General features: G+C 47.0%; 1 pseudogene across 1 annotated transcript; it reads left to right on the forward strand.

Annotated features, from left to right (window-relative positions):
- Nucleotides 1-15,507: 15,507 nt before the first annotated feature.
- LOC144770063 (monocarboxylate transporter 7-like) lies at nt 15,508-55,134 on the forward strand (annotated as a pseudogene). The gene is made up of 6 exons (XR_013598784.1): nt 15,508-15,782; nt 20,678-20,919; nt 25,086-25,229; nt 29,171-29,299; nt 51,529-52,358; nt 53,733-55,134. The product of XR_013598784.1 is annotated as a monocarboxylate transporter 7-like (transcript).
- The last annotated feature ends 16,955 nt before the right edge of the window (nt 55,135-72,089 follow it).

Here is a 72,089-nt window from a genome sequence, read left to right on the forward strand (position 1 = left end):
CGTACAGATGTTTTAAGGATGACCAGGAGGTTTATCTGAATGGGGAGGAGTGTACTGAGACGCCAGATCATTCTTTAATGTGTCGACACATACAGTTACACGGTTCATGCAACAAGGACAGGCCGAATATGGCTTGCGTTTTACAAGGCACGCCTGTTCCTGCTATCATCCCCACTTTTAAATTATTAGAGAATGGAAGTTATTTAATGCTCAATAATGAAGACTGTTGTGGGTTAATTAAAGGTATCCCTTTCATAGTTACAGTAAGTGAGCGGGTTATTTGCTGCAGAAATGTGCTTTACCCTCCCACACATGAACATAGAGATTCTTCCATCTGGCCAAGAATACCAACCTTGGGAGCAGAATTCAGCGGCATGGCAAGAATAAGAGCTCTTTTGTCCCAGAAAGAGGTGGCCTTGAGCTCGGCCCGTGAAACTTTCGTGCTTCACGTTGCTAACACACGTACAGAAGTTCAGGCTCTATTGAATACTGATTTGCCTTTGCATTTCGGAGCAATGGTTCGTACTATCTTTAACGCATCCTCCACAAAGGGCCTATCACATTTTTTTAAAGTTGTTAGCAGTGGTCTCGTGACTTCCTTTGAGAAAATTTTTGGAGTCATCCCTGCTTTCTTCCATTCAATCTTTTCATCCTTGTTTGGAGGGTTCCCGTTTTTACTTGCAGTAGCGGCTGGCGCTCTGGTGGTTTTCTGTCTTTTTAAATATGGATGCCCATCCTGTGCAAGACCACGCGCAACTGCTGCTGACGCGGTTCCGCAATCGCATGCTTGAATATTATGGCACACTGCCGTTGGCGACTTTGAGCACGGCATTTGGATTATCTTTTCGATTCTCCTATTTCACCTGTGTCCAGCCTGTTTTTCACTGCCTGACCTGTGATTTCCAGTGGGCCATTGATTTGTGTCTCTGCGGACCGGTTTCTCCTGACGTCGATTTTAATCAACTGATGAGTCCTATCATTGCTCACGAGTTGGTTTGTTCTGACGAGAGGATTATGGCCTTAGCAGTGGCGCATGGACTAATTGGTCCCTGGGATGTGTTGTCGGCAGCACGGAATTTCTTGGAACTGAGTTTTCTTGAAAACCCACCGAGCTGTCCTCTGATGGTTATAGAGGATCCGGTGCTGGAAGAACACGTATGTTCCTTTCATCTTTTAAATTGGATGGCTGAACTGTTTTCGGATGAGGACAGTGACTTCCTGTTGGAGGCAGTTGCTACTTACTTTTCATATACAGTTTTGTCATAGACACTGCTTCATATTGACTTGCTGATTTATAGCATGTCGTTGATTTATTTGTCATGAATTTTTAATTTTGTCTTGCCTATTGGCTTGAGCCACATTATATTTTTGGGCTATTTTTTAGCATTACCTTTTTATTCTTTAATTTCAATTCGTGCTCGTTTACTGTTGAGTTCTGCTCTCATGAGATGGCACTTCTGTTATCATATTTTGTCCGTTCTCGGATCATGGGGGGGTGTCATATAGCTCCTGTATATCCTTATATCGTGTTAAGTTAGCATAGGTACATTTGAGGTTTAAACGCCATTTTTCTTTCTTGCAACTTCTGCACACGACACTTAATTGTTGACTTAGCTTTCAACCTAGTAGTTTGCCGTGGTGTATGTGAGAATAATATGTTATTGCTCTGATATCAGCTTTGCTTAATAAACTATGTCTGCACGAAGAGTGCTGAAGTTTCAGGAACAACACGATATGGAATTGTTATGAGGTCTGATCTCCACGCCTTCATAGTCATAACATAAGTGCAGCCTTTGCCAACTCTGGCTTCAGGCGGGATTGATATTGCTTTGCACGAAACACATATAACACACTGGATGCGGTGCACATGCAGAGAGAGCTGGTGTATGCTGATGTGATTCCTTCATGCTAGGACACTAAGGTATGGGCCCGCCCTAATTCAACCCAAAGAGACCTTCTTAGCTAATAATATAATATATGTGTTAGGGAGGGTGAGATATAAGTGTTGTTAACTCTTATTCATTACAGCATGTTAACATGCTGTCACCATTCGCTTTTTATGTCTTAGTAACTATGCTGATAATTTTGCTACTGATAATAAGTATACTTGTATTATCTAAGATACTGCGCCTGAGAAGACGGCATTAGTAAATAAACATTTCAAATGCACATGTGTCTTCTTTACTCCATGTTCTGGTTTGTAATGATAATATAACGAAAGAGTGTTCATGAGTTCCACGTACCCTGAGGTACTATAAGTTCATGTTCTGGTTTGTCTAAACATTGGGAGTTTGATACGTCCAATGAGACACTGTAGCTAGCTCGGTAAGGGGTGAGGTGGTTGCTAAGGTGAGTTTTGGGACACCCTAATTCGCCGAGGTTCCACTCCTCTGTGCACAGTTGTGTGTGAGAACAGAAACCCTGCGACACCGCCCCCTTGGAGAAAGTCTCCGAATTCGACTACCTAGGGCTTCGCATAACTGACAATATGAACTGGTCCGCCCACATTGATAAGATGGTACTTAACCATAAAAAGGTAGGAGGTGCTCTGCTTAGGGAATTTCGAGCATCACCGAGACAAGCGGTGAGTCCTGCAATTGAGATCTACAAGACAAGAGGCGTAACATCAGCATTGTATGGGGCAGAGTTGTGGGGTCATTGCAACGTGGACTCTCTCACTAAGGCTGAGAAACTTTTGAAGGATCTCCTAGCCCTCCCTTCAAGTACCCCGACAGTCCCGGTGCTCCTGGACGTTGGCTGCAAGAGTATTAAAGACCAGGCTCGCCTCCGACCACTGCTTCTTTGGTCCCGCATTTGGAGGGTCCCGGAGCTAAAGTCCTATGCCGACGGCCTGGCAGAGATAATGAACATGGGAGGCTGGGCCAAGATCAAGTGGCTGAGGGACACTAAAAGTCTTTTGGGTGAGTTGGGTTTGGGGGACTGTTGGATTTCAAAATCTGCTCCACCAAAGGCTGACCTCAAAAAGTTATATTGGGATTGGGTCTCTGGTAAACTTATCAGGAACCAACACCATTGCAATCTGACTGCATCATTTTTGGAATTAAAGGATGTGGCTGTTTTTGAACCCTTTCTGGACTTAATCTCCTTGCCAGCTGATAGGTCCCTGTACTTTAAACTCAGGGTAGGCACCCTTCCGATTGGGGCCTTTGTATCAAAATGGAATGGTGCACATCGAACGTCTTTCTGTGCTTTTTGTCCATCTAGGCCAGAAACTGTAGCACATATAATTTTTTGAGTGCCCAGACTATATTAAACCTAGGAGACATTGGCTCAAACCTCTTTTTAAACGCCTGGGAACACGTAGGCATTTGGTCGCACTACGTATTCTAATGACTGATTCCGCCCCTTTAATAGTTTGTGGTGTTTCTAAGTTTTTAAAACATTCATGGTTGATTCGTTGCAAGAGACTCTCAGTTTCTATTTAATCCATTTTTAGCTAATTTATCTTGGGTTATTCCCACTTTTATCTGTTTTAGCATTTAAATGTTTGACGTACATTGCACTTTAAAAAAAAATATGTTTCATGTGTATATATGCTTTCAAGATATCTTGCTTATCGAATAAAAGCTTTCAACCAACCAAAAGAGCCTAAATCTGATCAAGAGAAATCACTGGCTGGAGCTATGCACCATAATCAGATAGGGCTCTGTAAACAACGCAGATTTCAGAAGAGCGTAGGAATGTACCGTAGATTTCAATAGCTGCTCTGCCTCCCTTCTGTTACTTTTATAGGCCAGAGAGGCAGACTTAGTCACTTCAGATCTGATCTAGTTACACTTGCTGGATTGTTAAATAAATTAGGGTGCCCAAAAGCAGAAAACATTGCTGTATCATATCTGAACCATTCAATCTGAGTTACCCGATCCAACTTTAAACAGTACCTTACAATATCTTTTTTTAACGGAAGGGCCACCGGCTGCCCACACAGAGAACCACCTAAGCAAGGGGCGGAAGGCAAGAAAGTCTGAAATATAGCCCAATCCCAATTCTTCAGGAACTAGAAATCTTGCAGTCCTCAGAGGAAGAGCGGGAAGGAGCCTAAAGAAAAAAAATGTCACTGTTTGAAAAGTACGCATGTCTGCGTAGAGGCTTGGTATATCTTAAGCACAGTTGCAAGTGGTGTGGAGCCCAGCTTGGATGCAATGTCTGGAACTGCAGCAGTGACTTTAAGCAATGAAAACTTTTTACTAGATAAGGTAGTAGATCAGGATCCTGACTGATCAAACTGTACCCCCAAATAAGGGAATGAAGATACCTTTGTGCATTCCATAACAGTCAACAAAATGTTGCTGGCAGTATTTATCTAAGGGCCCACTATCATGATATAGCATTTACTTGAATTTATACAGGGATCCAAAGAAGTCATAAATTCTTCAAAAGAAAGTAATAAAAGTTTTAACCTAAGAGATGTACTGGCTAACAAGACCGCACCATCGACATATGACAGTACTCCAATCGGCCTAGTGCCTACTAGTAGCATTTCATTTACAGGCCCTGGGTACATGTAGTACTATATAATAGGGACCTATAAGTAAATTAAATATACCAATCACGTGCATACCAATTCTACCATGCTAAAAAAGGAGTGCACAAGCATTTTACCACTAGCTAGCAGAAGTAAAAAACACATAGACATATGGCCAACAAAAACAGGTTCAGCTAAATAAGGAAAAAAATCTGGGGTGAACATGCAAGAAGGGCAATGTTAAAGATGCTGGAAATATCGGTCGGACAATAATATTATTTCAATCACGTTTTCCTTTATTCATCTTGTTTAATCACATATTTTAGCCTTAGTCCCTTGAATTTGTCTCTGTTCTTCTCAGGTTTATGAAGGCCAGGGCCGTCAGGCAGTCAAATGCCCGTCAAACAGAAGAGAATGCCACAGGTAAGTGGTTTGCTTTTTACTTGTTTTTATTTCTTTTGTAGGAAGGTGGATACCTGACTAGGGTTACCCCAGATTTTTTTGCCTTGTGTTTAGCTGGTTTTCAACTTAGTTGGCCTGGGATCCTGCTAATCAGGGCCCCATGCTATCTGCTCTCTATATAAAATGGACTCCATATACCTTAGGTACATACCTAATTGGATATTGGGTCACTCTTACGAGTCCCTGTACAGTGTACCATAGGTACCCAGGGCATAGTTGCACCCAAGGCCTACCAGGGGCTGCAGCATATATTTTGCCACCCCTGGCTGGCCATCCAAACTGACACAACTGGCTGAACACTCAGCTGGGGCAAGGTTGTGTAATCACCCCTTGCTTAGGTGTAGTAGCCCTATACCTACCATTATATATAGACACATATGCATCTATAAGTCACTCCTATGGCAGACCTTAACAATCCTGAGGGCAGAGTGCTTGGTTTTATGTGAGATGGTGCTCCAGCATGAGCTGAGCCTGTCTGCAGCTTTCGGAACCATGTCCTTATAGCTGTTCTATGATATAGCCATACCATATACTCTTAAGTGCATTATAATCCTCGCGGTTATTGCTAACTTTGGTTTGGCTTTATCAAAACATGTTGTGTAAGATGTCATACGCTTTGGAATACTACCCCCTCGCCAGTTCTGGCGACAGGGTAGCATGCCACCCTTCTAGAGGGAGAAGACATGTTGTTCCTACTAATCCCGGTTAAAGTTAACGAGAGCCTCAGCATCACAAAATGGCTGCTGCTGCCACAGACACAAGTCTGACCTCCTGCTGCTGGGAGTCCTTCCAGCGAGGGAGGCTTGGACAATAGGTTTCCTGTCTTGGGAGGTGCTAGCACCACCCCAGACAGGCTATAGTGTATTGGGGCAGGGAGGGCTGAATGAAATGAGACACTGCCTGGGGCACACAAGGAGTCCCATGCATAGTCCAGTTCAAACCGGTGCTGGGGCACTCCAACCCCAGCTCTGGCGCGAAACTGGACAAAGGGAAAGGGGTGTAACCACCCCCTTCCTGGGTCCCACCCATAGGAGGGACCTAGCAAGTAATCCAGCCCCTAAATTTGGCATATAGGTAGGAGCTGAGTCCCAAGACTTTAGATTAATCCTGACTGAAACTTGAAACGAAACTCTGGACCTTCGGCGTTCTACTTGAAGATAGAAGACTGAAGAATCTCCCTTGTGGTCAAGGAGTGACCACCCTGTGCAAGCAGGCACCATCAAACGATCAACGGTTTGCTTTGTCGACGCTCCTGCCAGAGCCCGAGCACAGAGCCTGACAAGACCCGGACTTCCTGACTTCCAACAGCCCGATCCACAGTCACAGCAGAGCTGAGACCCGTGGAGGCGACGAGAGACGTGGGATCGGCCATCTTGGAAAGCCAGCGAATTGCTTTCCGTGCAACTTCTGAGGCACCCTCGAAGTTGTGCATTGGGGATTGAGAAGCCCCAGCCCCGAGCACCAACTGCACTGAAGATCAGCATTCCACACTCCACGAGTTCTGCGTGGGGCCCGTCTGCATTTTCCTGCTCGACGCGTCTGTCCGGTCGCTTGTCCGTTGGCTAGTGGCCTCTGTGACGACGAACCCTTTGATTTGCATCGCTGGTCTGGTTGCTCCAGACTGGGCCCTGATACCCTGAAAAGGAGAAGCCCATCAGACCTTGCTGGTCTGATTAAGAAGCCATCTTCGATTCCTGCATGGGTTGCCTTTGCCAAGGCTTGTTGACTCCAATCCGGAAGCCGACATCGCCGACAGCGAGAGCCTTCGCGGGACAGTCCGTATCCAGCTCCTGGTTGTCGTCGACAGCTCCTGGTCCACGTGGCTGCAGAGACAAGCTTCACGACATCGCCTGGTTCCTTCCTGGTTCCTTTCTGGTCACTGGCTAGTGACCCAGACTCTGTCCCCTCTGCTTTTGGATACTCTTCATCCTCGATCCACCCGGACACTTCTCTCCTGGTCGCCTGCAGCATCTTTCTCCAAGGCTCCATAGGAATCAGCGACGAAACCCGACACACTGACACCTATGCACCAGCTTCCTGTGGATGAGGTAAAGCGAGTATTTCGGTACTCCTGTGGGTATTGACAATCCTAGTGTCCTAGTTTCAAGTAGCTTTTCCTTAGTCCATCCGGAAGTGTCCTAAAAGAACTAGTTTCCAATTCTTTTGTTCCCATTCTAACTCTATGGTAACTTGCGTGCGTGTAAAGACACTGCACGTGCATCCCGTGGGCCTCCTACTTCCTATACTTTGGTAGTACAGTGTAGCCCCAGTGACTCCCTAGGTCTATCCTTTGTTCGTGACGTGGTTCTTATACCACTATTTTAAGTATATGGTTCGAAGTGGCCCTAGGGCATTACTGTATTTTGTGCAACTTATTGTATTATAATTAAATATCTTGTTATGTGCTTGTGGCTCTGACCTCATAAAGAGATCAGAGGATTGTGTTAGAAATAAATACATATATATATTTCGATATACAACCTGTGTGTTGTCCTTTCACTTGGTATTAAAGGGATTGCATATGGTAAAACAGCTGGCTTCACATGCCCTCTTGAGTTTAGCCTAAGACTGCTTTGTCCATGCTACCACTAGGATAGCTGGTCTATAAGGTTGACTTTACAACCATCACCATAAGGGTTGTTTGGACTGGTGCAAGGAGCTCACTAGAATAGTGAACATCGAATACCAGGCCTTTACTATCTCTTCTATCCTCCCTTCTGTATTTTAGTGGTTAGACAGTTTTAATTCAAGTCTCTGCTTTGCACTATCCTTTAATTCTGGTTCACTCCCTACTCTCGGTACTTTATTATCTCTTTCAACAGCAAGCGATCACGTACCCGGAATGTAGCGGGTGGCTCGCTGTGACGCTAGCCTCTCGGGGCAAGGATAATACGCATGGAGAGAAGCTCATCCGGGTGCTATAATCAATAAGTGCAGTGTAGGGCAGAAATTAATGGGAAGGAATTGTAATGGCTCTTGTTTCCTTGTAGGTTTTGTGCCAGGTCCGACAAGAGAGGAGATGAACGTATGGATAGTGGGAGATTCCTTTGTCAAGTGGGCTAAGAAACAAGCTAGAGGAAAAAAGTATGAACTACAGTTTGGCTTTGAAGGGTGGGGTATAAGGGTGACAGAATTAAAAGGGTGGCATGCAATGGAGAGAATTGTGGCAGCTGTTAAACAGGATGTAGTTTGAAGCGGTTCAATTTTTCAGGGGTGACTAAGTCCATTTGTTACAAATATGGCTGGAGTTGTACTTGTCACTGTGCCATGCATTGGCTAGGGTGCTGGGTATTCATTTATGGTCAAGATATTAGCTGGAGTGAAGACTGGGGTTATCTGGCACAGCTAAGGTTGGGACCACGGGGGTCAAATTAGAGGTAATGTGTTGAGACAATTAGGGGTGGGTAGGCCAAATCAGTAGCGGATTATTGATATATAGCAAGGTTAGTAGTTCTGAGGTGATTTGACTAGAGTATTTGCTGTTTGTGATGTACAGCTGCCTCAATAAAGCAGCCTTTTTCACACTAAAAGTTGTCTGTTATGTGCCCTCTCACCCAATAGGGACTTGTAGGGCATCCAAACAGGGGAAGGTGTGCCCCTGGGCATTTTGGGCTATGGTACGGACCAGAGGACTGCAGCTAGTTTTGGGCTATATTGGTAGGCAGGAATGGGGAATGGGGAAGGATTGAGTTAAAGTGGATTGGGCTACCAGCCACCGTTTTGTGGTAAGGTGACACAATGGCTGGTACCTCAACATAGGTCAAATTTTGGCCCACCCACCCAAACCTTTATTTGGCATGGGTGGAAGGGTTTTATGTGAGAGGTGAAAAGTATTTGGATCAGGTGCACACAAAGGGTGTCTGTTGTACATGATTTGTTGTGGAGGAGCACGTTGGGGGGAGATGTTTCCTTGGTTTGAATCAGTTTTATTGCTGTCGGAGTGGGTGAGGCAATTTAAAGAGTAAGTTAGGTCTAAGTTTACACTTGCAGAAGGCAGGGTGTTAAAGGTTCAAGTTTTAAGAAGTAAAGTTTGGAAGGTAGAATAGAGTGACAGGAAGTCGAGTTGGGGGTTCTGTGAGGTGGGGCGGTTAGGGATGTAGGCTAATCAGTAGGTTATGGATGCATAGTGAGGATGGTAGACTTGAAAGGCATTTTGCCTACAATAATTGTTTGTGATGTGCACCGTCAATAAGGCAGCCTTTTTCAAACTACAAGTGATCTGTGCTGTGCCCTCTCGTCCATGGCGGCACATCTAGCTCCTTAGGTGGCTAGGGCAGGTTTAAATAACATCCCTATCTATAAGCGCTACTTACGAGCGTCATTCATCACTGACTAAAGCTAATTCTATGTCAGGACAGGAGGCTCCGATTATGCTTTTCTCATTTCTTTATAATGAAATGCTCAGCAGCCAATATGATAAAAAAAAACTACATTTCCCATGAACACTAGGGAATAACCATAGAGTATACAGTATAAAAGGTCACAACTCTAGTCCTTCTTCCTCTTTCTTTGCTGCTCCGCAGCCAGTTAGGTGCCTTTATCAGTATTTGCATGTCTTTTACTGTTTAATCGCTATTGTATTGTGTAATTTTCGCTTACTTTAAGCTTTCGCTTTGGCGTTTGCAGCGCGCTGTGTTTGCGCTTTGTTGGAGCGCTCCGGCTCCGGTTCCGTTGCCGTTTCTTTCCCGTTCCGCCCGTTCTTACGGCGTGTTCTTTGTGGGAGCGTGTGTTCACCTCCCTGAGCCTAGGAGCCTGTGTGCTGCCTTGTTGCTGGTTGTGGAGCGGGAGAAGGGGTTGCCGGCTCGTGCGGGGAGCGCGCGAGCTCTCGAGCCGTGTCTTCACGGGCGGCAGTGTCGCGCATGCGCATTGCCATATTTCCGGTTTGTGACATTCCTCACAGCGCCGGTTGAGAGAAAGGTCGTTTTTTCAACGCCCACGCCCACAGCCTGTGAAGTTTAACCCCGTATGACGCCGGGATTCAGTGAGAGCTTCGGTAGTTACTTTGTGGCATAGGCTTTGCCTAGAGTGTGCTTTTGAGCTTGGCAGGCTTATCTCCCTCCACTTTCTACTTTGTTTGGAGTCAGGTTTGTGCCTGCTCTGTTAGCCTGCTGTGGGGTTCGCGCACTCCCCCTGCATTGTGTCTTTGGCACTCCATATTTCTCCAAGTCATCTTGTGGGCTCTTATTTACTACACTTGTGTATCATGGAAGACTATTATGGGGATGACGATGACTATTATTATGGGGATGAGAATGATGGTTCTTTGGAACATGATTTGGTGGAGGAATTGGACAAAGGTGTCCAGCAATCTGTCAATAAGGCGCTCGTACGTGCCATTAATCCTCTCAAACATCATTTGACCAAATATGGGCAACAACAAGGTTGGTTGCCGATGACTAAAAAGTCCTCCAAGTCTCCTGTCAACCCCCACAGTTTGGATTTCCAGAAATTGGCAAAAAAAATTGGCGGCTGAGGCTTCCAAGTCTTCTGCGCCTCAAGATACCGACGAATCTGATCAGGTTCGTACTTCAGCTTCTTCTGATCATGATTCTCCTCCGCCCAAGAAGCGTGTCTGTAAGGAACATTTTGTTGACGCTCCTGAGCATCCCCCGGTGTTGAACTTTGAGCCTGCAGATATCCTCCACCCTAACTCTTCCTCTTGGTTGCCTTCACCTGCAGTTGCAGCTTATGTTCAGGCTCACATTCGTCAGCCTTTTGATGCCACTGTTCGAGCCAGACTCCGCTCCGAATGTCCGAGGCCTGATCTCGCAGATCATTTGGCGGATACGCCGGAGGTCGATCCCATGAAGGTCATCTATTTAAAAAAGTACGCTAAGGACCCTAAAAAGGGCCTTGACAGGTCTTAGCGGTCTTGCCAAGACAAATTGCTTGATTTGCTTGGTACACTGACCAACATTCTGGATCTTGGGTTCCAAGCGAAGGAGGCCTCGGCTCTTGTGGACCCTGATGAATTAAACGAATGGGCACAGAGGGCTGTCTGTCAATTGGGTAACGCCAATTGTGCTGTATCTTCAGAGCGACGCCGGTCTATTCTTTTGAAATTAGACCCTAAGCTAGCGGAACTATGGACCTCTGAGTCGGTCCGGAGGCGCAAGGTCTTTTGTTTGGGCAGCCTTTCTTGAAGGAGCTCACCAAATTTGTTTCCACCTTCAGTGGCATCGATAAAGCGCAGGCTTCTTTGCGCCGGGCTATGCGTCCGGTTTTTGCCAAGGCCGGACGACATCGTGGACGCTCGTTCGGCCGAGGGTCGCATCAACAGTCCCACCGAGGTAACAACTCTCAACGTGGAGGACGCCAAGACTCAGGATATTCCACCAGAGAGAACTTTTATCCCTCCCGCAAAGGGAGAGGAAACTATGGAAAGGGCCGATCCGGAGGACAACAAGTCCATTACCAGGACTCCAACTCTGCAGGTGAGCCTGATTCGTGCTTGCGATGTGATTTTGGGGGGCAGGGTACAGTTTTTTCTCAAAAACTGGCGCATGATCTCCAGCGATGCATGGGTGCTAGAAACCGTTCAAGGGTTCAAGATAGAGTTCTACCAACCCCTACAACAGGCCTGTGCTCCCCCTCCTTTAAGTTTTTCCCTTCAAGATCAAGCTTGTCTCTCCAAAGAAATAGACGTCCTTCTCGACAAAGGGGCGATTCTTCCCACTGTCCGTCATCCGACGGGGTTTGTCAGCTCAGTCTTTCTGGTCTAGAAGAAAGGGGGCGGAGCTCGCCTGGTTCTCAACCTGAAAGACTTCAACGGAGGGGTCGTGTACCGGCACTTCAAGATGGAGGGAATCCATCTCTTGCGGGATCTCCTTCGCGAAGGGGATTGTATGGTCCGTCTGGATCTCAAAGACGCATATCTGTCGATTCCAATCTTCAAGCCCCATCGTCGGTTCCTCCAGTTTCACTGGAAGGGTGTTTGGTACGAGTATCAGGTTCTCCCGTTCGGCCTTTCGTCAGCACCATGGTCCTTCACGAAGCTTATGAGGCCGGTTGTGGAACATCTCCGAGCTCAGGGTGTCCATCTGATTATTTACTTGGACGATATTCTCCTTATGGCGGATTGCCCACTCAGGCTCTTGACTCATCTGGAGTGGTCCATCGATCTTTTGCAGTCTCTCGGTTTTCTGATCAACATTCAGAAATCGGTTTTGACACCGTCGCAATCCATAGATTTTCTGGGTTTCAAGATAGATTCGGTTGCCTGTCAGCTTCTCTTGCCTGGTCAGAAAATGTGTTACATCAAGAGGGAGTTGACGTCTGTTATTTCCAGACAGACTGTGTCATTGAGATCGTTGGCACGTGTAGTAGGTCTGTTAGCGTCTTCCATTCAGGTGATCTTTCCGGGTCCTCTGCATTACAGGGCAATGCAGCGTCTGAAAATCCAGCATCTCCGGAAAGGCCTCAGGTACTCGGATCAGATTACTCTGTCGGAAGAAGTGAGGTGGGAGATGCAATGGTGGCTAGACCACATGGAGGCCTGGAATGGTCGAGCTCTCTTCGGTGCGTCGCCGGAACTAGTGATAGAATCCGATGCCAGTCGCTGGGGTTGGGGAGCCCGATGCGGTCCTGACTCGACGGGGGGTCGTTGGTCTCCTCAGGAGTTATCTCTCCACATAAACTGTCTGGAACTCCTAGCGAGTTCTTTTGCGATCAAGTGCTTTACACCCCATCGGTCCAACTGCTGCATTCTTCTCCGAATGTACAACGTGTCCGCAGTCCGCTATGTCAACAAGCTGGGCGGGACGAAGGTCCAAGGTGCTTGCGGAAATAGCCAAGGACTTTTGGCATTTTTGCCAGCAGCAGAAGATCACTGTTATTGCGGAGTATCTCCCGGGTCGCCACAATCAAATTGCGGATTGGCACTCGAGACATCTTCGGGACTTCAGCGACTGGAGGCTTCACCCTCGCGTGTTCCGCTCCCTTCTTCGGCATTTGGGCCAGTGTCACATAGACCTGTTTGCTTCTCGCCTCAACACGCAGCTTCCGCTATTTTACAATTGGAGACCGGATCCATTGGCTCTTGCCACGGATGCCTTTCTTCAGGCTTGGCCATCGACTCTGTGCTATGCGTTTCCCCCATTCATGATAATCCCCAGGGTTCTGGCTTACGCCAAGCGGTATCGAGCGGATCTGATTCTGATTACTCCGCTCTGGAGGGCTCAAGCATGGTTCCCGGTTCTCCTGGAAATGTGTTGCGAGGCTCCTCTCCTTCTACCCCAGAAGTGGAATCTTTTGCTGGATCCTCTCGAAGATCCGCATCCCCTGATTCTATCCGGATCTCTCCAGTTGCTGGCATGGCGGATCTCGGGGACCGCTGGACGATCCCAGGCATTTCTAGCGACGCTTCCAAATTCATTAGTGAGGCCTGGTCTCCCAATACTCACAAACGATACAAGGGTGCTTGGAAGCGTTGGTGTGATTGGTGTGTTCAACGGGAAGTTGATCCCGTTTCGGCAGATGTCTCCTTGATCATTAACTTTCTGGCGTCCCTAGCCTCTTCAGGTTTGGCTTATAGGACAGTCAACAATTTTCGTTCCGCTATTTCGGCTGGACATATCCAGATTGATGGCAAGCCTTCTGGTGAACACCCTGTCATTTCCAAATTACTTAAGGGTATTCGTCTCTCGAAACCGCCCAATCCTAAGTATGTCTCTTTATGGGATGTTTCCATCATTTTGCGGTTCTTGGAGGCTTGGCCTTCTAATCCGTAGTTGTCCCGCAAGCAGTTATCTGCGAAATTGACCATGTTGTTGTGTCTTGTCTCTTGCAAACGCGTGTCGGATGTCCGCGCGTTGGATCTTGCAGGTCGCTGTTTTACTCCAGACGGCGTTACTTTTCGTCTTTCCAGACGTACTAAATCTAATACTGCGGTGATTACGTATCCCTCTTTTCCCACTCATCCCAACCTTTGCGTTGTGCAGTGTCTCAAGGATTACGAAGTAAGTACTGCTTCTTTACGTTCAGATATGCAGGGTCAGTTGTTAATTGCTTTACAGAAACCATTTTGCCCTGTTACCCCAGCTACGTTAGCACGCTGGGTACGATGGCTCATGTCTGAAGCTGGCATTGATGTGTCTGTGTTTGGTGCACATTCTGCACGTGGGGCGATAGCTTCTAAAGCTTTCTCCTTGGGTGTCACTCTTTTTGACATTATGAAGGCCGCAGATTGGTCCTCTGATTCAGTTTCCAAAACGTTTTATTATAAACCAATTGATCATATTTCTTCTGTGGTGGTGGACCAGCTTTGAACAAGCATAATCGGAGCCTCCTGTCCTGACATAGAATTCAAAATTTGCAAACATACGTGACAAGAATTTTCAATTCTATTAAGGACAAGGAGGCGAGGATTATCCCACCCATTGTTTTTGATTTGCATTGTTATTTGCTGTAATCTGTATTGATGATGTTGCAAAACTCTCTCATCCCTTGTTCCCCCCCCCGCAGTTTGCATTCTTACTCTTGCACTATTTGGGTATTACGGCTATATGTCTCTTTTCAGGTTCTGACTCGAAGTAGAGTTTGCCGGTGCCGTCCGTCTACGTGTTCTTCTACTACCTGCGTTCAGTTCCTTTGGATATCTACGGCGTGCTTTGCCCTGTTCCTTGTGGTCTACGTTGGATTACCTTTTGGACTTCAACTGTTTCCTCAACAAAGAAAGAAGAAGAAGGACTAGAGTTGTGACCTTTTATACTGTATACTATATGGTTATTCCCTAGTGTTCATGGGAAGTGTAGTTTTTTGTTATCATATTGGCTGCTGAGCATTTCATTATAAAGAAATGAGAAAAGCATAATCCTCGCCTCCTTGTCCTTAATAGAATTGAAAATTCTTGTCACGTATGTTTGCAAATTTTGAAATCCTACCTATATGAGCTGTTGTCTCTGAACTCATGGCTCACACTCAGATCACAGTACCGTGCAACGTATTGCCTGCGTGTGCGGCAAGTATAAACACATACTGCAAATTTTGAAATCCTATCTATATGAGCTGTTGTCTCTGAACTCATGGCTCACACTCAGATCACAGTACCGTGCAACGTATTGCCTGCGTGTGCGGCAAGTATAAACACATACGACCGTATGGTGCCGCCAGGAATGCGCCATATTAACAGCATAGCTTTAAATGAGCCGCACCCCTTGAGATCTGAAGGGTACGTCACACGGTGCTCCCTGTTATATGGGGAGTAATCATCAGACACACACAGGTACGACTGTTCATCGTCCTGGCCAAACCAGGACCTTTTTATTGGTGAACACAAACCCCACCCCCAATAAAGCAATTTACCATAACACTATATAAACATCAGCTGTAGCAGCGCAATCCCAGCGATGCGCACAACTTTTCTTTGGAGGCAATGTTGGCATTGAATCGTTTCTATACACATCACAGCAGCATGCTGTATCCTCACAGCAGCATGCTGTATCCTGTGGCTGGGAGTCAAGCAACACGCGAGCGTGCATCCGCACCGAGAGCAGCGCTCGCATCTTTCCGTCGATGGGGCGATGGTGCAGCCTGCTGCGCGCTCCCGCGCTGCTCGGGCACGCTCCCGCAGACCGGCTGAAGCCGGTATATATACCAAGTACCCAGCGAGGGCTGGCAGTGCAGAAGGGACCGGGGGAGGGAGAGCAGTAGCAGGCAGTGATCAGCCGTGTGTCTGGGGGCGGCGGGGGGCGAACCCGGGCACACGGGGTCCTGTCTGAAGCTCGCCTCCTCCGGGAGCAAAGGGTTAAAGAGGTCAGGGGGCTACAGGGCGCGGAAAGGTCAAGTTCAAGGGGGCTTAGATCTAACCTGCATCCGCCAACGCAGGACACTGCTGGTGAGTACTGCTTTGTTTTACTGCATACACGTAATTAACAGCCGCTATAAAAGATACGTTTAAGCAATAGTTGTTAGCAACTTATAGAACTATTAAAATATACACCGGTGCCGGCCCATTTGAAGCACAGCGCACGTGTTCGTACTTGTTAGAGGAGATAATATATTCATAATAGGATTTTTACAGATCGTTTACAAGTACTTAGAATTATAGTACATATACGGAACATTTGTATTTAGCTGCACGTTCACAGAATGTAAAAATGTTATGTAGATTCCAAGTGAACTTTAGTTTTTACGTGTTTTGGAGATTACGCTGTGTACTTGTTTTAAAAGCACGCTGGGTAGCCGGTGTTGTAGCAACGCCAGTGATGCTCTCACTCAGGTGCAGTTTCCAGTTACACGGCGGACCAGCAGCAACTCGGAGGCTCGCACTGTGCTGCCTTGTGCCGGCGCATACATGCCATCGGCACGTTCTATTGAAGGCTGAAGGAAAACTGCTTTGAAACCTAAACCAGAAATTATGATATTTAACCCGGCGTGTGATAATACCGCATCCTTCAAAAAATTGTCTTTTTTTTCTCGGACTGACGTGGACATCGAAGTGACACCACACATCAATTTTTCTCAGTGGCATACAGCTTGTCCCGTTCTTAACCCGTCAGCCGCACGGTGTTTGCTGCTGCGGGGTCAGGGGAAGGGTAGTTAAACGTGGAAACTACTAAAACTAAAGGGGTCGCTAATGCACCTGTTTACGTTGAGAGATTCTGCTGCTTCCTTCTTCGGCTTAAGATGCAAGGGGTACCCAAGGGACAAGCCAGGAGCTGCAAGTCAAGGGTAACATTTGGCCCCAGGCTATGATTAATCGACCCTGTGTTGTGAACATTCCTTTAAGGATCTCATTCTCGCACTGGGTTTAGGGAAGCGAGTTAAGGTAGCGGCGTGAGTGCCTCTGTGTTTAGGGCACACGTCAACAACCTACTCAGCCTTCTCCCAGGCAATGACTGACTCTCAGCTGCCGTCCTCACAGAGAAACTTCAATCCGAACTCTCCCTCGTGCGCTTTATTTATGTATTCCAAATATGGCGCTATTTCCGGCTAGTGGCGTCACAGCGCTGCACAGTCCAAGAGGTGCACAGCCACAGAGCCTGCTCCTCGGAAGGCGCGTACTGCGAACAGAACCCACCTCTGTACAGACCTGCCACGGCGAACGTCCCGTACCCTTAAGCTACGGTTACAGCTTTACAGGCGATGATACAGGCACGCACGAGTTTTCATTCCAAGAAATTATTAAAATGTCGCTATATGGTTATTTTTCACACTTTTTTCTAAAATAAAGTTTGTATAGCGCGAACATGACCCTAGAGGGTATCACAGCGCTTTACATTATAAGTAAGTAGGACATAGTTGTAACAAATAGACACTCGTTACATCTATAAATAGTGCTACCAACTAAAGATGACAGGGCGCTGCGCTGTCCCTTTTTTAAAGGAGACTTTTGTATTTCTCTGCGTCATGCTTAGTACAAAGGGTGAATGAGCCAAGCGCGCTGTTGCCAAGCGCGCTGTTGCCAAGTGCGCAGCAGGTTCTTCTCTAGACCCTTCTCTCTTGAGTTTCCTCCTGCTGGAAGACGCGCAGCCGCCACCATTTCCGCTTTATACTGGAAAAGGGCACGCGCTTGTTACTCGCCGGTTGTATAACGCAGAAGCCCTGAGATTGGCTGTGAAGCGCCTGCGCGTTCAACAGAGCTCGATGAATAGTGCGCGCAGTGCAAACAAACCTCGTGTTTTACACATGGCTCTGGTGGAGCGCTGCGCAACAGCAGCAGATAGCTTCCATCCGGTAATGTGCCACATCACAGCGGAGAAGAAGTGCAAGACTGAGCTCAAGCTTAGATGTATTAGGAGTCCGTCTTAACATAACATACTCCATGCACTGGACAGAACTCGGCAGCCACACCACAGAACATGCAAGCCTTCTGGCGTATACCTTAAGACGCGGCACAGGTGCACAATACTACACAGAGTACAGATGCACGTCACGATAGTGGACACTCCTCTACAACCAGTGCGGGTGCGTACTGGTGCCAGTACACTATGCAGTCAGTTCAAGTGCTCAATGGTGTACAAGAGAGCAGTCAGTACAAGTGCTCAGCACAACAGGCCACATCAGTATACGAACTTTACAGGTACACTTTGTTGAACAGAAGGCACACTTTGTTGCCTGCTAACCCTAAAACCGCCCCCCACCAACCTGTCTTCTTGAAATCCTGAAGCAACATGCATGATCCAGGCTTAGAGGCAAGCCAGGGTAAGGTGGTCCGTCCTAAACATACAATTCCAGTCCACATTGAGGTAGCTAGTGCTTCAGCCAAGCTTTAGGCATCCCATTTCCGGGGATTCTTCCAGACTCCCGCGCGTCAGGAGAGAATGCAGAAGAAAGTGGTGCGAAGAGGAGTATGATTGTACCTACGACACACTGAAGGTCTCCGACGCTTTCACAGATTTTTGGAAAATATGACCTTGTGAATTAAACGTTACAGACTAATTGTTCTCAAGCTCATTTTTATTAAATTATTTGGTACAGCTAACAAGGACTGACAAAGCAAATATGTTTGGCTTGTTGTGTTGCAGATATGCATTTGTTGTGTGACATGTCTAGATGCAATAACAGAAAACTCACAGAGGAACCCACCTACTGTTTAGGTGGCAGAATGTGTAAAGAACGGGATTTTAGTTTATTGTATTGCAACATTTGTATAGTTCTCACTTCTCTTACGTGGGCATGGATGATGTGCCTACATGAGCTGCATGCTACCTCACATAGGGTGGGTTGAAAGGGTTCTGTTTGTCTTTTGATCCTGTTTGGGAAGTGTTTCCATATAGTATTTGATGACCACTGATTGCATGTTTCAAGCCACTCCCTTAATTGCATAGCCAAGCCTCTTGGAAAAGATTCATAGTTACTATTTGGCCACGCCCCTTTCAAAGACCCTCCCACTTTTTCCAGAGACCCTCCCACATTTTTCATCCCATTTAAAGCATTGCTCCAAGGTAAATTTAGCTATTGGGGACGGAACACATGCCATATTGGACTGTGGATAGTGCAGAGAGGGGAGGCAATCGGTTTAATTTCCAGAAGATCCATCTGGGCTGGTCTTGTATTGCAGAAGCTGCATAACATTCTTTGTAAGTTCGCTTGACCTGGATTCATCTTATGGCCCCCCCTCCTTTTACCACTTGCTCCCGCCAGCCCTCTGCTGCGCACTCTCCTACCTCTCCTGCTTTCTACCTGCTAGCTGGACACCAATAGTCTGCAACCCACAATGTAGTACTCCTGTGCTCAGCCAAATACTATGTCGTTTTGTTAACAACATAGCTACATTTGGTTTGGTGTTTTTTTGTTGTGTTGATGTGATTTCTAATACATGTATGTACTCTTTTCTATAAATCTTTTTTAGAAGGGCAATCATCAAATCTATTACTTATGTTGATATTGGTTCTAATATCTGCTCTAAAAACTTGGATCAGTAAGCATAAGGGAAGAAAACGTTACTGTTTTTGATTAATTGCTCCTTTTACGTGGTTTACAACACTGCTCTGTTTGCTTGTCTGTTTCACGATTGGCACATGGTGGACTAGCTGTTTATATAACTGTTTTTCACCCATTCCACCTTGATCACTAAAAACTCAGGGTAATTGAATAACCGCTCAGATAGTTTCACGATGGTACACAAACTCAACTGGAATACATTTTTGGTGAGTTTTCTAAATGTTATTGTACAATCAATAGGGAGGAGGAAGCATCAGAGGTTCATTCAGCTTCCAAACAATAGTAGTTATCAATCAATAATCATTCACAATCTGCGGTGTATGTGAGCACCGCTTAGTGTGGTTTGGTAGATAGCGTCATCGTTGGATCTGTCACTCCAGTGTCCCATTCTTTGTGACTGTAACCCCCACCAGGAGGGAGACTGTCTGGATATCAACAATGGTAAGTGAGTTAAAATTATCTCCTATCTTGTAGGTAAATCTTTTTTGGCGGAAGAAAAGATAGAGATAAGTAAAAAAACAAGGGTGGTGCTGATCCACCACACCTGGTGATCGGGTCAACATGTTTCGGCCTAGAACAGCCCAAATGAGTGTATTGCTTTCGCCAGGACCAACACTTTTGGGGCGCTAGTCTCTTAGGGCTTGTCTAAAGGAAATAAAGGGAGGGGTTCATTCACCTGTCTTAGTCTATGAGCACACTTAGCTTAATATGGAAATCAGTATGCATCATTTGGTTGGGGAGAGGCACGCAGGAGGCTGTGGTGGACAGTTTAAAGCAATGCTTTACGTATTGTCCTTAAATATCCCCCCATAATCATGAAGCATTAGGAAGGCCTGCTTGGAGTTTAGGCTCAAAAGACCTGAGTCTATCACCGTTTTCCTCCCGCCACACCTCACCCAGACTAATGACTGGATTCCTAACGAGTTGTCTAAATGAACATTTAGATGCATCTATAGTAATTCAAGTTAGAGAGGTCACATTGCATGTCAACCTAAAGTGGTAGAAATTCAGGGACTAACAGGAAAACTAGAAGGTATGCTTTTTGTTTTCTCAGAGGGGTCACACATGGACTGCAAAGTTCCCAGTTTGGCAACATTAATGAGAAACGGGTTCTCATGCACGAAAGCAGCAGAGACCAATGCTGCAGAAAGGCTATGGAATGTTATGTGAGGGAAAATGACCGAGACAGCATTCCAGAAAGTGAGATCTTGGAGCTACATTATGCAGCGCTGAAGCACATTTTTCCAACCTTATTCAGTACTCATTGTATAATAATCAACTAAATCAAAATATATCGCGAAAAGAAAACCCCAAAAGTAGTCTAAGTTTCCCTTTTCTCTACAGGTTCAGGATGACTGCCATGGACACCGCAAGAACCTGCACCAATGTTAAAGTTTACACCAAAGTGCCTGATGGAGGCTGGGGCTGGGTGGTGGCCATTGCCTTCTTCTTTGTGGAAGTATTCACATATGGGGTCATCAAGACGTTTGGAGTCTTCTTCAGTGAACTCATCACTTACTTCGAGGAAAGCAACAGTCGTATATCCTGGATCATCTCAATATGTGTGTTTGTGATGACATTTACCGGTGAGTGGCACTCTTCCCCAGACCTCAAATAAATGTGTAGCGCCTTAAAGCTGGATACTAACATGTGTTGCTGTGAAGCTAAGGCACCCCCTGGTTACTTTAGGGTTCAAGAGGAGGGGAAAGAAACAAGGAAAACTGTAACTGAAAATAACCTCTTGTCAAACCCAATAGATTTACGTCAGGCAATTGCTCTGTTATAATCCATTATGTGTACAGCACAAATACAGTAGGGACATTAGTTATATTTTTAAAATAATTTGAATTTATTTTGTACAAAAATGTTTTCATCTTTTTAGTATAAAATCTTTTTTTGACTTTTTTTTTATACATAAAAAAGAGCAGTTCATTTTTCATTTTTCAATATACAGGATTATTTTCAAGTATCACAATATTTTTCTATAAATGACAAAAGTTAGAGATCCCCACAAACACAAAAGAACATAATAAAATTGTAATCACAGATCATACTCTCATGCACACTACCTTATCAGTCAGACTATTCACACACACTGACTCACACGTAACAATTTTTCAAAGGAAAGAGAAAAAAACAGCAGAAAAGCACATCTGATCTGGACTGAATAACCATATTCATATAAGGGCTATTATTTCATCCTCTTAGTTGTCTGAGACTTTCTTTTAGCTGTTTTTCTTGTGATGTATCTCTCCGAAGTGCAGAAGTGGCCTACGTACGTTTCGGTGACTCGATATTTATATCACCTTCATCAGGGCCGAAGAAAAACTAACAATATCCACAAAGAAAAGTGGGGAGTCTAAATATCTGAAACAACATAGATACAAAATGTTCAGTTTTTACTGTGCTGTACACTGGAATCCACACTAATATATATCATATAGGAATTATTTCTGTGCTTGCTAATTGACAGTTAACAACCCAGGAACTTTCCTACATTAAAAGGACTGAATTCAAGAGAAATGAAGAGGAGGAATAGCCACTGTGAATAGTAATGAAAGTTGGTGAAACTACCTTTCGTAAGTTTCAAGCAAGTGAAAGAAATGAAAAGAATATAAATATGTGTGTAGGATAGTCCAACCTTCACCATAGCGTCAAAAATCTTTATATAGAAATCTACATTGTGGGTACATGGTAGAGAAATCAGGAAGTAAATCTTAATGCGAGATCATGAGATGTCCTGTTACAAACGATGGCAGGGACGTCCTTATAGGTAAATATCTGAAATGGAGCAAAGCTGTCTGTAAAACATGCAACTGTTCTACACAATGTTAAAATGCATGTCATCCTGGCAACCACCCTTACTTACAATAAAGGGCTGAAGGCAGTGTCTATAAGATCTTGTTAGGATAAATCAGGCGTCTAAGTTTCGCATAACTTCTCAGCGAGAAGGAAGAAAATATTGTCATGTGTCCTATGGAGGAATAACAGGCTTGGATCACATATGTTTAACAATACAAGAGATTCTGAGACCAGATAATATAAAGTTATACATTGCTCAGGGCTTACCATCATTATATGTGTTAGGGGCTCGAGTAGGTCACTTTCTCTGTTAGTTTCCTCCAAACGTGTGTCAGCCCGTTTTTCTAGGTCGTAGTTTGCCAATTATCTAGAAAATATAAGGCAGTACACTAACTACTAGTATTGTCCAACATGTACAAGTAGCGAATATCCTTGGCTGCTTCAAGATAGATTGTATATGTATAACTATGTGTCCCATATCGTATATAGGTATCTCTATAGTTTATAGCGTATAGAGGAAAGTCCTCTAGTATACGAACCCTTAAACTGCTCTATGTGCGCCAGTACCTAGATAGGCAAAAGCCCCAGGCAGCACGGTTTGTGGCGATGTAACGTCGGAACGAACCTCCCATATTGGTCGACCCAGCACGACTTTTACGGGCTTACAAAAACTGCGCACTGCTCGCCTGGTCTCTGTGTTATTAGTATTTGCAAATCAGTCTGTGGCAAGGTATCTGACGAGGAGTCTACTTACCCCCCAGACATAGAGGAAGTAACTGGCCAGAATCGAGCACGATGCCTACTGAAGTATTTCTCTAATAAAACTAAAAAAACTAGGAGAACTAGGCTAACTGGGGTCAGAGCACGTCCTGATCTAAATCTTACCGTGTCTCGAAGTAAGGAAATGCCGAAATTCGCAGCTGTCTGTGTCCGAAATATCGCGATAGCCGGAGACACTACCTTGGTCGCTTTTTATGTGGTAAGGTTACGCGGGAGTTCCTAAATGATACATCGCGAGAGTGGAGGTGTATCCGCGAGTATTGCACAGGAAAAAGCGAGCGCCATATTAGAATTGGAATACTGCATATCTAGTAAAGTGCAACTACAGAAGAACTCTTCAAATGCGTATCGCGGAAAAAATGCAGCGGGAGGAGAAATACACAACCTATTAGAATGTGGCCGCCATACTTGCCTGATCACCGTTTTTTTAAAAGAATTTTATACGGCATTCGGATTGGTGGCTCAGTAAGTATGCACTGAAAATATAATATTTTTGCCGTTTAAACAAAACCTGCAGAAGTAGTCCGTCTCAATATCCTGTGTGGAAAGAGCAAAAGGTAATCGTAAAGACACTCCCAGATGTTTGTCTTTATCTATATGAAATGATGGTTTTAGACCATACTGAAGTTATAGAAGAAGGTCTTTAAAGCATGGGATTATTAAACACATGTAAGAGAATGGCTAGTACAGACGTAAGATCTAAGGAATAAGGTGTCCTATACGTACTACTGGGTGATATATTTCAAAATAAGGTCTTTCAAGGTATGAAAGGCTAAGCCGAGACAACCCCACTCCCAGATAAATGTCTTTATAAGATATGAGATGCTGATTATAGACCACAACAGAATTCTAAAATAGGGTCTTGAAAGCATGGAATTATTAAACGATGATATAGCAGTCAGATCTAAGAAGGAGGGATAATATATCCTATATGTGCTCATGGGTGAATTATTTTAACTCGGAGTCTTACTAGGTATATACAGCCACACCCAGATAAAGTTATATTTCTTAATAGGCCAACATGACCTCTCACCCATGGGCTCCAGATGTTATAATATGGTAATTGTCTGACTCTAAGAAGTTAAATGTAAATGTCATAACTGACATCACGACCCATATGATTTCCTCATTGAGACCCTTACGTACAGTATCTAAGGAATAGATCCAATACGTTTCTCTTTGTTTTCTGAGTTTTGTCGGATCTTTGCCTGGTACATCCCTTACACGTTCTAGAATGATCCATCTCATATCTTTTTCTGTATGTTGTAACTCCTGGTAATGGGTTACCATAGGTGCTTGAAGTTTCAAGGTTTTTATGGCTGATTTATGTTCCGAGAATCTGGTTCGAAATTCTCTTGCCGTTTCCCCTATGTAGCCTAGGCCACAAGGGCAGAGTATCAAATAAATGACATTGGAACTTTTACAGTTGGACATGTTTGATTTCTCCTGACTTATCCCCACATACCCATGTCTGTGTCACAATGGCGGATTCACAAGCGTGGCAATTGCCACACTTGTAGTTGCCCCTTGGTGCTGGCAAACCATCTATGGTCGTTTGTCTAAATGGTGCTATGACCTTAGGTCTACTGTGCACCAACTTATCTTGTAAATTGGCATTTCTTCTGAAAGCTACCATGGGTTTCTGTAGGGGGTGTTCTGCTTCATGTGTGCTAAGAATCTTCCAGTTTTTATCCAGAACTTGTAACAGAGCAATTGCCTGACGTAAATCTATTGGGTTTGACAAGAGGTTATTTTCAGTTATTTTCAGTTACTAACATGTGTTGAACATGAAGGGGGTTAAGAGATACTGCAGTTATGATCTTAAACCAAAACCTGCGTGAAAGCAGCAGTTCTTTTGTTTACACTTGACCTTGTAATAGGTGCATCTTTTAGTAAGTGTGCAGCGTGCAGGTCTTTGAATCTCACCCTACATTATACTTGGTAACGTATTTATTAACAGGCCAGGACGTCAAATTATTGCATGCATCAAGTATTCACAAACTGGTGCTTTTACCAGTATGTCATGAATATATTGCATATGTACCAGACAAAAGGGGACTTGGTTGTGAACGCACAAAGTAAAAATGTCCTCCTTTGTTTTCTTTTTACTTGCAAAAACAGAACTGGTTCATTTTCTTGGTAAAACTAACTCTCCTTTATTTTATTCCAGCTCCACTGTCAACCGTATTGAGCAATCGTTTTGGCCACAGACCAGTGGTTATGGCCGGAGGGTTCCTGGTCAGCATCGGAATGGTCACTGCATCTTTTGCACGCAGTGTCGACGAAATGTACTTAACAATTGGTCTAATATCTGGTAAGTTTCTAAGTACGACCAACACAAGCTATCATTGTACTATGGCATGAATCATAGTAAGGCAACACAACTGTCCCAAGCTGGACTGAGGTGAATGATAATTTATTATGGCCTTTCAGGACATTAGGGAAGTTGAACTGTAATGAAGCGGAGGGAATAGTTTTTGAATCATCCTGGAAACATTTAGCAAAAAAGTATAGAAATATAGGTAGATGTAGTGATAGACAAATGTGTTTGAAAGAGCAGATAAATATAATTATAGACTTACAACCTGCTGCCTCGGGCTATCATTATATTTCTCTGCTCTTTTAAACACATTTCTAAAAGGTTTTCAGGATGTTTGTCAGACTATCTGAGTATTCCACTAACTGCAGTTAGAATGTTCTGATCTAGCTTCGAGGAGGAGAAAAGGCCCGTTTTAGACCTGCCATCTTGCGACAGTTTGCACTCTAGTGGTTGGCAGGCCATAGCATTTAATGTGCCTGCCAATGCAGACTCGCAGCGGGGGCGCCAAAGGCAAGCCCGTCCGCAACGGTGCCAGCGGCAGCGATGCTGCCGAACCTTATTCAGGTACTGCATTCTCGACAAAGCATCAAACTATAGCCAGTGATGGTGCCGTTAATGCGAACGAGGCAGCCATCCTGTAGTGCTAGAAAACACCTTAAGCCACTTCCTGCTCAGGTACACTAATTTCACTCTCCTAGGGGACCTTAATCTCCACCTAGAATGCAGAAATTGGACTGGAGTGGACAATCCTTTTGAGATAATAGAATCAATCAGTTGATACTCCGACACACCAAGCGGGTCACACATTGGATGGAGTCTGCTCCAATTTCACCTCGCTAACGGTTGACACCCCCATCCTGCATATATGGTCGACAACAAATTTATCCCCCTTAGCATCGAGATGCCAATTGTGAAATATCCTGCTAAGCAAATTCCCTCCCCTCATCAAAAGCGTAAGTGGGTGCAATTAGTTACCAACTCAGAGCTGCCCACTATTGCTCACGCTTGTGCCCCTGTCTTAACAGGCAAAACTTCAGAAGACTCACAACTCTTCCACAATTGGATGACTTCAATAAGTGATGAGTTAGCCCCACTGGAACAACCTAATAAGAAAGTGAAAGCCAAAACCCACAAAGACCTTTGGTATACTCCTGCCTTAGCTCAACTACATCTATGTAAGCAACTGGAACGTATGTGGAGAAGACCCTATGACCCAGCAGACCAAAAAACATTTTAAATAAGTAGGAGACAATACCACACACACACATTAAATTAGCCAAAAAAGAGTATTACTCTAACAAAATACTCGAGGCTCACCAAGATCAGAAAACCATCTTCTCAATTATAACGTACTTTACTGACCCCAAAACACTGAGTAGAGAAATTCCCCAGACTCAGACGTTATGTGATCAGATCTTGATCTTCTTCGAGTAAAAAATCCAGAACATTTAAAAAGACCACCACAATCCCTACGCAAAACTTGGACTTTGATTTAGAGCCTGACCCCACTAGCATCAGTCCCTCACTCCAGGTTTTTGAAACAGTCTCGCTTGAGCAGACATGTGGAGCAATCGCTGCCTGTAAATCAGGCTCTCCTTTTGATGCTTGCCCTCCCATGATCCTTCACCAAATCATAAATATTGTTAACGCTGTGATTAACCAGATTGTCAATTCCTTGTTAACTACAGGCATGGTCCCAGCTGAATGGAAATTGGCCATAGTGAAACCACTGGGAAAAAACCCCAAAATATAGACTCAGCTAATCTTTTTAATCTCTGTCCAATATCACTGTTACCAATATTGAGTAAAATCACAGGAAGACGAGTTAACAGAGAACTGTCTAACTTCCTTGAAACTGCCAGGATCCTTCACCCGCGGCAATCTGGTTTCCGTCCCAAGCATTCAACAGAATCTGCACTTTTAGAAATATCGGACACACTAAAATCTATGGCTGACAGGCAGGAAGGCAATCTTGATTTTACTCGACCTGTCTGCCGCATTTGATACCATTTCACATGGCATTCTCCTTGCACGGCCAAAGTCTAGTAGCATCTCAAACACTGTATTGCCTGGATTAGATCCTTTCTTACCAATCATAGGCAAGCAGTGACTCTTGGAACGCTCCTCTCTGCCGAACGTCCCATCACATCAGGAGTACCACAGGGCTCATCTCTCAGCCCTCTGTTATTCAATATATACATGGCCCCTCTCATCTCCTTGATATTTTCTTTTGACATTGAAGTAACGTCCTACGCAGACGACACACAATTGATCCTATCCCTAGATAAAGATTCCACCAAGGCAGAGCTTAATTTCAAACTATGCCAAACAGAGGTCCCTCCAGTGGATGAAGCTCAGCCATCTCTGGTGCAATACAGATAAAATCCGAGATCCTCCTGATAGGAAAGGACAATTCCTTCCAGCCAAGTGTGTGGTGGCTGTAAGATGCAACAGCACCCCCAAATACTGTCGAAGTAGCAAAGAACTTGGGAGTGCAATTCAACACCTCACTTTCCTTATGACCACACGCCTTGACAGTGGCAGGGACTTGTTTTAATATAATCAAGACACTAGAAAAATTCTTCACCTTTATTCCTCTCTCTGTAAGGAAGACAGTTGTGGTGGCACTTATACTTTTCACGTCTAGATTACTGCAATAGCCTATTAGCAGGAGCAAATAAACTAACACTAAAGAGACTACAAGTGGTACAACACACGGCAGCTTGCCTAGTTCTAAAATTACCACGTAGGTCCTCCGCAGCTCTTAAAACCCTCCATTGGCTACCACTGCATAAAGAGAATCCTATTCAAGATACTCTTAATCACCTTCAGACCATCCTTAAATTTAGGCCCAACGTACCTCTCAGCTAGATTCACTCCCTACACCACAGCAAGGACTCTCAGATCCTCATCGGCAAACCTCCTCAAACCCCCCTGTTTTAGGTCAAAACCACGGGAGGAAAAACTGTAGCCTCACTAGGAGCCAAAGCTTGGAATCTCATGCCAACACACCTGAGGTTGCTTAAAACAGACAGTTCAGGAGAGCTATGAAGACCTGGATCTTTGAATCTTCAGAAGAACGCCGCCTATCTCTCATATAGGGTCCCCCCTGTCCTCCTTGACTTTCTTCGCCCAGCTCCAGGATGCTCCTTCATGAGTGACAGCCGGCACTTTATAAATGCCTATTCAATTCAATTAATCAGAAAAACTGGAGTAGTGGCGGGACAATATTTGTCTTATTTCCACAGAGTAAACAAATTCGCAGTTATGTTTTCGTCACCATCTCACCAACATTTTTTGTCATTTTATGGAAAATGATTATTTCATAACTTGCATCACTGCCTCTGCTTTCTAAAGACACATCACATTCAGACATCATACATAAAACCAGTAAACACAAGTCCTACAAATTCATGATCTCTATTACACAGAGCTTCCCAACATATTGTTTTTGTCTTCGAACAAGTTTAAGACCAGGAGAGGTATTACAAAACTACTGGTATCTAATCTTCAAAGTAAAGTACTAGAGTTTCATAATTCTGTACGTTGTTTGCAAAGAGGTATGGACGTGAATACAGGACACACTAGTTTATTTTTCACTGGTAGGACTCTTTTTCTAACACAGGTACATACTTTTCTAAAGTGACGATGTTCCGCTATCCGTACCAAGAATGTTCATAAGACCCACCTTGTGAAACCAGCCATTATGGTTTCAGTGGCCACTATAATCTTGCGTCCTAAAAACTGTGTGTAATTTGTAAAACAAAAAAAAGGGGTAAGGAATCTGCACATGGAACCAAGAAGTCCTCTTCAGATACACCTTTGTCACTGTTTCCCCATCTTACACGTCCTTCTTTCTCTCTTTGCTTCCTTTCGCTCTGAAGAGTTTACTGCCATGACAGATTCTCACACCTGTCCTTTCCATCCTTCCACAGGTTTGGGATACTCCCTAAGTTTCATTCCAACAGTCACCATACTGTCACAGTACTTTGACAAAAAACGTTCACTGGTTACTGCAGTTGCCTCCACTGGAGAATGTTGCGCCGTTTTCGCCTTTGCACCAGGTAAGCAGTTCAATATAACTAATCCCAAAACAAATGCGCCCAAATGTGAAATGCTCTTCCCATCGATACACACTGGAACTTTAGGATTACGGAGGAGAGCAGTCATACCAGGTTTAAAACCCCAACAGAATATTGGGCTGATGTCAGCAGCGCAGGGAACAGGACTTACGGTTGTGATGTCGTCACTGAAAACCGGCGGGGTGGGGAGGGGCAGGGTGAGGGGTGGTAAACACCGGAATATGGATGATTGCAGGTAAGTAAACAATTAAATTAATGAAACAAATTTTGTAGCGCGCCCTGCATTGCAAAATGCGATGCAGGGTGCGCTACGAAATTCGTTTTATTAATCAACAGGAATATCAGTCTAGGTTCTGTAGTGTACCCACAGACCCAATTAGCTTCCAAATCCACAGACAGATGTAGATCTTGTGAGGATCTGAAAACTGCCTCAAATTGTGTGCAATTTCAGTTCTCTTGCCATCGGCTCAAGATGTCAAAAAGGTGGGAGCATGAAGTAACAAGATGACACGACGAGGAGGAGCTACGCGTTGAGCATCATGGCCGCCTAGGACCTCAGCTCCGCGTTACCTGCCCTCCGGCTCTATCATCCTGCACACAATCCTGGCATCGGAGCCCACCACCTGACAGAGGAAGTGAGGCGGAGCTCCCGACACCGACTCTGGCCCCGCTATGACATCGGGGGCCAGAGAAACATCTCCCGGTAGTTGCGGCCTAGAGGACGGCCGAGACCGGGGGCTCGAGTTTGCCTGAAAGCCGTAGTTCAGCGAGTCAACAGCGGGGCCGGGAACCGGAAGTCTGCGGCGTGGGGGCTCCGGGTGGAACCGCCCTGGCTGAGAGACCGCGCAAGGGGCCTGGAGAGCGCTGCCACACCTTTAGCCTGGAGGGCATCCTGTTTGAGCCGGGGTGGTGATTGTCCAGCTCCGTGGCTGGGGCGTGCGCCGTTGGCCATCCTTACTGTGATATTGGGACGCGCAGAGGTGCCGAGGAGTCGCCTGGAAGTGCGCCCCCTAGCTGTTTCATAGTTTGGTCGCCGCCACCGTTGGATTGAGACTCCCCGCTGCAGCCGACCTTTGGGAACGGTCTCCCGCTTGTGTTGTGAACCCCCAGGTGGGGTCTAATCGAATCTCCGGCTTGTTGGTCCTGGGTGTACTGCCTGGAGCCCAGACTGTCCGGCCAGTCACGAAGGTGGATTAGCCAGCTGTGATCCTGACTCGCACCCGCGGGTTTGACACTGGGCTCACACGCTGGCGCATCTCCTGGAATGAACAAAAGTTACTTACCTGTAAACAGGTGGTTCTCCAGTATTGGTGTCTTTCATAGATTAACATGCTTGAATAATTCCCCGTCGTCGAAGTCCCACGGTACATAAAAGAGTAGATAGTAGTAATATATATATATATATATATATAAATAGAAAACATACATGTACATATACATATAAATATATAATATATATATACATAGATATAAATACAAAAGTTAAAAGTACCATACAACAATATAGGCCCATAGAAGCCTAAAGGGAGAATTCAGTTTAGTAACATAGCCATGTCATTATAATTGTCCACATCCCAGCCAATCAGGCTGCAGCACCCTCTAGAACCTTCTCCTCAGAAGCTCAAGCCCTCAGATTTTCGTAGCACCAAAGTGACCCAGAGAGCATGAGGAGAAGGGAGCCTCTGAGGGGAGGAAGGGTGGGTGGCATGTAAATCTATGAAAGACACCAATACTGGAGAACCACAGTTTACAGATAAGTAACTTTTGTTCTTCTCCAGTATTAGGGTGTCTTTCATAGATTCACATGCTTGAATAAGAATACGCCAACACATGAGTCATAAAAGGCAAGAAGAGCAAATGCAAGCAAATAAAGGCACAAATGAACATTGCATATATATGAAAGAACCTTTTATGACAGGAGGCGGGAAGCAACAAAGGCTCACCTTCATCTGAAGAGATTTCGTAGCACCGCTTGACCCACAGCAGTGTCTGCAGCGTCAGCTGCCTCCAGACAGTAGTGCCTCGTGAACGTGTGCCTGCTGGACCACATTGCCGCCCTGCAGATTTGATGTAGAGGCACTCCAGCAAAGAGGGCGGTAAAGGATGCAACTGCCCTCGTCGAGTGTGCTCGCACCGGAGCAGAAAGAGGCTTGCCAGCCCGTTGATGGCAGAAGGAGATGGCAGAAGAAATCCAGCGAGTAATGGATTGTTTAGTGACCGGATGTTCCTTGCGCATCCGTCCATAGGCCACAAAAAGCTGGTCTGATTTACGAAAGGCAGCAGTGCGTTGGATGTAGAATTTGAGACCACGCTTCATGTCCGAAGAATGAAGAGAGCACTCAGCGGGAGACTGAGGGTCTGGGAAAAAAGTCTTGAGAATGACAGGTTCATTAAGGTGGAAGGACGAAGGAACCTTAGGAATAAACGTAGGATTCGTACGAAGTGTAACAGCGTCCCTTGAGAATTGAAGAAAAGGAGGCTGAATGGTGAAAGCCTGGATGTCGCTTGCTCGCCTGGAGAATGTAAGTGCGAGGAGGAGGGCAACTTTCCAAGTAAGGAATTTTAATTCTGCGGAATGAATAGGCTCGAAAGGAGGTCGGAGGAGCTGTGATAAGACCAGATTCAAACGCCAAGCAGGTGGTGGACGCCGGATAGGTGGAAACATCCGGAACAGGCCCTAAAAGAACTGACAAATGATCCGAGAGAAGTACAGTGACGTGGAACCGTCGTGGCGAAAGCGGGAAATCGCGGCCAGGAAGACTTTAAGAGTGGAATGCGAAAGTCCCGACTTTGCCAAAAGGAGGAAAAAAGGCAGGATTTGCTCAGGTGTGGCGAGCAGAGGATCGACCTTCTCCTTGTTACACCAGACACAAAACCGTTTCCATTTCAGTTTATAGGTCTTGACTGTGGAAGGTGTAAAGAGGGGTCCCCGCCAGGAGAACGTGTTATGTACAACACACACTAACACTGAATAACACAACCATTAATCAAGGGATATGAATCAAATTAGTGACGAGTATTGTCCTTTATTTTACAATACCAAATTACAATCAATATAGAAAAATTGATCTCTAATCAAAAGCCCCAGTAGGGGGAGGAAGGAAAGGGACGTCCTGATGAAGACCCCGTATAAGGATTTAACGTAGCCTACGGCTAGGGGTCGAAACGTCGACGGCTCTTTTTCTTCAGACCTCCGGCACATGCCCCTGATCATTCGAAACTGTGTATGTGTCCGTTGAATGTCTACAATATAACAGTTCCCCAATGAATGCCCTAAAAATTTAGGCTTTTTATATCAGATTTGTTTTTGACTCTGTATTGCAGACTGTTATAATTCATAATTCTTTATGACTGTGTGTACCTTTTTTTCTGACTTGACACCGCCCTGAGCACATTCTTCCCTCCCTTTCCTTCCTCCCCCTACTGGGGCTTTTGATTAGAGATCAATTTTTCTATATTGATTGTAATTTGGTATTGTAAAATAAAGGACAATACTCGTCACTAATTTGATTCATATCCCTTGATTAATGGTTGTGTTATTCAGTGTTAGTGTGTGTTGTACATAACACGTTCTCCTGGCGGGGACCCCTCTTTACACATACCACATAGCGCCCAGGTCCCCGCGACTGCATGGGTAAAACCCCTCTTTGTGTAACGTTGACTGTGGAAGGAGCGCGTGCATGAGCAAGCACTTCTCTGCACTCAGGAGCAATAGTCAGATGTGCAAATTCATTGTGCTCAGGTTCCAAGCGTAAAGATGGAGAGATGCCGGATCCAGATGGCAAATCTGGCCCTGGCTCATGGTGAGAAGATGAGGCAGGGGACGAAGAAGAATCGGATCGTACTGGGAAAACAGTAGAAGATCCGTGAACCACGGGCGACGCGGCCACTTGGGCGCAATCAAGAGGATGTGACACGGCTGAAGTCTCATCGCGCGCAATCAGAGGGATCGGCGGAAAAGTGTAAACAAATTTTTTTCGACCAGTTGATCGAAAACGCATTCCCGCTCGATCCGCTGTGGGGATGCCGACTTGCGAAGCGTAGGCATTTGCAGTTGAGTGGAGTTGCAAACAGATCCAGATCCAGCTCCGGCTGGCCCCACAAGCAAAACACATACTCCAGAGTCGGTTGATGGAGTTCCCACTCATAATTGTCCGTAGTCGATCTGATGAGAGAGTCGGCAAGGGCGTTTGAGGCACCCGGCACGTGAACTGCTGTTAGCTGGACTCTATGATGAATCGCCCATTCACAGATTTGTTGTGCCTGTGTGGATAGCAGAAGAGATCTCGTGCCTCCTTGCTTGTTGAGGTAGTGCATACTGGTGGTGTTATCTGTACGCACCAGCAGCGACTTCCCTTCCACCACCAGCCGGAAAGACTTCAGGGCAAGGAAGATAACCAAGAGTTCCAGGCGATTTATGTGCCACGTGCATTGAACTGGCGTTCATTTGTCCTTGACTGACAACCCTACGAGGTGTGCGCCCCAACCCTCTAAGGAAGCGTCCGTCGTAAGGGTAAGCGTGGGGGCTGCGTCCTGGAACGGCCACCCAGTTGCGATGTTTGGAAGGTGAGCCCACCATTCCAATGCGCCCTGAATGCGGGAGGTCAGGCAGACTTTGTCACTGAACGACCCTGAGACTTGCCGCCATTGTTTGTCCAATTCCTCTTGGAATACTCGCATGTGGAGCCTGCAATTGGGGATCAGCTGTATGCAGAACGATACCATGCCTAGAAAAGATTTTAACATCCGGACAGAAGCGGACCTTCTTGAGCGTAGAAGAGCCACCATCTTGACAATGCGATCTTGTCGTTCCTGCGAAACAAACACCTTCTCCAGACGAGAGTCGATTAATGCCCCCAGAAAGATCCTTTGCTGGGTTGGACAGACAAGTATTTTCTCGTGATTGATGGAAAGACCCAAGGCGTGAAATACGGATAGGCAAGTCTGAGTGTGTTGTCTTGCTGCAACAAAGGTTTGAGCCTTTATCAGGCAGTCGTCTAAATAAGGGTAGAACTGTATGCCCTGTAGGCATAGAAAAGCCGCAACCGGAGGGGAACGAAGGCCGAAAGGCAAAACTTTGAATTGGAAGTGTTTCGATCCCACTGTGAAGCGAAGGTACTTCCTGTGTCTGTGATGGATTGGCACATGGAAGTATGCGTCTTGGAGGTCGATTGTGGAGAGGAACTCTCCGGGATTCAGGAACTGTAAAATTTCCAGTAAGGTCAGCATCCGAAATGTTTGGGACTTGATGAACTTGTTGAGGGCTCGGAGGTCTAACATAGGGCGCCACTCTCCTGATTTTTTCCTGATAAGGAAAAAGCGGGAATAAAAGCCCTTGCCTTGTTGTAATCGAGGAACCACTTCGACAGCCCCTTTCTTTATCATAACTGTGACTTGCGCAAACAGTTCCTTCAAATGTGCTGGGGGAGGTCCAGAGGGTGGGCGGGTTGGAGGAAATTTGAGAGGGTGGCCCTTTAAGATGACATCCAAGACCCAACGATCCAAAGTTATTTTTGACCAATTGTAGAAGTGTTGGGAGATTTGACCTCCAATTTTACGAGCAGGAGAACACTTGACCCGTGGAAAGTCACTGTTTTTTAGAGGTGGCACCTCCTCTCTAGGTGTTTTTCCGTCGATAAGTCCTGGAATCGGATTGCCTATTCTGATTTTGATAGGAGTAGCGCTGCTTGTTTTCACCATAGGAGCGGTACTGTGAGGAGCCATGAAAATTGGAGGAAGTACCTCTGCCACGTGCTCCACGAAAGGGCCGCTTCCGGTACTGGAGAGAACCCAGGTCACGAGCAGTGTCCGTGTCTTTCTTGATGGACTCTAAGGCGTCGTCCACATGCTTGCCGAAGAGGGACTCTCCATCAAAAGGCAAGTCGAGCACTCTTGCCTGTACTTCAGGCCGAAAAGCCGTAGCCTTAATCCAGCCCTGCCTCCGTAAGTCTGCTGCACCTGCGAGCTGCCTGAAACCCGTAGAAGAAATATCAACTGCATAGTCTATAATTTCAGAGGAGATTTTCTCTCCATCTTGCACGATCTTAAGGGCTTCCGCCCTGGAGGAGTCCGAAAGCAGGTCAACCAAAGCCGCGATCTCTGACCACATCTGACGGTCATATCGTCCGAGGATGGCCAAGGAGTTTGTCGCCCTGACCGTCGTGGCACCCATAGTGGTGAGTTTCTTTCTAATGGTATCCAGCCGGCGACCCTCCTGATCCGGTGGCGAAGTTATCGGAGTTGCCGGGTTACGCGACCTCTTTTGGGCGGCTTGTGTAATGACTGAGTCAGCTTTTGGTTGCGACACAAGACATGCCAGGGAATCCACAGGCGCCTTATACTTTTTGTCAAGGCGCGGAAGCACGGCCGGGATGGAGTTAGGCCGTTCCATGAGTATAAGTCCCTCCTGCCATATAAAGTCAATTATTGGGTTAGTATGTACTTGCTTCAGAAGTTGATCCTTGAAGTCATAAAGGAAACAGTCTTGTTGCTTGACCTCCATGGGCAAATGAAAACGCTTCGCAGCTCTCACCATCAAGTTGTGGAAACCCCCAATGTCCACTGGAGGAGAAGACGGGGTCCGGGCCGATAGTTGTCCCAATCTGCAAGGACAGCGTCGTCGTCCTGGTCCGTATCATGGCGGACGTCATCATCATCAGTATCAGGAAAAACTGGTGATCTTGGTTGAGCAACAGGAAGTGGCTCCTGTGTTGGAGGAGGCGGAGCAGGAGAAGTCTGCGCAGAAGGTGGGAAACGACGATTATAATCGTCTAACATGTGCTGTAGGTTTGATATCAAAGACACCGGTATTTGTGCCATAGGAACCTCGTGGTCAGCATCCAGCTGATCATCGTAAATTGGGAAGAGTGAACCCCTGTCATCATTGTCCTCCTCCTCATAGTCCTGATATTTTATATTGAGCTCCGAAGGACTGGCAGCAGGACAAAAGGTGTCATCCACATAAGACCCATCTGAAGATTCCTCCTCTGCAGACGCAAAGAGTTGCGCAGGGGGGCCAGAACCACCTCGAAGAGGACTCAAAAAACGGCGTAGAGGGATCCGCTAATGAAGAACAAGGCGTCGACGAAGAAGCAGGAGCCGTCGACCGAGCCTGGACTTTTCCCGTCGACTGCGCGGCCGTCGTCGACGTGGTCTTCTTCTTCGTTGACGGAGCTGTCGACGAGGAACTCGACGTCGACGAGGCTACCGCCGACGAAGATGGTACCGTCGACGAAGGAGGTTTCGTCGACGAGCGGCGCGACGACGAAGCCGTCGTCGACGAATGCTTCTTTGGCAAGTTCGTCGACGAGACGGATTTCTTCGTCGTCAACGAGATCTTCACAATGGAGGTTATGGGCCTAACCTCTTGGCTCGTCGTCAACGATGCGGACGTAGTCGTCGTCTTCGTCAACATAGAGCATGTCGTCGTCACCATAGGCACGATCTCCGACGAGCTCGTCGACGAACTGCCACTCGTTTTGGGCAACGAGGGCACAGATTGGGACTGCGACGCCAGAGAACCAGGTCCTGTAGGCGTAGAGGCCGGCAGATCTCGTGGGGAGACAGACCTCGGAGCATCCACCAACTTCTTCCTTTTTAGAAAAAGAGAAGGCATCTCCGTCTTACGACCCACGTTTAAGAGAGGTCTTGGAGTGGAAGGAAGACACACTCTCCACATCAGACAAAGGATTGTCCGAAGTCTTAAACCTCAGTAGCCACAGAAGGAGACGGGCCTCTCTATCCTTTAGGGTCTTTGAAGAAAATGTTCTGCAGAACTTGCAGTCCCTCACATCATGGTCCGGGTACAGGGACGGGCGTGGCTGAGCACGCAATGGCGGCGGTCGTGCTCGGGTAGAGCTCCGTGCTGAGCTCCCCAACCACAGGCAAATTCTCCACGATAATTGCTTGAATTCGGCCCTAACTATCAGCGGAGCCGTGTGAGGCCATCTTCTATGCCCCTGCCGAATTTGGGGCAGAGCGGAGGTTTCTGACCGCTCCAACGGCGACGAAAAATAAGTGCCCCTCCAGCAGGCTCTCCCGGCCGGCGCGTGTATCAGCGCGAGACCGGGGTTGAGCTGTGACCGCGAGGCCTGGCCACTGCGGATCGCGGTATGGGGCCCACAGACTTACACCCCGGAATTGTCCCCAGCTGCCAACGAAGCCGCATTGGGGGCACAACCCAGGCCCCTGCTACTTGTGGGGTCGGACAGAGTCTGCTGGTCGCTCCGGAGGCGGCGTGACTGGCTAGCCCCCTCTGCTGACCCTCCCGACCGGCGCGTGAGTCGGCGCGCGACCGGGGCCGGGCTGCGATCGCGGGGCCTGGCCGTGAGAGGCTTACAGGACGAAACTTAGCGGCTGTGACCTGGCGTCGCAGACCTTATCCCTGCAGACACTGGTGCCACGTGGGGAGGCCCTACACGGTCGGACATTCCTGGGTGGAGTTGCGACGCCCATTGATTGCCTGGTCTGCGACAGGGGGGACTGCCCTCCCGACTGGCTCCTCTGGCTGGAGAGCGAGTTTGCACGAGACCGGGGTCGAGCAGCGCCCGCAGGGCCCCCCTGCTGACAACTGTACCCGGGAGCCCTCGCACTGGACGGCAGGGCGGGCGACTGCGGAATACTCACTGGGTGCCGGCTCACTGGCCCTGGGTGGGTTCGCCTCCACCAATAGGCGGGGATACCCCCGTTGGAGCGAGAGCAATATTCTACACGTTTGCCGTCCATCCTCTGGCCTCGAGGCGGACATTTGCACGGAGCCTGGGGTGAGTGGTAGGCGGCGTCGCCGGCCTTGTCGGGGCCCTGGACTTAGCCGCCCTGCCACTGGGGAAACCCCCCCCCGGAGGGCACTGAAAGAACTGCGCGAGGTGCTGGGGAGGCACACAGTTGTCTCCATCGGACCGGAGGTGCTCACTGGGGTGATCTGAGTCATCCGGGCGGCCAGCTGGGCGGGAGGATCTATTGGCGGCAGCCGGAAGACATCGGCTCCCACTTCGGACTTCCATAGCGAAGGGACACCTGCTGCCTGAACTCACTGGTGGACATTGGCCACGCGAGGGGGAGGTATCTCACACCCCTCTCTGCTCCTGCCCAGTCGTGGCCACTCGCCCTGGTGTATGACAGTGGCTCTCACATGGCTTGGTGGTGCTGTTGTCCCGTGCCCCCTCGGAGCCGGACTCTCTTGACCCCTCAGTGGACCACACCCTCTCCGAGGCCTTGAGGGGGTTCCCCGGCTACGCCCGCACATCGTACCACATCGCGCTGCCCATGTCTGGGGGACCCAAGACGAGGGCCGGTGCTAGCGGCACACAGGTGAAGGGGAAGATGGCGAAATCGGCTGAACTAGACCAGACCACCTCCAAACTGGACACGATGCTGGCGGCGATGGAGCGGCTAGAGGAATCATTGCAGCTGACCCGCACATCTCTGGAAATGAAAATCGATAGCGTTGCCATTGACCTCACGCACCTGCGGGCTGGCCACAGGAAACTATCGGAGCGCACAACTGCCCTAGAGGCCACTATGGCTGATGTCACGCCCAAGGTCGCACAGACGGACAGGCATGTCCAAGACCTCCTCAACCGAGTGGAATTCCTGGAGGACCGCGCGGAGGATGCGGAAGGAAGAGCGAGGAGGAATAACGTCCGTATTATAGGACTGCCGGAGCGGTGGGAAGGTAGGGAGCTGGAGGTACACAGGGAAGGATGGCTCACAGACCTACTTCCTGAGGGCACCCTTTCTCAGCATTTTGTGGTGGAACGGGGCCACCGGGTGCTGGCGCGGCCCCCTCCTGCAGGCTCCAACCCAAGACCCATGCTTATTTGCGTCTTGAACTATCGGGACCGCGATGCCATACTACGAGAGACTAGGAAACTGTCGGACGTCAGGGTTGAAAATGTCAAGATCATGTTATTCCCTGATTACACTATTCAGGTACAACGCCAACGGCACTCTTTCCTGGCAGTGAAACAGCGACTCCGCAGCCTCACCCTGAAATACTCTCTTCTTTTTCCTGCCCGTCTACGTGTGGTGGCCCAGGACAAGACTCACTTTTTCAATACTCCTGAGGCGGTTGAGGCCTGGCTGGACTCGGGCATCGATACGGAGCCTAGTGCGTCGCCATTGACATCGACCATGCGGCGCAACCGGGGACCCCAGCGCCGTCGTGGGCGGAGACCCTCGCCGACTGGACGGACATGCGCAGAGATGGATTTGGGCCCCCCAGCCGAGCTCATACACAGCGAGCAACAGGAAGCCCTTCGGATGGTGGCGGAAATCAGCGGCTCTTTGGAAGTGGACCCAACTCTAAAGGCCAGCCCCCGCGACATCCCAAGTGATGACGAACGTGTTTATGGACTGCCGGACCCGCAAGTATCAACGGATTTGCCAGATGTCACCCCGCAAATTGCCGACTTCATTCACTGAGGACAGTCCAGAACATTTGGCTCTTCTTGTTTGATTCCGAGGACTTTTATTACCACATGGGTTTCTTTGCCTCCATTAAACATCACCGGGACGTCGGTGAGGCCACCTGCCCCAAGGGGGTGCTCGGATCTGGCTGACGTGATACTGTGAGTATAGCTCTGCCACTCCAGGCATGGAGCGAGTTCAGTTATTGCCCACTGGCCGCGGAGCGGCACTGCGGGGGCGATCTGACCCATGGAGGTGAGTGACACGTTGGGGGCCGCCCGGGGAGCTGACAGTCGGCGGGGTGCTGGGCCTGGGGGGCTCGAGACACCGCACTGCAGGAACACCCGCTGGAACTGGGCTGAATGCTATGTGATGCCTGTGGTGGGGGAGGCACCCTCACCCTCATCACACAATGCGCCTGTAGAGACAGAGCCAAGCGCTCAGCGACCACCCCTCCCCCCTGAACTTACGGTTTCTTCAGCTCACTAGAGCGTTTGCACGATAACATGTTCTGCTGTCGACCTTTTGGTATTGTATTATTGTTTTCCTTGTTTTCAGGGTTGGTTGACCCCTTTTTCTTCCCCCCCCATTTTCCTCATGTATCACGGATGTGTGCGAAGTTATTTTGATGATGTAGGTGGGTGTTTGGTCTGTCGGACGGTGGGGTGGGCGACTGGTGGTGGGCGGACAGGGGGAGGGACGGAGGATCGGATGCACTATGGCTGTGATGAAATTTTGCACATGGAACGTGCGTGGTATGCACACCCCATCACACCGTTACCGGATCTATTCATATCTCAAAAGGCACCATATACACATAGCACTGTTGCAGGAGACCCATCTGACTGGCCCAGAGAGGCTTACAGTACACCGGAGATGGAGGGAACAACTGTATACTACTGGGTTTTCAGCTTATGCACGAGGGGCGCTGATCTGGGTACGCCCCGGGGTCCCCTTTGCACTCTCCCACTGTAGGGTGGACACGGAGGGCAGATATGTAGTAATTCATGGTAAATTGGACGGACAGCTCATTGTCCTTGCTTCCCTCTATGCCCCCAATACTGAGCAGGGCCACTTCCTCTCACGGTTGTCATCAGTGCTGGCACCATGGCATGGTGTTCCATTCTTGCTCGGGGGTGACTATAACTGTGTTTTGAACACCACCTTGGACCGGTCCTTCCCCCTGGCCAGCGCACCGGTGAATGGGGCCATGAGGGTACTTACAGACTAGGCGACGCAATGGGATTTGCACAACGCCTGGCGAGGTCGCAATCCACATGCAAGGGTATACTCATACTACTCAGGTGCCCACACATTGCATGTCCGGTTAGACAGGTACATGCTGACAAGCGACCTGCTCCCCCATGCTACGGACACTTGTTACCTGGGCCGAACCCACTCTGACCATAACCCCCATACTCTAGACTTTGCTTGGGAGCACCCACACCCACCGGTGCCCACTTGGAGACTCCAACCAGACGTGCTGCTGGATGCCCCATTCAGAGAAGCACTTTCAACCCTTCTCTTGCAATATTTTGAAGAAAATAACCACACTGCCTCCAACCCGCAATTAGAATGGGATGCATTTAAAGTCGTCACGAGAGGCCACTGTCTGGGCATGCAGGTGGGAATGCGGAAGCAGATAGAGGGAGATAGAGGGAGAGTTGACGCGGGTTGAATCTGACCTGCTGGCTAGGGTGCAGGAGGCGACGGAGGGAGATGACGGGGCCTTGATGGAGGCCAGGGAGCAACACACACAGTTACTTGACAGGCTGAACAATTTAAACTACGCCGCCCACTCAGCGCGTACTCATCACCTTGGGGACAAGCCTAGTAAATTACTATCGTGGTTGATCAGGCGAAACACCCAGACCACCCCGGTAACGTCCATTTGCACAGCTCAAGGCACCACTGTATACACACAGAGGGCTATCCACTATGAGGGCCTTTATCGTTCTCGTCTGCGGGTCTCCACCGCCGATATCTCGGCATATCTATTTGCCTTGCCCCTGCTTACGTCAGAGGAACTCCGAACGGCCATTTTCTCCCTCTCCAACGGACTACCCGCTGAGTTTTACAAAGCCTACTCTATTATCCTAATTCCTGAACTACTGCGTATGTTTGAGGCGGCAATCACTGATTCTGCCCTCCCACCTACACTGAACGAGGCGAACCTAATATCTCTCCTAAAGCCGGGCAGAGACGAGATCAGCATGGGCTTATATAGGCCGCTGGCCCTCCTTAACACTGATTACAAGGCCCTGGCATCCACGTTAGCCCAGTGACTGGCACCCCTGGTGTCTGCTCTTGTTCACACTGACCATAACGGTTTTGTACCAACTCGCAGCACGTCGTATAACATCAGACGTCTGTTTAGGGTACAGAGACTAGCCACACCCCGATGGCATTATTCAGGGTGCCTGATACTCGATCTCAAGAAGGCATTAGATTCTGTGGAATGGCCCTACCTGGTGTCGGTGCTGCGGAAATATGACTTGGGCAACGACTTTCTTCAGATGGTGGAACTCCTGTACCAGAGACCCACAGTGCGCGTTCGCACGGGCAGGCTGCTCTCTGACCCGATTCGGGTATGCAGAGATACCAGACAGGGGTGCCCCCTCTCCCCCCCTATTCTTCGCTCTAATGATGGAGCCCTTGGCGGCTCAACTTTCAGCCTCTTGCGAGGACTGGGCCATCCCTTTGGCCGATGGGATTCATGCGGTGTCGCTGTATGCCGACGACTTACTACTCTATATCAGAGACCTGACTCGCTTCCCACCGGTACTTACTGACATATTCCGTGCATTCGGAGAGATGTCGGGACTTAAAGTTAATTGGGCAAAGTCTGGAGTGTATTCCTTTGACACTGCCACGCCGGAATGTGCCATCACGGTTCTGGGTGAACGACTTGTCTGGTACCCAACCACTTTTCGCTATCTGGGGGTATACATGTATCGAGACCCCACCGACGTATTAGAAGGCAATTAATAAGGGCAATCTCATCGCTCACGGCGCAGGTTACTTTCTGGAACTCTCTCCCACTAAATGTCCCGAGTCAAATTACTTTGACGAAAATGATACCGTTGCCTGAATTGCTGTATTTCTATGCCAACCTGCCCGTCTATGTCCCTACCCGAATATTTCGTGAGTTGGAGACCCTGATCAGAAGGCTGATATGGAATGTGGGGCGGCCCAGGGTTGCGCTGAAGACGCTGTATGCGTCGGCGGAAAATGGAGGACCGACTGTCCCTAATCAGGAGCTCTACTACCTAGCTGCGCAGCTGCAGTGGGTGACCTACTGGTTGAGCGGGAAAAACCTAGGAGACACTGCCACAGACACTACGGCTATGACAGCTGCACAAGTGCACGCACTTTTTCATCCATTAGCCAAAACCCGCTGCCCCGAGCAGCTGCACCTGGCGGTGGCGCGGAAGTGCTATGTGAGAAGTCTGAAACTCACGAGCTCCACGAGGCCGTATGCTCCGAATCTGCAATTACTGGGGAAGCCCTGGGAAGATGGCGCGCTCACGGAAGCGGCATTGAGCAGTTGGACACGGGCTGAATTGGATGCGCTGGGGGACTTGTTTGCAGAAGGTGCCTTAATTGCTTTCGAGGCGCTAGCCACAGACACGGGACTGCCTGTGGGACAATTCCTAACGCACGCAGTGCTCATACGCACGCTAACACAGGCCTGGGGTGACCTACAAGAAGAACCGCCGACCCACTTGCTAATACAATACTTACATGTGATGGGGAACGGATCCCACGTGGTACATTGGCTCGCACAGGCCTTACACACGCATACACAATTTTCCTCACAGCGCTTACGAGATAAATGGACTGAAGACAGGGGACGGGACTGGACCGACAAAGAATGGGCAATGGTACTAGCCGGGGCACTTAACATCCCGCGCAATTCCAGCTTTAAAATCATTCAATACTACATCATACACCCTGCATACCTATCCCCAGATAACATAAACTGCTATTTTGGACTCGCCACATGGCATGCCCCAGGTGTGGCCTAGTGGGTGCAGGTTTCTTACATATGCTCCGGTCTTGCCCATCTATACACGACTACTGGAAGGCGGTATCGACCTCCCTGACGGCAGGGGCGGGAGGAGGTTTGCCACACACATGGGAAGCTTGTCTGCTGGGCCTTTATAAGCGGACAAAACAGACGAAGGTCCCGGCCAGATTTTGGGACCTTGGTTTAATAACAGCGAAAAGACTTATTACGAAGCGCTGCAAGAACGGCGAGCCTCCCCAGGAAATCCACTGGCGCAACTCCTTTGATAATTGGGCGAGAGCGGAGAGTGTAGTTTTGCACAGGTAAGAGACAGCTGGGCTCCGCATGTATCCCATAGCCCAGGCCTGGGACGACACTTTGGCTGCTTTCCACCAGGCGTGTCTCCAGGGAGGTATTACTTCGACGCACCCCCCTTTGATCACTGCCCCGGCAGTAACGCCAGAGCTGGAGGCTGCTCAGTGCGGCAAACCTGTGCTTACACCTCCATGGGAGGGTAGACTCTGTTGGAACACACCCAATGGGCACACCTGCAGAGCCCCGAGGGATGCGACCTCCGTGGCACTGGAGAGAAAGTTATGACTGCCCCCTTTAGCTCCCCCTCCACGGGCCACTCCCCCTCCCCCCTCTCCCCCTCTGCCTACACACTTCTCTCCCCTATCTCCTCTGGGTCAAGAGCTTTATTGGAACCCTCCCCCTCCCCCACTGACACAATTGCACGCCACACCGGACGACTTACATTGCTGACAGAGAAACACAAGCACCCACCCTTGCCCGTGTTACCTCCCATCTGATTTGATTTGATTTAGTTTTCAGTTCCTATTTTAACGAGTTATTGTTCAACGTTTATAACCATGAGTATAAGGCATTGAATATTGATTGACCTGCGGCTCACTCCGAACCTCACCCAGCGACTGCAAATGCGGATTTGAGTATGCCGACACTGCAATCCCCAGGGATGAGCGCGCTTCTTTTGGGAATGGAGCAGGAGGCACACCTTAGAAATGGGGACACTGACGAACGATGTACATGACCTGACACACGAAACACTCAGAATGTCCTGACCTCCTTTTACATAGTGCACCTTCCAACCGGGATGGCACCTATTAGCCGGAATGTACCCGATCTGGTTTGCTGTTAGTAATCCTGATTGTATTCAAGTGGTCCCAATTATTCCTGAACTATTCGTTTAATGATAACGGTGCCCTAACCCGGATGTTTGACTTGCAGGACACATGTGGCAAAAATTGTTACCTTAGCGAACGAACTGTTGTTTAATATGTATATCCTTGTACAGCTGTGTTTGACATTCTTGACATATTCTTTCCTTTTATTGTGTATAAGGGACTGATACAGAAAAACAAGTTTATCCTGTAACAACTGTTGTTTTTTTCCCCTCATGTAATCTCATATAAGAAATGCAATAAAAATACTCCAACAAAAAAATCATGGTCCGGGTACAGGCAGTAGATGCACTTTTTATGAGGATCCTCATGGAACAGGCGAAGTTTTCCACAAGCAGAACAAGGCCTGAATAAAGATTTCTTTGTGGAAGACATTGTAGTTGAAGATGAAAAGGTTTGAAGATTGAAGAAACTGAGCAGAGCTCAGGGAGACTCCCTTCACACGACGTGCGGTAGAAAATCTGAGGGCTTGAGCTTCTGAGGAGAAGGTTCTAGAGGGTGCTACAGCCTGATTGGCTGGGATGTGGACTATTATAATGACATGGATATGTTACTAAAGTGAATTCTCCCTTTAGGCTTCTATGGGCCTATATTGTTCTATGGTACTTTTAACTTTCTTATTTATATCTATGTATATTTATGATGATATATATATATATATATATATATCTCTACTATTTTATGTACCGTGGGACTCCCACTTCGACGACAGGGAATTATTCAAGCATGTGAATCTATGAAAGACACCCTAATACTGGAGAAGCTTGGTGACTTCGGCCCGACCCGTTTGTGACATCGTACGGCGGAGGGGTGGACATAGTGTATGTGTGTGGTGGGCTCGGTCTAGGTCCTTGGATTTCTGCGCAGTGCTGGGGAGTGGACACTCTTTGAGGAGCTCTCATATGGCGACCAAATCAGAGAGCGACAAGCATCTTCCCAAATCCTCCAGAGGAACAAAACAGGTGCAATCCAATAGGCTAGACCGCTACACCATACCCAAAGGCTCGCCTATAGACCCAAAGCAGTCCCAGTCGGTGGGAGATGACTCTTCAGGAACACCGGCGGAGTTGACGCTGCAGGATGTGATGGCAGCTATTGAGGGTGTCCAGTCTTCACTGGGACAGAAGATGGATTCACTGCATAATAAGCTCGACACAGTCACAATTGAGGTCAACCTCATCCGGGCGGACCTCACGAAAGAGCGAAAAGGTAAAATCGTTAGACGTAAAGACTGCCAGCTTGATTGACGATGTGGCGCGGCTCCAGCAGGAAGTGCTCGACCTCAAGTCCTCCCGGGCTCTGACTGACAAGAAGTTGGAAGACTTTGAGGGGAGGGCCCGACGCAATAATATCCACATTCTTGGGGTCCCGGAGAAAGCTGAGAACCCGGCCCCGGACCTGTTCATCGAGGATATCATCCTTAACTACCTCGAGCCCAAGGGACTGAGTAATTTCTTTACGATTGAGCGGGCGCACAGGGGTCGGCCCAGGCCTGGGGCACCGCCTCGCCTGATGATCGCGAGGGTCTTGCACTTCAGGGATAGAGATGTTATACTGCAGGCGGCCCGCTCGGGGGACCCCCTCCGTTACGAGAATGCCACCCTCTCCTTCTTCCCTGACTTCACGCAGCTCATGCAGAAACAACGTCAAAGCTTCCTAGCTGTGAAGAAGAAACTCGGGGACAGAGGTTTGAGATATGCAGTGATGTTCCCGGCGCGACTGAGGGTGGAAGCGGATGGAAGAGCCTGGTTCTTCGATAACCCGGAGGTGGTTTCGGACTGGATTGACAATCATCCCCTGGCAGCGCCGGAAGGACGCGGTCATGGGGGAGAAGGCGAGCAGCAGGAGCAGGAATGAACAGCAGGACTTTTGTGCACTGTCAGGTAGTGGGGCTTGACCCACTGATGTTTCCCATCCTGTTCAGAATAGGGATAATGCTAGGTGTGTGGGTCACCCCGGGTTTGGGTGTTGAAGTTTGCTGGGGAGCCGGGGGGTGGGGGGTTGCGGGTTATCGACTCTCCTCCTCGTTTCAACCTTTAGTTAGTTGTAGAGTTAGAGTGTGGGGCGACAGGCACACTGCTAGTTGGGGATGGGGATGGGCGTAAGCCATAAGCAGGGGTGCAGGGAGGGGTTCGGGGTTGGCGGGGATCCAGACAACCGGGGTCACGCGGTCTGTGGGTTCATTTTATTGTCTGCAGAATCGTTTGCAATGTTTTCTTTCCTTTTCTTTTTTTGTTTCTTCTTGTTTGTGTTCTGTTGTTGTTTTTTTAACGTCAGGTGACAAGGACGTGAGTGTATTGTTTCCATGCCAACACAATGTCGACTGCTAGACATGGATCGGGGATAAGTGTGCTTAGTTGGAATGTGAATGGCTTGGGGGACAAGATTAAGAGAGGAATGGTGAGTCGGGTTGTTCGGAGACACTCCCCTGATGTTGTGCTGCTACAAGAAACACAGCTCATAGGGAATCGTTGCACGGCCTTGCATAAGGGAGGCTATAAATTGGTGGCACACGCGGGGTTTACTTCAGGGTGGAGGGGGGTCTGTGTTTTAGTGAAGAATTCCTTTCGCCTGACTGTTCAGGCTACTTGGGTAGACAAGCGCGGTAGATACATTGGAATATCAGGACAGTGGGAGGGGAGGACGGTTACCTTTGTTTCCATTTATGTCCCGCTTGATCTTCAATCTGACACATTCCATGATTCGGGCTCTATCTTCTTGACTTTGCCTTTGGGCATACTTGTGCTGGGTGGAGATTTTAATGCGACGATGGACGGTGAGGTGGATCGACAGCCCGTCCGGGTGCTGCGACCGGCACAGTGGTGGCTCCCCGACTTTTTAGATATGACGGGGCTAGTGGATGGCTGGAGGGTGCGCAATCCGAATGGGGTACATTACACACATGTCTTCGCTGCCCATCATAGTCTGTCTAGGATAGATTACGTGTTAGTGCCAGCGGCTCAGAACTGCACTGTCTGGGATGTGAGGCATCTCGGAAGCGGCATCTCAGACCACTCACCATTTTGGCTCCGGCTGGAGTTTGACTATTTTAATGTAGGCAGGGTTGCCCCCATTAGCGCTTGGCATTTGAAAGACCCTGCCACCAAAAAGAAATGAGAAAGCTCATGGACAGGTACTTTCAGGAAAACGAGGGAACTGTGGGTTCGGCTCAGACTCTGTGGGAGGCATATAAAACGGTGGTCAGGGGGGAGGCCTTGTCCCTGTTCGCCAAGAAGAAGAAGGAAGGACTGGCGGAGTTGGAAAAGGCGGAAGGGGAGATGTTGAGATTGGAAAGGGAGGTAGCACAGGCAGCCACGCCGGAGGGACTTTTCCGACTAAAACTGCGGCAGGACGAGTTTAGAGGCCTTGCTAGGGACAAGGCCAAAGCACAGAATGAGGAGACAGAGAGCAGAGTGTATGAACACCGAGATAGGGCTGGGAAACTGATTGCCTGGCTTGAGAAGGGGAGTGGGCGGTGTCAGATAGCTTTGCGGAGTACTACAGTGAGATATACACCTCTGCGGCGAGGTATACAGACTCTGAGAATAGTGCAATGATCAGCGACATCCAATTGCCCGCGCTCTCGGAAGAAAACCGGAAATATCTAGATTCACCGCTCACAGATGATGAAGTGGCGTAGGCTATAAGGGGGGAGAACTCAGGGAAAGCTATAGGTCCGAACGGAATCCCCATAGAACTGTATAAGTTGAGCGCCAACTGGCTTGCTCCGTTCCTCTGCTCCATGTATGAGGAGAGCAGGAAGATGGCCCAGCTTCCGTATGATCAGCGATTGGCGAATATTGTGGTCATTCACAAGGCGGGCAAACCTAAGACGTGTTGTTCATCGTATAGACCTATTTCTCTACATAATGTCGAACCTAAAGTTCTGACGAAGCGGTTGGCTACATGTCTGGTCAAAGTTATCACCTCCCTGATAAATGCGGATCAGTCTAGATTCATGCCACGGCGCAATACAGCCCTCAATCTACGCCGAATGCATGGGGTGCTGGGCAGAGCCCCCGCAATTCAGGAGCCGGCGGTACTGGTTTCCTTAGACGCCACCATGGCTTTTGATAGGGTAGAATGGACATATTGTTTTGCGGTGTTGGAGAAGATGGGTTTTGGTTCTGAGTTTATCACCTGGGTGCGTCTCCTATATGCGTCCCCTCTGGCCAGAGTTGTTGTAAACAATCGAAAGTCAGGGGTACGAGACAGGGTTGTCCAGACTCCTTTTTGCCATAGCCTTAGAGCCACTTGCAGCTTGGGTACATTGGGACCGATCGATTCATGGCTTGCGCTGGACTCTGGAGTGGGAGGACACAATCTCATTATAAGCGGATGATATCTTGCTTTATCTTACCAATCCAAGGTGATCCCTGATATGTTTCCTAGATGTGCTTGCTATTTTTGGGAGATACTCTGGCTTTGCAATCAACGGGTCAAAGTCGGTATTTTCGTTCTTAGAGGGGATCCGTCAATAATTCTGCATGCTTGTCCGATACGGATCGAACCGGTCGGGCTTAAGCACCTTGGCAATTATGTCACGCTTGATCCGAAATTAAGATTAGCTAACAATCTGGGCCCCCTCTGACTCGATTTAGGGGGGATGTGGCGCGTTGGAAGGCACTCCCGCTCTCCCTTCTGGGTAGAGCAGTGCTTTTTAAAATTATGGCTCTTCCCCGGTTTTTATACGCACTTCAAAATGCGATGGCCCCGGTTCTGGTCTCCTATTTCAAAGAAAGAGAAGCTCTACAGAGGCAGCTTTTGTGAGACGGTCGGTCACGCATCGCGTTCACTAAACTTACTCTGTCTTGGTACGATGGGGGGATATGGATACCTGATCTACGTAAATATTACTAGGCCTCGCAGTTGGCTGCGGTGAATCATGCAGTTTATGGTCACTCCGGGGACCCGGTATATGCCATGGACTGCTGGCAGGTGCCAGGGGGCGATGTTACTAGAGCGCTCTATGCCCGGCCTCACCGATTCCCCCTAGCGGGACCCACGGCACATGCCGTTCAGGTGTGGCATGCGGCTACAAGGTACCTTAAGTGGGAGGGGAGGCTCACACTCGCCACCCCATTGTGGAGTTCGGAGAAGTTGGGACGTCTATGGAAGTCTAAAGGATTTGACAAATGGGACCTCATTGGGATCTCACAGATTAAAGATGTTTGGGGAGGGGACACGGTCCACACATTTCACTCTCTTCAGCAACAATACCACCTTCATGACCAGGAACACTTCCGCTACCTCCAGATTAGCCATGCATTGCGCACACATATTCCCAGGGACACGTCGCTTCGTGTCGCTCCCCCCCAGAAGTGCGGGTGTTAGACGGACCATCTCCTTAATATACAGGAAACTCATAAATAATATGGAGGACCCGTTGGTACTTCTAAAATCACACTGGAATGGAGATAGGCTGGAGCTGGATGATGAGAACTGGCAGGAGGTGTTTTCCTCACCACAGGTGGTGGCGATAAAGATGTGGCTCAGGTTGGTGCAATTAAAGTTTCTACACAGGTCATATGTCACGGGCCGGGTCGCTCGGAGGGTGGGGAGTGCAGGAGGGGATGCGGGGAACTTGGAACGTTTCTACATATTTTGTGGCACTGTCCAGAGGTGCAAACGTACTGTAAGAAGATCCACGATCAGATGCGAGAAGTCCTGGGGGTGGAGATAAGGCCAGAGGCCTGTAGGTGTATCCTCAATGTTTGGGAGCCCACAGACCTGAATGCACACATGAAGCAGTGGGTGACGTTGGCATGTATGATAGCGAAGCGTAATATTGCTCAGTTGTGGGGAGCTAGCCAACCGCCTCGGATAGAGAAATGAGTGGAAGATTTGGATTGGTGCATGTTCAGAGAGCCCTCTGTGTCTGTGGCACGGGGATATCCTGGAAAGTGGGGGAAGGTTTGGGAGGCATGGAATCATTACCGTGGGGATATTTGTGGCCCCCCGACACGCCCAGATGATGTAGAGGGGCACGAGCCCCTTGATCCATTTTTAATATTCTGTATAGAATTTTTTAATGTATGGAAAGAAACGATGAAACTTGCTAATGTTTAAACTGTCACCTGATGTCTCTTTTTTGTTGTATTTTCAATAAAAAGAATTGTAAAAAAAAGATGACACGACGATAATACAATTTGCTTTGCTCCCACTCACTTTAGTCAAACATAAGGCTACCAAAACAATATTTTGAAATCGCCTGCTTTTTCTGTAACTCAAGTTAGGATAACGACTCCATGTACATTTAGCCTTTGGCATTATTAGTGGTTTCTAGTTACTGTTATTGTGCACTACACAATGATTGTCAAAGTTAGCTGCCTTATCATCAATATTGTGATGTCTTTCTCCTTCCTTCCCAAAGAATGTGCAAGTGACCGGGAACATATTTATTTAATGTCTTAGGAGACTACTTTTATTACCATTGTATAATATACCAGTGTAGTAGGAGAATAAATTATGTCAATAGTTATACTGGGCATATTATATTTAAAAAGCTAGATGCATTATTAAAAATCATCTTGAAATCAAAGTCTGTAGATTAACAAACCACGTTGTTTATGATTTTTTATCATCTTCCCTAGCTATAACTGCTATAAAGGATCAACTTGGTTGGAGACATAGCCTCCTGCTTGTTGGTGTACTTCAGTTAAATATTGTTGTTTGTGGATCACTGCTACGACCAATGAAAATCCAAAAAGAAGTGCAAGTAGAAGAAACTCCCAAAAAAGAAAGCGTGGAAACCGAATACATACTTGAAAATGAGAAAATGAGAAAACAATTACTTCAACTGACTCCATTGACTCAGGAGTCGAAATAACTACCTCACCTAAGAAAGAAAATGAAAACTTGAAACTAGAGACAGAACATCTTGGACCACAGGAAAATGTCCAAATGCTGGAAGCAGCACGAGGTCCAATTATGAAATCAAAAATCACACTCTTAGACTTTTCAATTTTGAAAAATGGTGGTTTTATTTGTTATGCTCTGTTTGGCCTTTTTGCTACACTTGCTTTTTTTGCCCCTTCTCTGTACATCATTCCACTGGGTATCAGTCTTGACATTGATAAAGACCACTCTGCCTACATGCTGTCTGCCATGGCCATTGCTGAAGTTTTCGGAAGAATTGGCGCTGGCTGGATCCTCAATAAGAATCCCATTCGCAAGATTTATATTGAGCTCATTTTCGTTGTTTTGTTATGTTTGGCTCTCAGTTCCTTTCCCTTTGCCTCAGAATTTTGGGGGCTGATGGTGTGCAGCACATTTTTTGGATGTATGTTAGGAACAGTTGCAGGAACCCACATACCAATGCTAGCAGATGATGACGTTGTGGGTATCGAGAAGATGTCTTCGGCAGTTGGAGTGTATGTTTTCATTCAGAGCATAGCCGGATTGGCTGGCCCACCACTTGGAGGTATGTTGACTTTGACATTTTTCTAAACTTAAAAACTTTTGTTTTTAATTTATGAAAACTACTTAATTTGCATGTGTGGTTATTACTGTTAGTATTTTTTTTTAATTGTTGCTCCCCTCCAACTACCAAGGTGGAGTATGTTTGCAGGTGGTTTATTATTCATGTAAAGGGAAAATATGGTTAAAAGCCTCCAGTGACCCAAAATTCACCAGTAAGGGTACTGGGTCAACATTCAAGTCCCCATACAGTGGACTTCAATGTAGACATTGGTGCACCTAGTTTAGCCATCACCTGAAGCTCTGTAACCACAAAATGTCATTGTGAGCACTTTCAGTGTATTCCGGATGCCTCAAATGTAGCTAAACTATAAGCAGGATTAATCTGTTACTCACGATTTCCACATCTTACCCAGATTCATGAAGCGTAGTTCTAAATGCATTTAGGATTTAAAATATGGAAATTCCACCATATCTTGTCATTTTTCTCATGCTTTGTCAAAGCCTTCATGGTGCCAAAACGTGAACCTAATATCAGATGTAGTATTTTCAACTATTTTGTGCCCCAAATCCTCCAATGTAGGTAGAATTTGAGAATCCAATACTTGCCAATAAGAAAAAAGCATATATCTGTGACCACACATAGGGCTTAAAATTTAAGGCATAACCTATACTGATGAATTGGCATTCAGAATGTTAAGATTATTCTCCAAATTTATAACATTCTACTGATTTTATTTTAGGGCAAAGCAATTTGTAGCATGACTTAAAATGACATGGTGCAAATATCCTTAACTTGCTCAAGATCAACACAAGTGTATAGATTTGAGGAATAATCTTAAACCTCTTATTGGAATTTCACCATTACAAAACAAGCACATAGTGTAGCGTACACTTTGACTACTTTACCTAATTTGGTTAAGCTACATTTACCTGCTTTCACTTGCTGTATTTTAATCAAACTGAAGTGAAATAATTTCTTTGAGCAAAACCCTTAAAGGTTTCTTCACCCTGTTGATCGAACTTCATTTACTGAAGGTAGTGCAAAACGTCACAGTGATCAAAACAATTAGTTGGTTTGGGGGAAGTCACAATAGGAGTCAAAGTTTACAGGTCGTCAGCTATGATTTCAGGTGATGCTGTCAGCACTGTTTAGTTGGTTAAATATTACTGATTATTTGACGGACTGTGGTCTAAGAATTCGTAATGAATGGGAACAATGTGTCCATATGAAATCAGCTAGAAATGATTAAATTTAGAAAAGGTAATGTTTTTGGATTTTGTCTAGTTGCAGGTATTGCTTTGTGATGTAATGTGGCAACAGTAACAATGTAAATGCTTTTTCTCTAATGAAAACCATATTATCTTTACACTCTAGGTGTCCTTGTGGATCAAACTCAGAATTACGGGTCAGCATTCTACTCCTGTGCGGTTGGCATGGCGCTGGCAGCCATATGTCTGGCCTTAGTAAGGCCCTGCAAGAATGGTCTTTGCAGACGTAAACCGAAAAAATCTATAGAAGAAGGAGATTATAATGAAAAAGAAGTTTTCAAGGATGTGCCGGATGAGTTTCTTGAAATGGATTTTGGAAAACCTGAAGGCTCCATAAAAAGTAATGAAAATTCTTTTTGAGATAACTTTACATTCGTGCCAACCAAACAATATTTGAATAAAGACAATGCAGTGAACCAACAATGAATCAACAACCTTAGAATTTACAATTAAAAGGGAATGCAAAAACTATCAACGGGAGAAGCTGCTAAGTACGATCGAAAATTTAGAGAAGGCTGCCATTTTATTATATTCATTTAACTGCCCATAGTGGGCAGCTGTTTCACCACTATATTTTTTTATGAAAAAAGAAGGCATGTGCTTTACCTTCTGGCAATGACAATACAACAAATAACACGTGGTTTGCATCCTGCATCGTCAACCTGTATCTCAAAATGCTGAAGCATATTGAAGATGCTATTAATTCAGATGCTGTCCCGAAAATAAATTCTTTTCTTGAGCATGCATGATACATACAGAGGACTGGGATTTTAAAAAGAAAATGTGTGCATTTTACAGCAACAGAACCACGTCAACTTACTATTTTATTTTTATGGCCAGTTACTGAGAGATTTATTTGCTGGTGTTCTAAAGTAATGTCTTTCTGTTTTCAGTGTCTTAGATTTATTTAAAAATGTATTTATAAAGTGACACTAGATATCCTATTGTCTCCCACTGGACCAAGATGTATGCAACAAATAATCTAACGACAGCATATTTTTTATGTCTGTAACTATTTTCCTTTTGCGCCAGGGGTACTGTTTTCCACACCTTACTGTCTCAGACCCAGGTTGCAAGAAATGCTGCTTACCATGCATTAAAAAAACATTAGCATGTGCCAAACAAATGTCAAACAACAAGTTTGTTTTCTGAATCCTCCAGTTTTTTTTCCATATCAGGGTGTTGATTTTAAGAAAGGCTAAAGTAAAACATCAGTAAGATTATTGCAACATTTAGGATGTTATGTGGCATTTCAAACTCAGATGACTATTCTAAAATTTAGTTCAGACTTGTGGTATATTGTATGTGCTTACATTTCTAAATACAATATAAAAGAAGGGGGATTATATCAAGTGAAAGATAAGAAGTGTAATCAAAATGTAAAATTATTACAATAGTTAATACAAGAACTGCTATTCCTTGCAGGGTGATTACTTACAGGGACCCTTGTTTCTATCAGTTGTGTGTTGATACAACCTTGAATAAAACCAAAATGATTACATGATTAATAATCTCAAAGTTTGCTTTTCTATATCATATACTTTCTATATCATATAGTTGGTAAACACATGCATAGAAAAAACTTGGCTAGCTGATCAGTTTGTTATTTCCTAATTTCTGAAGAAATACCACTGACAACGGAGGCAACAATGAAAGGTGAGTGGGTGTGTACCCCTTCCATATCCTTACTACAGTGTGCTCCTCATCCACTCAAAAACCCATTCAACCATGAGCTAAGTAACTTTCAAAGGACCATGACTCACATTTTAGAATTTGAAAACGATTTTGACCGATACCATTGCATCCCCCTGATAACGTGTGGCACACTTTCGTCTTATCGTTCAAACTCTTGTGACACAAAACACCAGTGGGAAACACCTGGTGTGAACTGAGCCATCGGGCCAGGTAAATTTGTTTGTGTTCAGATTAAATGCTCCCCTAAATTGGGGCTTCTGAATGATCAACAAAGCCAGATCCAATATTAACTGCTCAGACAAACTCATACATGTACATCAAGACGCAGGCAGCACATTGAGTCTACATCCTGGGTAGACATGACAGAGACAACCCCACAGGATATGGTTGAAAAGGGATATACTTCAATGTCTTGGAATGTAAACGGGTTGGGACACCAGATTAAAAGGGGCCTGGTAACTAAATATCTAAAAAGACTGAAGCCCGACATAGTGCTCCTTAGAGGGACACGCTGTAATTTTCTGGGAAGAAGAATGTACACTACCCAGGCCTGCACGGGATTTACCTCAGGCTCCCGGGGGTTGCAACACTCATTAGGAAAATGATACCCTTCCACGTTTCCAACACTTGATCTGTCCCCAGTGGCACAGGCGTGGCGGCAGAGGGAACATGGGGGCATAGGGAGATTACACTAGTCAGTGTTTATGCATTCCCACGATTACAGCGTCTGATACTTGAGAAGGTTGCGGAGGTCCTGTTGGTAGCAGACTCCCCCCCCCCCTACACTTGGTGGTCGGAGACTTTAATGACGTGGTAGACCCGGTCATAAATCGGTGCGGGCAGACACGAGCTGGGAGGGGAAACGCAAGACTAGCTGAATTTGCTCTCACACTGGGACTGCAGGATGTTTGGCGCCGGCACCACCCTACTGACCGGACATACTCATATTTTTCGGACGCGTACCGGGTGTTCTCTAGAATAGGCAATTTTTTTGCCCTGGCTAGGGAACTGGGCAGGGTGACTGGGGTGGACTACTTAACTAGAGAACTGTTAGATCACTCCCACCTGTGGCTCACGGTAGGTGGGGAGCCACACAGTGGAGCTGGGGGATGTAGGCGGTATGCCAGGGTTCTTAAGGACCCAGGGATAGCAAATGAGATAAGGGTGGAAACAGACCTGTACTTCCAGGAAAACATAGGGACATTTACCTTGGCAGTGGTCCTATGGGAAGCTTTTAAGGCCCTGTTACGCGACAGAGCCCAGAACGCTATTTCACACAAGAACAGGAAAGAGACTTGGGACATAGTGGCGCTTGAGAGTAGACTCCTGCACCTAGAGCAAAGCGTGGCCGGAAGTCCTGGTCAGTCCACCCTCCGTCAGAAAGAAGTTACCCGTGCGGAGTATCAGTCACTGACAATACGGGATGTGGAACAGCAATACCTAGCCCTTGTGCAACGCACATATGAAACAGAGCACAGGGCTGGGAAGCTCTTGGCATGGCTAGGCAGGAAGGAAATGGAATCCAGATGAGTGGGAGCTGTCCACAGAGAGGGGACTGCCCTTACTAAGGCACAAGATATTGTTGATACCTTCGTGGAGTATTAAGCCGATTATGCAAAGAACAGAAAAGGGTGGGGGGCGCACAGATCCAGGAATATCTTGGGGAACTAGACCTCCCGGCTCTGTCCTGGAAGCCTGGGATGCTCTGGAAGCAGAGATTACGCTCGAGGAGGTGACTGGGGCCATACAGATAGCGTGTCATATCGACCAGTCTCCTTAATGTGGAGGTGAAGGTACTAGCTTCTATCCTAGCAAACAGATTGGCATCAGTGGTCACCTCCCTTTTACCTGCAGACCAATCGGAATTTATGCCAGGGAGAGCGACAAGATTCAATCTAAGACGTCTCGCAAACTGGCTAAGTACGATCCAAAATAGGACGGTGTCATGTGCTGCTCTCATTGGATGCGGAAAAGGCTTTTGATGATGTCCACTGGCCTTTCATGTGGCAGATGTTAAGGAGATTTGGGTTCGGCCCCAAATTCATGGGGAGATTGAGTTGAGTTACAGGTCACTGACAGCAAGAGAGCGGGTAAATGGGGCACTGTCAGGGAGTTTGCGATAGGAAGAGACACCAGTCAAGAGTGCCCGTTGTCCCCGATGCTCTTTACATTGACCCTGGAACTACTGGCTTGCCCTGTGAGAGCACACTCAAAGGTAAAGGGGTTCATGGCTGGCGGAAGGGAGGAACGCATTTCGCTCTACGCTGATGATGTACTTCTATATATCACCGACCCCTAACCACAATTTCGACCCTCTTTCAAGTTTTGAGGACATTTGGAAAACACGCAGGCTACAAAATCAATTGGGGTAAATCAATCCTCTACCCAGTGGGAGGCCCCCCCGAAATACAGGATCTCCCTCGGGAACTGCAAGTATCCACGAAAGGCTTTAAATAGCTGGGGATACACATATCCACAGACACCTCACACAGTCACACAGTTATCATCCAGAGGGTGGTGGCAGAGTTCCACGCTGATGTGGAGAAGAGTGCCTCTCACAATACTGGGTAGAGCGGCAATGTACAAGATGGTTACGCTCCCCAAGCTTCTGCATATCTTGCAAAACACATACTACAAGGTCCTGGAGGATGTTTTTAGGGCAATAGACAGCGAGGTACGCACGCGCCTATGGGATGGGGGGCAACCACGGATTGCACTCTGCACACTGCAACGTAATCAGTACAATAGGGAGATAGCTCTTCCGGATATCAGATCTTACTGCAGGGGAGCACATCTGATTGCAGTAAATGAGTGGGCACACCTGCCGAGATCACACCCGACGTATGCACTGGAACACAACCAATTTGAAATATATTCTCATCTACGCTATATATATATGGGGGAAAGGTGTCAAACATTTGCTGCCAGCGACTCTGAGGGCACAGGAGGCTTGGAAGGGTGCCGAGAAACAAATGGGCTGGCACAGGAAAGTCACGAGGCAGACCCCACTCTTATCTCGTTTGAAGCCCTACAGCAAGAATTCCAGATTAGGGACAGATAAAGGTACAAGTAGATGCAAATAAAGCACGCGTGGGCTGCAGAGGGAATAGAAGCTGCAGGCGAAACATGCCGCTAGATGGTAGACTCTTGCAAGGAAAGATACTAGAGAAGGCCATATCCTGGACCTACAAGACCCTCATTAATTATGTCCCAGACAACCTAGTGGCATGAGGGGGAAATGGGAGACTACCCGAGAGGGGTGGCAATCAAATGGAGGTTCCGTTTAATTCAACTCAAAATACTACATAGAACATATGAAACTTGGTCCCGTCTACACAAAATGGGAAGAGCTGACTGGCCCGGGTGCCTCCGCTGCCAGACAGGAATAGGCACGTCTATACACACCTTATGGGAGTGCACATGTATGCAATGATACTGGGCTAGAATATTAACCCCTTCCCTGATGCAGTCTGCCGTCTCGAGCACTACCTTCGTAATGCTGTGCACGTCCAACGGCTGACACCGTCCCACCAGGGTACGGAAACGCCCGCACCGCGGCGGAATTACTAAGTGAAATATTGGGGGATCAGCTACCAATGGATGCTAAATATGCGTTGCTAGGTTGTGGGGGTTCCACTGGGGTATCGAAAAGGTTGACAGACACGGGGGCTCGTGGTAAGGATGCTTTTATTTTTGTACACAAACGCCGTTTCTGTACAGGCACTCTGTAGAATGGGAGCGGGGTTTCAGGTTTCTCCGACGTGGTGGCTCCCGCTCCGGACCGCCGTTCCCACTGCCTCCTGGGTGTCGTAGGCCGTCTCTCCGCCGTCTCGATGACTCTCGGTACCGGCAAATGAAATAAAACAAGTGTCAGGCAGTCTGTCCTCAACCTCGGACTTGGTACAGGGGAAAAGGGGTGAGGAAGCACACGTGCACACAACTACCCCTGGCCAGTGGTGGGGTGTCAGTGAGGGTGGGGCTTTAATTGCTTAGGATGAGGTAGGGTGTGTGTGCTCAGGACGGCTTGTTCCGCCTAGTGCCCGCCCACCCGCTGAATCTTGACCGTACCTGGTCAAGCCACACTTCGCGGGAAGCGTGGCTGGGCGGTGAGTTGTCCCGTTGGCCTCCCGGCTTGTTGGTGTTGCCGTCGTCTCTGTCTCCCGCCTTCGCTGGCCTCGGTGTCTCCGCCCTCGGATCAGCCGCGCTCCGCTCCTCCTCAGGATACTTTTCCGCTGCTCTCCACTCCTCTCGCCTGTCCTCTTCCTCCGTCCTCCTCCAGTCTTCCTCCGTCCTCCGCTGTTCTTCCTCCGTCCTCCGCTGTTCTTCCACCGTCCTCCGCTGTTCTTCCTCCGTCCTCCGCTGTTCTTCCTCCGTCCTCCGATGTTCTTCCTCCTCCCTCGTACTCCACTCCTCTTCGCTTCCGCTCCAATCTCGCCACCAGTCTCCTTCGCCTCCTCCGGGTGTCTCGCACACCTGTGTGCTTTCTGGGACGGGTTTTACTGTGTTGCAGGGGGTGTGTCCCAGGACAGGTGCCGCCCAGTTAAAGGTGCAGGGTCGCAGCGCGGACTCCTCCGGCCGGCCGCTGATGACGTCAGGGGTTTTCCATGCCTCCGTATGCTGAGAAGAAAAAGGGGACACATTACTAGGTAGGCCAGGGGGGCCCGCATCCGGGTCCCCATCGTCACATAGGTATACCCTCCAACATAGACCTACCCAGCCAAAGTCTTACCCTGTACAATATACGGACAGGTAGTAGCAAAAAGAGATATAGCCAAAAAAAGGAGTGCCAGAGGCCCCAATCTTGAGAGAGTGGAAAACAGGGAAGGAAATGAACATGGGGGCGGAGGAGGCGACGTACCAAATGAGAGGCTGTCCACGGAAATGTTTTAGGATCTGGCTTCCCTGGATTCGGTATTATGGGCTCGAGCACATGTGCTTCACGGCACAAGGGAGGGGGGAGAGGGGTGGGGGTGGGGGGACAGAATTCAGCAACACCCTGGCATATGGGAGGCCCCACCGATAAGTCCCCTATGGGGAGGATAGAAGAAGAACCCAGTGGAAATCAAATGTTATGTCCATAAGCAGTAATGTGTCAATGCTGCAGGAGGGGCGATTTTTCGGGAACCCAATGAGAAAAGTGTATTGCCTGTTGATTGTATATACGTGAAGCTGATGAGTCATGCAATATATGGAAAAGTATTCATAAAAATATATATTTAAAAAACAAAACAAAGCCAGATCCACACATTGAGTCGTTGAGCTAAACCCTAATTGTGATATAATACAAGGCAACACAAACACAATTTAGAAAAGGAATACCACTGAACTGGGATTTCCGCGGACAGAGAGGCAAGATGGCGACCGTGGCGCGGGCTGTGTGAGCAGCTCAGCCCTCTGCTCCGCGTTCTCTGAAGGGGATTAGCCTACGGACGAGCAGAGCTCTGCTAGCGGATGGAAATCGAAGCAGATTCGAGGATTGCCTGATGGAAGTACTACATTTTTCCGACCGAAACTGACTCGATTTGGGTGTTTGCTGCATCGTTACATTGTTGCTGCGGGAGCCGGCTGATTGGAAAGACGACTACCGCTTTCGCCTGTGATTTACTACAGAGCAGTGAATGCTGTTTGGTTTACTCTTCCCCCTACGGCGTACTCCGCTGTGGCGGTTCCCGGCGATCTTGGCTGGGCTGCAGAGAGCCGTTTTGCGAGGCAGCGGGAGAGCCGGTGAGAGGAGAATGCCACCCAAACCCCAAGCGAAGGTTACTACCAGAGGAGGCAAAACGAAACAACCGATTCCTGAAGAGCCATTGAAGCAAGGTATGATCACCATGAACGCGGCAAATGTAGAAAGCTATGACGGTGAGATTGCTAATGGCGGCACTAGGAAGGGCGATCAATCTTCTAAAAAAACAGTGTTGCAACGTAATACTAAACAAGGGACTCTGTTATTTGAAAGAAAAATTACAAAACAATTACCTTCAGTGATTCAAAACGAGACTGTTCATTGTGCTGTATCTAGTTTGGAGGCTTCAGATATTTTGAGTCCGGCACAGCAAGATGAAATTCAGGTTACAGCGAACACTGTCAGGGGGGTTATGGGTGATGCAGTCCAGAATGAAACATCACGCATTGCAGTTGGAGTAGATAGTCCTGGCCTCTTAACTCAAGAACTACAGGCCGATACGGCTAATATCCCTATTAATGTTGTCACTGGTACTAATTCAGGCAATGAAGTACTCGGATCACAAGAAGTAGGGGAAGTAGGGGAAAACTTTTTTCTTTGTCAGATCATACCTCTGATGACAGCATGAATTTGAGTAAAGACTGGGCTGACTATACCGCTGAAAGCAGCTCGGGTGCTGAAGAGGCATTGAGAATTAAATCAACATCATCTAACAGTAATGCATCGACTGTTAAAAGATGGAAAAAAAGAGGCTCACGGCGTTCTGTAGTGAAAGACTGTGAAGCGTATCAGGAGGACCCAAAAGTGAACAGTGGGACTATGTTAAATACCGACCTGGAGGACGGTGCAGGGAGTATAGGGACTGTAACTACAATGAGTCTTGAGGTTGGAAATAATGGGAACACTCTTGAAAGAAACTCAGAAGTCACTCTAACCATGATTTACAACACAATGATGGCTCATCGTGCTGAGAGTAAAGCGGAAAATCTGCGTATTCATGCTACCTGCTCGAAAATGAATGCCATCCGTCGTGCAACCAAAGCCGGGACTGAAACAGCAAATAGAGTGACTGAAACTAAAGCCATGATATCGGCTTTGGAGGAAGAATCAACCTCGCAGAAACAAGAACTTGAGACTGTTAAAGCTCATAGGGATGATCTCTCATATAAATTATCGGGCTTAGAAAATCAGGCCCGTAGAAATAATTTACGTTTCTTAGGTATTCCCGAGAAAAGCGAAGGGGTCAATGTAAGACAATTTGTAGTTGATTTACTAACAGAGGCTTTCCCAGAGGTGACGTCTTGGGATTGGGCGAAAGAAGTACAAAGGGCACATCGTTTCCCTTTCTCTATTAAAAAAAATCTGCAGGGTGGAGATGAATACCCTCGGGCGATCCTAGTGGGGTTTAATAATTTCCTTGCTAGAGAGGAGATTTATGCCTTAGCCAGACCCGATAAAAAAGCAGTGGCTAAGCAATGTACGTTTTTTGTCAGGCCGGACTTTTGTCAGGCAACAGTTGCCAAACGCTGGCATCTTAGACAACTAATTCCTGATTTTCAGAAGAAAGGGGCAGCTGTTTACTTGCAAAATCCGGCCAAACTTAAAGTCATCTGGAAAGGGCCGACCAAATTTTTCTTATCAGAAATTAAAGCTAAGGAATTTTTAGATTCTGTATGAATTATAAGTATGAGTTAGAGCCTGCACGATCAGTTTTTTTTGCCCTTCTAATACTTCAGGCTTTTCTTTTTCCCCTTCTAGGGTTCTCGGGGTCGGGGGGGCACGGTACTCCATACTTTACAGGAACTGAGAGTTCCTGAGCCTCATGTGTTGGGGAGGGGGGAGGAGGGGTGGCCACTGACCAAGGTGTGGCAGTGGTTGGGGTGGTGGTGGGTTTTAGGGTGTAAGACAGCAGTAGTTTACTTAGCATGTCCAGTAGAACAGACGAACTTGGTAGCTATAAGACAAAGGGCGAGTAAGAACCAGAATGTTGAGATTTTAGCGATGTTAATGATGAAAGATACAAGATGGATAAAAAAATAAAAATATGTACTCTAAATATTAATGGTTTGAATAATTATAAGGAGGTAGGGGCATTACATAAATTAATTCAGCTACTTCAAATTGACATACTGTGCTTGCAAGAGACGCATGTCTCTTCGGATAAGCGGAATATATTGAAAACATTGGGTCTGGAACTTCTAATCTGTTCTAAGCAGTCCGGTGTTAAGAGAGGTATCGCCATCCTTATGAAATCAAAACTTGGAAAATGTACTAGAACTCTAGCTGATAAATGGGGAAGATGGGGGCTAGCCGAAGTTGTTATAGAAGGAAAGAAGTATACTGTCTGCTCTATATACGGTCCGAATTTAGACGATAACGAAGCATTAAATATAATTAATTTAGAGTTGGCTACTTGGCCCCAACCGATTATCTTATGTGGCGACCTAAATATTCATATTGATGCAGATTTTGATATCAGGAATACATGGAATTATAAAGGCCGAAAGATTAAGACTTTTAAAGCCCTCCGTGAACTAATATTAGGAAATGGGCTAATAGATGTGTGGAACAAATTAAGACCTACTGATTCTGGTGCTACGTTTTTTTCAGCTCCACACCGAAAGTCCGTTCGTTTAGATTATTTTTTAATTTTCACTTCCTTGTTGGAGAAAACAAAAATTGAAATCTTACCACAGGTTGTCTCTGACCACAACCCTATGATATTAGAATTGTCATTAATTCCAGAGGAGCGACTATGGAATAGACAGTGGTCGTTTCAAAGAGATTTGTCGTTAAACCAAGACTATCTTTCCCATATGGCTAAAATCATTGATGAATTTTTTTTATTCAATAATGAAACCACCTCTATCCAGACTGTCTGGGACGCTTTTAAATCGGTAATAAGGGGGGAAACTAAGAGTTATGCTAGCTTTCATCCGAAAAAGAAACAGAACGAGTTCAAATCAGCATTAGAGAAGATAACACAGGCAGAATTAAAACTAGCTGATAGTATTAAATCTGGTTTGGATATTGAGGAGGCACAACGTATTTTGATTAGCGAACGTACTACCGTATATTCATTTCTGACTGACCAGGTTGCATTGAAACATAAGCAATTTAAAAAGGAATGTTATGAATTGAATGAGCGAACAGGTAGAATTTTGGCGCAAAGGTTGAGGCAGAAAGCCGCTTTTAACGACATAACAAAAATCACTGATGTAGAAGGAACCACTCAAACATCTAGATCAGGTATATTGAATGCTTTTCGTGAATTTTATCAACTCCTATATAATAAATCGAATGACGGGACTAGTACTGATAGTAATGCTGCAAGTTACCTGATGAATATGGACAATCTCCCCTTAACGGACACAGAAAAAACTCTGTTAGCAGACTCGGTCACATGGGAAGAAATTGAAACGGCCATTCTTGGGTTAGCCTCGGGCAAAGCGATGGGACCAGACAATATTCCTTTAGAATTTTACCGGACCTTTCGGAATATGCTTAAACCAGAACTCATCAAGATCTTTCAGCAGGCATTTCTAGGTAATCCTCCTCCTTCTTGGTCGCTTGCGACTATAGTCGTATTTCTAAAGAAAGGGAAAGAAGCTACGGATTTAGGGTCATATAGACCAATTTCTCTTATTACTGCAGACAGCAAGATATTTTCAAAGATCTTAGCAAACAGAATGAACGACATTATGCCTAGATTGGTCTCTAAAATACAACATGGCTTTATTAAAAAAAGGGACACAACAGATCATGTTAGAAGAGTTATCACTCTCCTGGACTGGGCGCAGGCCACGGGATCCCCAGTTGGTGTGGCCCTGTTGGATGCCGAAAAGGCATTCGACAGGGTCGACTGGGGGTTCCTCTGGTCTGTGCTGGCCTGGAGGGATTTCCCTGTGGAGTTTATAAGAGCAATACGAGGGATGTATATTGATCCTAAAGCCGTAATAAGGGTGGCTAATGAGACATCTGCTTCTTTTTCGATCACAAGGCAAGGCTGTCCCTGTTCCCCCTTGTTGTTCGCTTTATATATAGACCCGTTTTTACAAAGACTTATTAAAGAAACTGGTATTCCGCCTGTTACAATTTATCAAGAAACGTACAAAACATTCGCCTATGCTGACGATGTTGCGATTGTAACTCCAGACATAAAAATGGCACTTCCCAAAATTATCGAATTAGCAGATGAATTCGGGAAATTTTCGGGATACAAATTAAATATTTCCAAAACACAAGTGATCCACTCTACTACAGGGATACCGGATGGAGTGGTTTTATCATCTACAGCTGTATATTTAGGAGTTAAATTATCCGCTAGGGTAGACGGTATATTGGGGCTTAATTTAGATCCTCTACTTGCCTCCACCACTAGGTCCCTGGAAAGGTAAAATAACCTGCATCTATCCCTATATGGTCGTACTAACGTAGTGAAGATGATTATATTCCCCCAATTATTTTTTTTTTCCGTACTATACCGTTATTGTTTCCTTCTAATTTTTTTATTAGACTTGATAGGATTGTTTCTAGGTTTTTGTTGGGGTACAGGAGAGCCAGAAGAGCCCTTAAATGGTGTACACTTCCTAGACTAAGGGGAGGCTGGGGGATGCCAAATTTTCGGCTGTATTATTGGGCAGTATCGCTAAGACTAATGGGTATCTTAATTTTCCAAGATTTTGTTATTGATGACTCAATTTGCCCTTCAATATACGAGATGGTCCTCGGGGCAGAAGCACGACAATGCTTAGTCAGGTTTACTGAACCAAGTTACTATAAAAAAACTAAATTCAAAATTATAACTACGGCCCACCAAATCTGGAAACAATTCAGGAAAAGGTTTCGCTGTTGCGAAGAATTAAATTATTATACACCTATGCTTAATAATCCTATGCTCCCAGCAATATTTAGAGACTCTGTGATGCAGCGTTGGCATAGAGCCAAGGTATGCTTATTAGGAGACCTCTATCAGGAAGAAAATTTAGTTTCATACGCATATCTGCAACAAAAATATAGACTTATTAAAGGGGATTTTTTTAAATACCTTCAAATTCATAGTTTTTTAGAGAGAAAAAAATCTATTAATTACTAGCAAAATGAATGAATTTGATGTTTTGGAATGGTGTAGGAAGAAAGAAAAAATTGGTGTAATATATCAGACAATGTTAAACCGAATTGAAGACAATTTAGAAGCGTTTGAAAACAAGTGGCAAAAAGAATTAGGAATGAAAAATATTGACATATTTAGATCATTAGAACTGGCAAATTTGGTTTTGTTTAATGGCTCACTTAAAAGTCAACATTTTATGAGCATATTTGATTTGTATTATACCCCCGCGAAGTTATTGAAATGGAAAGCCAATAGAGGTATTAAATGCAATAGATGTGGCTATCTTGGTGAAGATTCAATTCATATGTTTTTTCAGTGTACCAGATTAGCTCAATTCATTGATGAAATACAATTTTTTTAAAATAATATTCTAAGTAAATCATTGGTATTGTCTGCCGAATTAGTAATATTAGGCATTCAATGTGATCAAACTGTTATCAAAACAGATATTGAAGAAGGCTTTCTGTTTATTTCGATGTCGGTTTTCAGATACTGCATAACTTCTCATTGGCTAGACGCAGATCCCCCCACGTTTTATCAATGGCAAACCAAATTATTAAATATCTATCAACTGGAGAAAGCAATATATAATCTGAAGGGAAAGAGAAAGAAAGTTTTTGCCCAAAAGCTCTGGGCACCTATTTGTAACTGGATATAATATGTTTATTGCATTGATTGTTTCTGCTCTGTGGATATTCATTTATTTGTACTTTTTTTTAAAAACGGTTGTTTGTTTTAACTACTTGCTGTCACAAAACTCAATAAAGAAAATTTAAAAAAAAAAGGGATACCACTGAACTACTTTTGCTGATGGTTGAAAGCCTTTTAGTGAATGAAACATTAACATCACAAAGTCACTCCTGTGACCCTCGCATCGTTAACATTTTTGTGTCGGGAGCAGTTGAACCACTTAAAATAACTAGCAATTGGAAAATTAACCTTTGCTTTTTAATTTTACTGTAATACAGTATCTCTTCGGCATCGTTAAATAAAATGCAAAAAGCATAAATAATAGAAGTGAGCGACTAATGTCGACAACATTTTATCTGGGAGGGACAGTGCTGCTAAGTCATTGATAATCATGCAACTGTGTTCCACTGTCACTGCCCAGTCTCAAAACATATAAATGTAATGGCACCCTTGTTTAATTCGAATTTTTACTATCAACTTGGGTGTGTTTGCTCAGTATTGGGCTACAGAGTGGGAACTAACTAAACCGAGTCAATAAAGAATAGTCCTGTTTTGGCATATCTGAGAACTAATAATCTTCAGCCTTTTATGCAGCCTCTGTTTTTCTTCTTGAATAAAACCGAGGTGAAATGTTACAGCCAAAAAATACCCTATCATTTTAAGAGTAATTTCTCCCAGAAAGCACAGAGAAATTAACAGACCAATCAACAAATCTAAATCTCCAGTAAACATCATCTATAACCCACAATATGTAATCCTCTGTTTCCGCGTCCTCATAGAAGCAGATTTTTTTCCGAAAGCATGCCCACAAACGAACTGACTCTTAACTGGATTTGTAATTAAACCTCCACCTTCAAACTTATCAAGCCCCCACCATCTTATCCAGAGAAGTTGAAAGAAAACAAAAATATTAGCATCAAATGTGGTGAACTTGTCCTCATGTTAGGCAAATCTCTATTTTATATTACTACAAGTCCATGCTGTATGTTTAAAGTACTATAACATATTAGCAGCAAATTGAAGTAAAACATCATGAACCTATAATCACCAAAAGCTGCTTGTTAGAACTGGCCATTTCTGGTAGGCTAATGCTGACGCCAAAGCCAGGCAGAAACCACCATTCTAGTCAGGGCGAGGGAGTCACACGCCAAGATAACCCCTGCTCACCCCCTTGGTAGCTTGGCACGAGCAGTGAGGCTAAACTCGGAGGCAATGTGTAAAGCATTTGCGCCAGCACACAACAGCAACAACATCCTAGGCACACCACAAAAGGAACTCCACACAAGGTTATATAAAAATAACTTCTATATTGTCAAAATCACATCAGATAGAAATCACACATGTACATTGTGCCAACTGGCACGGGTAATATTCACAAGGGATTATTTACAAGGCAGGGCCACATGGCCCACTGTCATAATCAGCACTTAGTAGAAATAGAAATACTGGCAAGAAAATTGAATAAAAGATATAAAATCACTGTAGCACAAAATAACTGTTATAAATCACATCCAGTAAATACTGGGAACAGGTAAGTACCACCTACGCAACCCTAAACACCTTAGGAGAATGTCACGCAGGGGACCAGGACCTTACTAGGACCACCTGTATTAGAAAGAACAACCACCTAAGAATAAAATACATTTAGGGGTATAAACAAGAACACATTACCCATGATGCATGACACACATTCAGAGGAGTAGTACAGGAAAACACATGACGCATAAACCTACACATTCAGCGGTGTTCAGAACAAAGCACATGATGCAACAAAATACATTCAGAGGTACAGCGCAAGAAGACACATGATGCCTAAAACATTCAGAGGTGCAGCGCAGGGAAATAAAAAAAGACACATGATGCAGTAAAAACATTCAGAGGTGTAAAATCACGGAAGACACATGATGCATTAAAAACATTCAGGGGTGCCAGGAAAGAAAACACAACTCAATAGCGCAAAGACACACGATGCCTAAAACATTCAGAGGTGCAAGGAAACACCACACAATTGCGCAAAACCTTACATAAGCCACCACCTGTGGCAGTCCCTAGGCCAACTGGCCTTGTTGGGGGCTAGGACGCCCTGTGTCTCAATGTCAGGGCGCGCTGCCATGCAGCGCCAGTCCAAGCACAAGCCTAAACGTAGCAGCTCCCCACAAAGTGCGGGGCAGCTGAGGACTCAAATCTGTGGCCTGGGCTTTCAGTAGCCCTTGAAAATACAACTGCGCCACTCTGAGCCACACAGGCTCTGAACAAATATGCCCCCTGAGCCTAGCAGGCTCTGTAACCAACTGTGGGGCGGTCGTTGGAGCCCCCCTCGGGGGCTCGACATCAAGGAAATGCCCCCAGCCTATCTAGGCTCGCTAAACAGAAATGCGGGGGTCGGAGTCCCTCTCGGGGGACTCAGCGTTAAGGAGATGGCCCAGGAGCCCTCTCCGGGCTCTACATAACGATGTGCCCCCCTAGAGCCTCCATGGCTCTAAACACACTCTGGGCCCTGAGCCTCTCGGGGCTCGATCACAACACTGCCCCCCTGAGCCTCAACAGGCTCTCCACACTGTAGAGGAGGGGCGGGCACCGGCAATGTGCCCCGACGCCCTCCTCACCGATGCTCAACTACGGGCGTCACTCACCGGGGGCTCCTCGGTGCAGGCGGGCAATCATGTGGCGCTTCAGGGCTGGATGGACGATTCCTCCAGCGGCGGCACCTCTCCTTTGGGCAGCGCGGGGCTCTCCACGACACCGGAGCCCCGCCTGCCTCTACCGCTGCCACATCGCCGCAATCACTGCGGGGCTCTCCCTTCCATATGGGAGCCCCGCGCAAGCTCACGCCGACCTCTGCTGCACTTGGGCATATCTCCGGTCTCCCTCCATCGCATGGGAGACTGGCAACGAGACACAAAGTTCCCCCGGGCAGGGGGAAGCGGAAGTGCTTTCTTCGGGACCTCCCACGTCACCACAGAACCTGCCTGGCTTCCTGTGCTGAGGGCCGCCAATAGCAGCGCGGCCCTTGGCAGGGGGGCGGGCGAAGCGCCTCGGTCTCGATCTCCGGGCCAGCGGCGGTGATTCACTCGGGGCAATGCCGGGTGGGCACCGGCTTCAAATAATAAAATGAAAACGGGGTGGCACCCGTAAATTAACTAAATAAACTGGAAAAAGAGCGCTACCAAGCGCTAGAGGACCAACAAGGTCCCAGTAGAAAATAAAGCGCTCCCAGGCGCTTAGAGCAGGAATAAAGCGCTCTCAGCGCTTAGAGGCACAAATAGTCCAGCAGTAAAGTCCCTCTTGACCTGCAGCAGTCCATCAGGTATCCAGGGCAAAGCAAAATCCTTCAGGAGTCCAGGGGCTGGGCAGGGCCCAGGGATTACCCTGGGCCCAAGCAGCAGCACGCCCCTGGCAGATTCAAGTCCAAAAACAAGAACATTTTGGAAGGGGACACAACCCCTTCTTATACACAGAAAAGTCTTTGAAGTCTTTGTGCAGGCAGTGTGAGAACCAGCTAGAACTGGTTATAGGGACTTCCTTTCAGTATCAGGGACAGAGGTGACAGTCGCCCAGCGGGGAGGTGGAGCCAGCATTGTGGCAGGCAGGCACAGCCTCATTCACTCTCAGGTGCTATCTCCACCCACTTCCTTGGCAGCAGATGCTGCCTTTCATCCATGGGCTGACTCAGACAACCTCCTGGGGCTCTGCAGCCCCTGTCACCCTCAAACCAGACAGTCAATCCACAAGCAGGCCCAGGCACTCTGGGCCAGGCTCACCAGCCAATCACATGCCAGGCACAAATTACACAAATATGCCAACTTCTCAAAGTGGCACTTCTAGACTAGACACAACCATGCCGCATACACCATTACGCGGTACAAAAGGGGGTGGTGATGGACGGAGCATCTGAACCAATCAAACACTCACACCCAGTCAAAAGATCTGGGTTTGATCCATCACCGTTCTTTAGCCCACTCTGCCACCCCAGTTCAGACATGGCTATATGCAAATCAGTCTGACCCTGTGCCTCATGGGAACAGTTCAGCCCGAACCGCCAAGCCATGCCTTCCCTGGACCGGAAACAAGCTTCCGAGGACCGGTTTCTGGCATTACAGCCGTCTTCAGCCCGGCTTGCTTGAATCCAGTGGCAAAGTGAGCAATGGACTCACGTCTGAGCATACCCTGCCACACTTATGGCGGCCAAAAGCGGTACAAAAGGGGGTGGTGATGGACGGAGCATCTGAACCAATCAAACACTCACACCCAGTCAAAAGATCTGGGTTTGATCCATCACCATTCTTTAGCCCATTCTGCCACGCCAGTTCAGACATGGCTATATGCAAATCAGTCTGACCCTGTGCCTCATGGGAACAGTCCAGCCCGAAACGCCAAGCCATGCCTTCCCTGGACCGGAAACAAGCTTCCGAGGACCGGTTTCTGGCATTACAGCCGTCTTCAGCCCAGCTTGCTTGAATCCAGTGGCAAAGTGAGCAAGGGACTCACGTCTGAGCATACCCTGCCACACTTATGGCGGCCAAAAGTGGTACAAAAGGGGGTGGTGATGGACGGAGCATCTGAACCAATCAAACACTCACACCCAGTCAAAAGATCTGGGTTTGATCCATCACCGTTCTTTAGCCCACTCTGCCACCCCAGTTCAGACACGGCTATATGCAAACCAGTCTGACCCTGTGCCTCTTGAGAACAGTCCAGCCCGAACCGCCAAGCCATGCCTTTCCTGGACCGGAAACAAGCTTCCGAGGACCGGTTTCTGGCATTACAGCCGTCTTCAGCCCGGCTTGCTTGAATCCAGTGGCAAAGTGAGCAAGGGACTCACGTCTGAGCATACCCTGCCACACTTATGGCGGCCAAAAGCGGTACAAAAGGGGGTGGTGATGGACGGAGCACCTGAACCAATCAAACACTCACACCCAGTCAAAAGATCTGGGTTTGATCCATCACCGTTCTTTAGCCCACTCTGCCACCCCAGTTCAGACATGGCTATATGCAAATCAGTCTGACCCTGTGCCTCATGGGAACAGTCCAGCCCGAACCGCCAAGCCATGCCTTCCCTGGACCGGAAACAAGCTTCCGAGGACCGGTTTCTGGCATTACAGCCGTCTTCAGCCCGGCTTGCTTGAATCCAGTGGCAAAGTGAGCAAGGGACTCACGTCTGAGCATACCCTGCCACACTTATGGCGGCCAAAAGCGGTACAAAAGCATACACCATTACGCAGCATTCAATCTCACGAGTTTGCACATATCAAACTCGACCCTGCACTCCCCACACATCAGGA

The sequence above is a fragment of the Lissotriton helveticus genome, chromosome 7 (assembly GCF_964261635.1).
Source record: "Lissotriton helveticus chromosome 7, aLisHel1.1, whole genome shotgun sequence".
In the NCBI taxonomy this organism is placed as follows: Eukaryota; Metazoa; Chordata; class Amphibia; order Caudata; family Salamandridae; genus Lissotriton; species Lissotriton helveticus.